General features: G+C 43.9%; 3 protein-coding genes, 1 long non-coding RNA gene and 1 pseudogene across 4 annotated transcripts; 3 read left to right on the plus strand and 2 right to left on the minus strand.

The window, feature by feature from the left end:
• Positions 1-2,285: 2,285 nt before the first annotated feature.
• LOC121556812 lies at positions 2,286-5,610 on the plus strand. The gene is made up of 3 exons (XR_005998225.1): positions 2,286-2,387; positions 3,748-3,825; positions 5,552-5,610. It is a non-coding gene; the product is annotated as an uncharacterized LOC121556812 (long non-coding RNA).
• A 2,522-nt stretch (positions 5,611-8,132) lies between these two features.
• On the plus strand, positions 8,133-28,003 carry LOC121556811 (growth arrest-specific protein 7). The gene is made up of 10 exons (XM_041870718.2): positions 8,133-8,364; positions 15,492-15,590; positions 16,571-16,686; positions 17,881-17,955; positions 18,084-18,162; positions 18,929-19,057; positions 19,647-19,770; positions 21,645-21,724; positions 21,858-21,956; positions 25,776-28,003. Exons 1-10 carry the CDS (start codon positions 8,230-8,232, stop codon positions 25,887-25,889), a joined length of 1,050 nt encoding a protein of 349 aa, XP_041726652.1. The 5' UTR covers positions 8,133-8,229; the 3' UTR covers positions 25,890-28,003.
• A 3,492-nt stretch (positions 28,004-31,495) lies between these two features.
• On the minus strand, positions 31,496-33,797 carry LOC121556806 (recoverin-like). Its single transcript, XM_041870713.2, has 3 exons — positions 33,253-33,797; positions 32,772-32,883; positions 31,496-32,619 (listed from the first exon to the last, which is right to left on the minus strand). The coding sequence occupies exons 1-3, from the start codon at positions 33,631-33,633 to the stop codon at positions 32,501-32,503; spliced, it is 612 nt and encodes a 203-aa protein (XP_041726647.1). The 5' UTR covers positions 33,634-33,797; the 3' UTR covers positions 31,496-32,500.
• An 8,614-nt stretch (positions 33,798-42,411) lies between these two features.
• LOC121556810 (germ cell-specific gene 1-like protein) lies at positions 42,412-47,549 on the plus strand. Its single transcript, XM_041870717.1, has 5 exons — positions 42,412-42,885; positions 44,275-44,322; positions 45,085-45,237; positions 46,914-47,025; positions 47,237-47,549. Exons 1-5 carry the CDS (start codon positions 42,585-42,587, stop codon positions 47,547-47,549), a joined length of 927 nt encoding a protein of 308 aa, XP_041726651.1. The 5' UTR covers positions 42,412-42,584.
• A 755-nt stretch (positions 47,550-48,304) lies between these two features.
• Positions 48,305-52,563, minus strand: LOC121556822 (annotated as a pseudogene).
• Between the last annotated feature and the right edge of the window lie 11,477 nt (positions 52,564-64,040).

The following is a 64,040-nucleotide window of genomic DNA, read 5'->3' on the forward strand; positions in this document are numbered from 1 at the left end:
TTTACAAAAGGCGAGAGCCAAATCGGCATATTCGAGGGGAATGTGCATGGTGGAGACCTGGTTTGGACTTTCCACCATAGTTGCCCCTATGGAAACACCTACACACCTCCCCGAGCACTGACTTGACCCTCCCTTGAGAGCCCTCTGTTGCAATGAAATCGTGGGGTCATGAGAAGTTAACCAGGGAAGCCCCAACACCACTGGAAACGCAGGAGAATCAATCAGATAGAGACTAATTTTCTCCTCATGACCCTCCTGCCTTTTCATCCAGAGTGGAGCTGTGACCTCCCTAATCAGGCCTGACCCTAAAGGGCAACTATCTAAGGCATGTACAGGGAAGGGCACATCAACAGGAACAATAGGAATCCCTAAACTACGGGAAAACTGACGATCAATAAAGTTCCCAGCTGCGCCTGAATCTACGAGCGCCTTATGCTGGGAATGAGGGGAAAACTCTGGAAATACAATATCAATACACATATGTGCAACAGGGAGCTCTGGGTGAGTCGTGTGCCTACTCACCTGAGACGGTCCACCAGTGCTCTGCCTACCTTCTTGACTCCTGAAAGACCCTCCCCAGCACCGACCAGCAGTGTGTCCTCCGCAGGCACAGTTGGTGCAGGAGATGGCCCTCCTTCCGGTCTCCCTAAGCGCAGCACCTCCGAGCTCCATAGGAGTAGGGTCGGAGGTGCTGGGGGATGGAATGGATGGCCCCTGATCCGGACGTCCGCGGGTTGCCAACAGGTTATCCAGCCTTATCGACATGTCCACCAGTTGGTCCAGGTTAAGGGTGGTGTCCCTGCAGGCCAGTTCCCGACGAACGTCCTCCCGGAGGCTGCATCGGTAGTGGTCGATCAGGGCCCTCTAATTCCAGAGTCCTGAAGTCCAGTGCAAAGTCCTGTGCGCTCCTCTTCCCCTGTCTGAGGTGGAATAGACGTTCCCCCGCCGCTCTCCCCTCCGGTGGATGATCGAATACCGCCCGAAAGCGGCGGGTGAAATCCTCATAGTGTACTGACGCTGCGTCTATTCCTCCCCACTCGGCGTTGGCCCACTCGAGCGCTCTTCCCGACAGACAGGAGATGAGGGCGGACACGCTCTTGTATCCCGAGGGAGCCGGGTGGATGGTAGCCAGGTAGAGCTCTACCTGGAGCAGAAAACCCTGGCACCCAGCAGCTGTACCATCGTATGCCCTCGGGAGCGAGAGCCGAATCCCACTGGACCCAGGTGATGAAGGGGTGGACAGCGTTGTGGGTGGTTGTGTAGTTGGAGGAGGTGTAGGACAACCACCTCTCTCCCATCGCTCTCCCATCGCTCCATAGTGTTCAACACGCGCTCCATTGCGGTGCCGAGAGTCTGGATCATGGTCGCCTGCTGTTGGACACGTTCCTCCATTGATCCGGACGAAATGGATGTACCTGCTGACTCCATTTAAGGTGTGTGTTTCTGTCAAGGTGTCAGTGTGATGCGGTAGGACAAAGTCAGGCGCAGGACACAGAGCTAATCGAAAACGTACTTTACTCGTAGGTAACGTAAATAACATAACCTCCACGCAGGGAGGAAACAAACCCGCTCACCAGACGACAACCAAACATGAACAAACACGCACAAAATACAGTGGGAGCCAGAGGGTTAAATAGGGAAGTAATCAATACCTAATGGGAACCAGGTGTGAACAATAAAGACAAGACAAGTAGAACACAGAAACATAGATCGGTAGCAGCTAGTACTCCGGTGACGACGAACGCCGAAGCCTGCCCGAGCAAGTAGGAGGAGCAACATCGGCTGAATCCGTGACACGACCACATGAATCATTCAAAGAAAAGAACACCCTGCCTACAATCAAACAAGCTTTCCAATGCCATGCCACAGTTCAATATTTCCTGAATTAATCATTACATTCATTATTACATTGTTCCTACTAATTAAAACAGATATTTCCTACACAGCTGTGTCTGTGCCTGCAATCAGCCTGCTTCAGAAATGTGGGAGTACTTTGTACTGTAACTGGGTGGAAATTAGCAGACACTGCTAATTGGGAACATTAGAGGCTGATGCAGCCCCTCCTTGATATGTAGATACATAATATGGAATATTATGTAGATTAATCAAGTGGGTAAATCAATTACAGAAAAGAAAAAAAAAAAAAAGAATTTTTCAACATTTCTCAAATAATATTTGCATTCACCATTTATATGAGCAGGACTGGGCAACAGTCCCAGCGTATGTGAATGATCTGGTAGTGAAAGGAGTGGTGTGTTTGTGACAGAAGCCAACAGCTGCCAGCCCTGCACCGGGGGATGAGATCAAGACTGTCCCTCTTCCCCAAGGCTGGAGATGTTACATGTCACCCGAGGGATGCAGGTACTACGTCAACACTGCCAGCAAAGGTAAGCCAGGCACACAGCTCCACCACAACCCTACTGACATGCTCACTCATGTGAGAGAAGGCTTAACAGCCTTCTCCAGTGTATAGGTTCAAATCTTTTTCAATCAGAAACCATCAGTTCCATTTGTCAGTGTTTTGTTTGGTAACCATAGTTTCCAGTTCTGCCGTGAAATGCTGCCAGCTCAGAGAGCTCATTACCATTCCCCATCATCAACATCTCTCCAGCCCATTCATTTGAAGGAGGGCCTAACATCTCATCCACTTTAATCTGATTAGCCCAAATGTGTGGTGATGGCAGCCACTGCTACAGGTACCTCAGCAGCTCAACCTATGTGTTCTGAGGAACTCCACAGAGCCGTCCTGTGTAATGACATTTAAACAACCTCTGTTTACTAGACAGAAAAAACACAATGTTGTTTAATACCAGGGCTAATAGGCAGCCGACCTTTAATAGAGATGCTTATCGGAACCTTTTAATTTTGTGGCATGATTCTGCACTACACAGATAGAGCTGTGTGTGTGTGTGTGTGTGTGTTTGTCTGTGTGTGTGTGTGTGTGCGTGTGCGTGTGCGTGTGTGTGCGTGCCCCTCAATGGCATAGGAGCCAGAGAGAAAGACTGTTTCCCACAGGACAAAGCCAGGATTCACCCACGGCAGCTCCAACACTCAGGCAGAACACTGCACCTTGGCACACCACACACTGTAGCAGAGATAAAGAGCCAGGGGCTATTTTAGAAAACCATATGCTGTAACACGCATTATTATACTGAACTCTATTATGGACTTTAATTCAACTGCATAATGATTCAAATGTGTTTTTTAATTACACTGATTAGAGATGTTATTTTTAAAGGGCACTTAGTTGTATTTTCAAGCAATTCTAACACTTTTATTACACAAGAGCATGTAATGTACCGACGTTATCAGATCTCCATTGTAGATACAGTGTCTCTGCCTGATTGATAGTCAGAAAGCATCTCTAACACTGTCCAGATGTCAAAGTACTTCTTGCTCCACTAACTGGAATTATGTTTGATGCCCCGGGAACATTCTGAGAGCATGTCAAGAATCTCAAAAGTTTTTTCAGCAAATCAATCATTCATTTCAATACTTTTCATTTAAAGTATTCTCTTCCTGTTTCTCTGTTCTCAACTGAAAGAGAACACTGACTATCAGACCTTGAGTACACTGTAGTCGCTCGCTGTAGTGCCGTGTGACCATGTCCTCTACAATACTTTTTGAACATTTCTCAATAGTTGTGCTCTCCCCCTGTGTTCTTTAGAGTTTCATTCAGCGTTCAGGGAAACTGTGGAACTGTGTGTCCATTGTGCCTTACGTCTCCTATGGCTTTAACCATTCCAGAAACAACATGGGAACGGCCCTCTGCCTCTTATGGGACCCCAGTGAGACCACCGGCACAAAGGAACTCCTTACCCGAAGGTAACATCAAGCCTCTTCTGATTTAAATCTACCATATCTATCGAGTTAAATAAGTGCCAGAAATGTTGCTACATAGATATAGCAATTCCTCTTCTTCACTGTGTAGTAGCTCTACAACTGAAGCCTTAGCAATCTAACTTGGCCTAGCTAGCTGGAACCCTTGTTGGCTTATTTAGGGGCATTTCAGGTGCTGCCTCTGATTATGTCCGAGGAACACCATCCCAGGCCAGTAGGTGGTATTCCACTGCTGGCGTGTTCTCTCCACACACTGGGAGAACAACCAGGGAGAGAACATCCAGCTGTAGGGATTTGTCAATACAGACCAGACAAGGCTAATCCTCCCAGGGGAGGCAGGCAGTAATGAAGCCCAGGTTGAGAGATCTCTCTGCCTGGCTAGTCCAGCCTGGCTCCTCCCTGGGCTCCGGATGCCCCGGCACTGGTGAGGAGCCCCAGGAAGTTAGAGATTGGGCGGATTGGGGGTAAGGTTAGAGAGGGCGAAGTAGTGTTGAACAGGAAGTGGGCTCAGATTACACTGCCTGTATCTGAGTCCATAACTCAGTCTGCTTGGATAATGCAAAGCATTCATGGAGATAGCCATGGGCTCTAGAATGAGTATGATGGCAACGCCATGGGCTCCCTATCTGGGGCTGAGCATTCTGTTGATGACACCGCAGATACCCACCTAGTGACACTTCATACTGTTCCATTTCAACACACTTTTGTAGTTCTGAGACCTCATGTCATAAAATAGCTTGATTCCATGATATATATTTATGTATATGTCTCTCTAACACAGTATCCCCCTCTGATCACTATTCCCCTGGTCCCTGCTCCATTATGTGTGAGGTAGAACTCGGTCATTATGTCATGTCTTTACATGGCTGTGGTGCTCAGCTTCCCTCAGGGGTCATTATGTAATGTCTTTACATGGATGTGGTGCTCAGCTTCCCTCAGGGGTCATTATGTTGTGTCTTTACATGGCTGTGGTGCTCAGCTTCCCTCAGGGGTTATTATGTAATGTCTTTACATGGCTGTGGTGCTCAGCTTCCTTCAGGAGTCATGCTGATGTAATAATGTTCTAGCTCATGTGTTTACCTTCAGCTGGAAATGGGCTGCCTTGATATGTAGCAAGTGGACAGGCCATGAATCACGGCCGATGAGGATCCATTAGAACCCTGTAGGATGTGAGTAGGGATATTACCATAGACATATGCAGGGCTGTGACACACACACACAAACCCAGACATACACACACACACACACACACACACACACACACACACACACACACACACACACACACAGGAACATCTCCCTTAAGGCCGTTGGCATTATTGTAAGGCCATTGTTTTCTTATTGGCCAGAGGGAGAAGGAGATTGAAACACCTATGAGATATGCTGTGTAGTGAGCCGTAGCCCAGTGAGATGAACTGGAGCTGGGACAAGGAAGGAATATAAGGGGGGAGTGCAAACCGCTTTCTGTCTGGAAGATGAATGAGGATGTATTATTCCCTAATGTTAGGATGCAAATAGCTCCATAACATTAAGATGTCACATTAAGACATAAGCACAACCTGACCTTTTCACTATAATGGATTGATACACAGTCCTTCACATGAAGGAGTTGTATATTCCCCAGGGTGTTTATCGTTCTGAACTGATTCAGTAAGTAGCGGGTTTAATCTGTCAATCATCTCAATGACATTTATGATATTTTCCCTTGTAGTCAATGGATCATGTCACACCACAGGAAGTGCTATGCATCCCACGGACCCCCTTGGTGTGCCCCTACGCAGAGCCACTATGGACAAACAGGTGAGACTTTCAACTCAGCACTGTAGTCTGTAATACACTTTATAAAAGGGACTTCACCTGATAGACCTGTATTTTATCCGACCCGTTAAGTTTATTACGGTTGGAACATTGCAATCAGCTCAACATATTGATCGGAGTGAAATAGTTGTCTGATATTGATTTCACATCGACAGTAAGCAGCTCAGACTCAATAATGGTTCCTATGACACCTATAACATGTTGCAGGTAAACTAATTCACATTTGTACTATTTTAATGCAATAATTCACAGTTTATTCTTGATATGGTATGATTGAAATCCATCGCACACATCAAACATTCTTCAGGACCAAAACGGTCCTCTATGGTCCTCCACAGTCCTGTTTGAGCAGCTATGAACCTGGGCCAAGAAATGTTACACGCTAACCCACGTGACTAATTACTCACCGTTAGCGAGTACCCTGTCATCAGCTAACTGAGAATAGATGGACAGATTTGGGCCATATGGGCAGCTGAGATTTGGACCACGCAGCAGGGTTTGTTGTCAGCTTTTGAAACGACGCCAGCAAGAGAATCTTACTAGCTCACACTGGGAGAACTGGGCGTCCTGGATTTCTGTGAAAGTCTGCTGGCTGGATCGCCGTGCTCTGAGCAGCCCGGACACATCGGTAGGTGCTGGTCAACGGCGCCATGTTTCGGAGGAGGAAGGTGAGAGTGCGTCGACGCGATGCGTGAAGCTGCTTTCACTGGGTTACTACAACTGACTGTGTTGTTGTGTTGGCCACTGCAGGTGGGTGTTGTAATAAGCAGGGGAGGAGAGGATGGGACAGTGGGGTTGTGTCCTTGGGGCGATCACACGTACGTACTGTTGCAGCTCTGCTTTTCTCTGCACACATGCTGCTGCCTCTGGTGGAACGTCATCATTAGAGAGAGAGCGAGAGACAGCGAGAGAGAGGGAGAGAGTAGAGCGAGAGAGAGCGAGAGAGAGAGTAGAAAGAGAGAGGGAGAGATGGAGATGGCGAGTGAGAGAGAGAGAGAGAGAGAGAGAGAGAGAGGGTAAGTGTGGCTGCAGCCCTGCAGACACAGATAAACACCACACACACACGCCCTCAGGCTCCCTCCGCACTCACATACAGTGCACTCAAACATGCGTACATCAATTCTTCCGCACATCCACCCTCTGGACCCCCACCCCTGAAAAACATCCAAAGATGCATCAGCCCTCCACAAACACACCTGCCAAACACACCTCCACAAACACCCACACACTACAACAGACATCCTGTACCCACACACTATTATCATACATCCTGTACCCACACACTATTATCAGACATCCTGTACCCACACACTATTATCAGACATCCTGTACCCACACACTATTATCAGACATCCTGTACCCACACACTATAATCAGACATCCTGTACCCACACACTATTATCAGACATCCTGTACCCACACACTATTATCAGACATCCTGTACCCACACACTATTATCAGACATCCTGTACCCACACACTATAATCAGACATCCTGTACCCACACACTATTATCAGACATCCTGTACCCACACACTATTATCAGACATCCTGTACCCACACACTATAATCAGACATCCTGTACCCACACACTATTATCAGACATCCTGTACCCACACACTATTATCAGACATCCTGTACCCACACACTATAATCAGACATCCTGTACCCACACACTATTATCATACATCCTGTACCCACACACTATTATCAGACATCCTACACCCACACCGCTCTGAATTGTAATTACGCTAACACACACCCACACTATCAGACATCTCCCTAAACCACATAGTCTCACACACACACACACACACACACACACACACACACACACACACACACACACACACACACACACACACACACACTAAAGCTCATAAACACACGTGGGGCCAGAGAGGCTGTTCATTGGTTGTGTTTTTCTTCCCCCTCCTCCTCTTTTCCTCCAACTTGCCTCTTAATCATAATTAGCCTTCTAGTGATCATCACTCAGCCATTTCCCTCAAACCCTGCCACCTCTCCTCTCTCCTTATCCTCTCCTCCCTCATTCAAATCTCTCTCTCTCTCTCTCTCAGAGGGAGGCATGGTGATGGGATGTGTAAATAACCCCCCCCCCCCTCTCCTTCAGTCTTCCATCGCTCAACTGAATTCAAAGGGGCTTTATTGGCATGGGAAACATATGTTTACATTGCTAAAGCACTCTCTCTCGCTCTCTCTCTCTTCTGCTGGCTCCATCCATGTGTTGTCTCAGTGGTTTTCAATATGGACAGTAGGGAGACACAAGGCTCCTGGCTGCATCCTTCTCCCCCGGCCGTCAACCTCCAGACTCGGGTGACAGCAGCTTAACCGGAGGCTAGCTTCTTCACGCTCCTAGGACTGCGACCAACCGCCTCCACCCCCTCCCCTCCACACCTCCCCCCTCCCATCTCCCCAGCCCCGTACTCACCCCCCACCCCTGTGACGCGTCTCCACTCGACTCACCACATCAGGCAGGCAGCAGGCAGGCAGTGAGAGGCAGCCTCAGTTGCAGGAGCAGGGAGAGGAGCAGGGGGAGAAGAGGCGTTGTGTGATGATGGAGGCGGCCAGCTTTGACAACGAGGAGAGCTTTGACGTTGACGATGCCTCCTGTCTCTCCCAACAGAACCCGGGGAACAACTCCCCAGCCAAGAGGCAGAACAAGGTGATCAAGGAGACCAAGATAACAGTGAGTACCCTGGAGCTCCAAACCCAGAACCTCTCCATCTCACTACCTTTTTCTCTCTGTGTCTCCCTCACTCTCTCTTTCTCTCTCTGTTGTTCTCACTCTCTATCTCTCTCTCTGTTTCTCTCTCGATCTCCCTCCATCTCTCCTTTTCTCTCTATCTCTGTCTTCCTTACACTCTCTCTCTCTCTCTCTCCCCCTCTCGCTCTCTCTCTCTCTCTCTCTATCTCTGTTGTTTCTTTTCTCTCTCAGAGCAGCAGCAGCCTCAGACTGTGTTTAAGATTCAGATCCTGAGCACAATTCAGTCATTACACCAGGGAGAAACAGCAGATGTGACAGAATGTTTATTTTTAGCTAGGATGATTCCCTTTTGAGATAATTGAACAGAAGGAAGAAGATAAGTGTTTTTACCTGACAATAGGCTAGATGTGTGTGTATTTCATTCGACCATCTGTCAACGTTAAAATGTACTGCATCTACCCAGTATGCTACAGTGTGTCCGTGTAGCAGTGTCTCTGTGTTTGGCTGCAGATCTCTGTGGAGTAATGGGGGAAGCCACAGTGCAGGAACACTGCCACCACACCAAACAGCCTATTGGATAGAACATTAGTCTTAATCAGTGGGGTTTCCACAGGTCAACAGCTAATCTGTTTCTCATGGACGGTACTGTGTCTACTCCATTCTATTGATTTAGGTCAGTCTTGTGGGTTTGGGACTGAGGCTTGCATAAGCAATGAAGAGTTTCAGATTTTTCTCAGTTCACAGAAACTGGCGCAGACTTTGAGTAACAATAGGTCTCCCATGCAGCAAAGTTATTTTGTATCATGTATGATGTATGGGTTTTGATTTTCTTGAAAAGCCGAAGACCTTTGTAGCTGACAGTTGACATCTCTGGGTATATTTAGAGCATATTTATCTCTGACAGATCCAGAATCTGACTAGTCCTCTGAGTCTTCTTCTCTAGAAGCCGTAGAAATGTATTATATGTGTGTAATGCTGTATCCCTCCCAACCCCCAATGGTCCACACATCTAGCTGCAGGCCAATGCAGTTCACCCAGGACTGCAGTCACCAAAACACAACGTTTATATGGAAGTCAACACTTCCACATTGCAGCCATGATTCTAATTCCGTTCTCCTCTCCATCAACAACAGCTAATGCAAACATTTACATCACACAAGCAGCTTGAATTCCTAATTATAACTCACTACTCCCACGTATCCATAACAAGCATTTATTAAACTCATTATACTCAGAAATGTATCAAACTAATTTCTAGCAAATTAGGGATTTGAGTGGACCACATGTAACCAGATCTATGTAAAACATCCCTCAGAGAGTCTAAGTTGTTCTGACACTGGACCTGGTGGTTATGTAACCTATGGGTTTATAATGATGAATGTGTGGAGGAGATGGTGAGTGCTGGGCTGAGGGCTAACAGACAGTTCTGTGTGTTCCCAGCGTTGGTTCTGCTCGGTGGGCTCACTGACCTGCTCCAGCCACGGGAGCTGTCAGTCTGCCTTTTGTGAAGCCCCACAAACCTGCACCGAGAGATGCAGCAAGGCCAGTTTCCATGGTTACAAAAGCAATAGCACATTGATTAATGGTGCTGAAATGGAAAACGCTGCCATAGGAAACACTGGAGCCATTTAGAAAACGAATTGAATTGATATTGTGGAAAAATAGTTGTTATTTTTTTGTTTTTTTATATATATATTTTTTTTTTTACAGGTGAGCTTTGTTTTGATAGGGCTTGATTGATGGCATTGTTGACAAAGGATTGGGGTGCTCTTGTGCACAAAGGAGTCAGTGTACTATCCAATCCTACATAAGCCATGATGGTTACTGTGCTTTTCTAGTCTGTACACATCCCCAACATTTAACCATGATGTCATATCTCCATGCTGCTTTCTGTAGAAATAGGAATGGATCAAGCACTGAAGATCTCAGAAAAGGAGACTACTAGATTAGGCTGCATTCATTCCATTATTATGCAGTTTTGTACTTTGCGGTGTAAAGAGAAATCGTATGAATGGGTAATTGGTCTGTGATAAGTGATATTCATGGCTTTGTTCATTGACTCATTCATTGCGTAGAAGAAGTGGTGTCGTGTAATGATGGAATAATGGGAGGTTGTAGTCGTTGATGTTGTGTATGGTGCTCATCATGATGTCAGTCCAGGAGGGTGTTTTTCTGTTGTGCCATGATGCATGTTGCATCACGCGACCTGTCTTTCAGTTGTCATGGACAGGTGAATGACTTTAACGTCCACCACTGGAGCATGTCTCAGATCCCATATGGGATGGATCATGGCTCCTCCATCAGAAACAGTGGAGGCTGCTGAAGGGAGGATGGCTCATAGTAATGGCTGGAATGGAGTGAATGGAACGGTGTGTTTAATGTGTTTCAATCCATTTTAATGAGACTATCCTCCTATTTAATGTAGCACCAGCCTCCACTGATTTGAGACCAGCAGAGCTGTAACCTTGTTGTTACCTTGTCTCCTCCATATTATGAGGCTGGACCTGAGTGTGATGGAATGAACATGCACAGGGCTGAAAGCATCTGAATAGCCGTCCATGTTTTCCACCTCATTAAACATATTCACTCAAGTGCTGTTTGACTTGTTGTTATGCTCTGTGCTGAGAAGAAAGAATAACAGCTGGTTAGAGTGTCACCTGCTGTCGTTTGGAAGATTCAGATGGGTTATTTTGATTATTATTATTTAAAAAATGTTTTAGGAAAGCGGTCACGCAATATTCACTCATTAAATTAATGAGTGAACACAGAGTTGGAGGAAGCCACAGCATACTGAGAATAGTGGAGGATGTCTTGGAGTCTTTTGTTATGGGGGATTGCGCCTTTACAGCAAAAGTAATTTATCGCTTAGCAACAGTGGCTGAGCACCCTACAGTCTCAGTAATGGTTGAGACAGTCAATACTCTGCCTATAATTAAGTGTTTTTAGGTTTCTAGCATGCTTGCTGGTGTGTGTGTGTGTCTTTGTGTGTGTGTGTGTGTGGTGTGTGGTGTGTGGTGTGTGTGGTGTGTGTGCATATGTGCCGGGGGAAGGGTTATTTTCTGATAGTGTTACCTAAGGTGGCTAGAGATGTATGTGTTGACTTGACAGTGTCTTATGTCTTTAAGCATGGGTTATTTTCCATGCTGTCAGTGATATTTGTGTCTATTCAGCAGAGATAAACCATTCCAATGTGCGATGTCTAGTTCACAATTGATAAATGTCCAGGCAATAAATTAACCTTTCTAAATTTGCCTCAGAATTTAGGGTAGACATGACTGTATAATGAATGCAGGTAGAGGACAGACTGTCCCTCTGGTTGATTAGGCAAACTGGCACTTGTCAACACTGTCTGCTGTTAGGAGAAAGTGTAATTAGTCTGTTCTAAACTAGAGGAAGGTCCATACACCATGTGAGTCAATCATAAGCAAGGACCCTGCCTGGCTCCCTTAGACTCTCCATAACCCTGTCAGGCTGAACCATAACACCTTCAATTTGCTGACCAACTAAAAATCAGTCCAAAAACATCAACTATTATAAACCACATAGAGTGCTAACAGTGCATAAAAATTCTCCCTGATTTTCATAGAGGCAATGAATATTAATCTCTGAGTCCTAACAGCGTAGCAACTCACTAAGAGCCCATAAAAGAGTAGTGAGCTATAGAGACAGCCATGCTGCAGATAAATGGTCTCATTTTCTGGAGGATGTGAGCAGGAGATAAACAACAGCAGTGATAGATGGCGAGTCAGTGTTATCGAAAATCTGGTGCCCATAACAATCAGTATGATCTCTCAGGCAGAAAATGAACAAAGTGACTGGGCTCCACCAAGTATGTAAATCACGTTGCGTAGAGTTGCTTAGCGTTGTGTAGCGTAGCGTTGCGTGCCATGCGTTACATTAGAAGGAGTCTGTTTCTGTATGATAAGTTGGATTAAGGAATAAAGACAGACAGACAGACACCAATGTTCAGTTCAATAGCCTTGTTAAGCCTTGTACAAATGCCTACGCGTGGAGTCTGGGGAACAGTCCAACTAGTCGATTACCTATCAACTAGACTCCGTAACAGAGTCTACGACACTTCTATGTGTGTGTTTCTACCACTGTATCTTCTGTGGTGTGTGGAAGCATACATATATGCAGACTTTTAGGTGTGTGTGTGTGTGTGTGTTTGTGTGTGTGTGTGTTCGTGTGTGTGCCTGTACAGTATGTGATGTGTGTGTTCGTGTGTGTGTCTTTGAATGATGCATCTCCTTTCTCTTGCCTGTCCGTATGTGGGTGTTTGTGCATACATACAGTGGGGAAAAAAAGTATTTAGTCAGCCACCAATTGTGCAAGTTCTCCCACTTAAAAAGATGAGAGAGGCCTGTAATTTTCATCATAGGTACACGTCAACTATGACAGACAAATTGAGAAAAAAAAATCCAGAAAATCCCATTGTAGGATTTGTAATGAATTTATTTGCAAATTATGGTGGAAAATAAGTATTTGGTCACCTACAAACAAGCAAGATTTCTGGCTCTCACAGACCTGTAACTTCTTCTTTAAGAGGCTCCTCTGTCCTCCACTCGTTACCTGTATTAATGGCACCTGTTTGAACTTGTTATCAGTATAAAAGACACCTGTCCACAACCTCAAACAGTCACACTCCAAACTTCACAATGGCCAAGACCAAATAGCTGTCAAAGGACACCAAAAACAAAATTGTAGACCTGCACCAGGCTGGGAAGACTGAATCTGCAATAGGTAAGCAGCTTGGTTTGAAGAAATCAACTGTGGGAGCAATTATTAGGAAATGGAAGACATACAAGACCACTGATAATCTCCCTCGATCTGGGGCTCCACGCAAGATCTCACCCCGTGGGGTCAAAATGATCACAAGAACGGTGAGCAAAAATCCCAGAACCACATGGGGGGACCTAGTGAATGACCTGCAGAGAGCTGGGACCAAAGTAACAAAGCCAACCATCAGTAACACACTACGCCACCAGGGACTCAAATCCTGCAGTGCGAGACGTGTCCCCCTGCTTAAGCCAGTACATGTCCAGGCCCGTCTGAAGTGCATTTGGATGATCCAGAAGAGGATTGGGAGAATGTCATATGGTCAGATGAAACGAAAATATAACTTTTTGGTAAAAACTCAACTCGTCATGTTTGGAGGACAAAGAATGCTGAGTTGCATCCAAAGAACACCATACCTACTGTGAAGCATGGGGTTGGAAACATCATGCTTTGGGGCTGTTTTTCTGCAAAGGGACCAGGACGACTGATCCGTGTAAAGGAAAGAATGAATGGGGCCATGTATCGTGAGATTTTGAGTGAAAACCTCCTTCCATCAGCAAGGGCATTGAAGATGAAACGTGGCTGGGTTTTTCAGCATGACAATGATCCCAAACACACCGCCCGGGCAACGAAGGAGTGGCTTCGTAAGAAGCATTTCAAGGTCCTGGAGTGGCCTAGCCAGTCTCCAGATCTCAACCCCATAGAAAATCTTTGGAGGGAGTTGAAAGTCTGTGTTGCCCAGCGACAGCCCCAAAACATCACTGCTCTAGAGGAGATCTGCATGGAGGAATGGACCAAAATACCAGCAACAGTGTGTGAAAACCTTGTGAAGACTTACAGAAAATGTTTGACCTGTGTCATTGCCAACAAAGGGTATATAACAAAGTATTGAGAAACTTTTGTTGTTGACCAAATACTTTTTTTCCACCATCATATGCCAATAAATTCATTAAAAATCCTACAATGTGATTTTCTGGATTTTTCTTTCTCATTTTGTCTGTCATAGTTGACGTGTACCTATGATGAAAATTACAGGCCTCTCTCATCTTTTTAAGTGGGAGAACTTGCACAATTGGTGGCTGACTAAATACTTTTTTTCCCCACTGTAATAGATGTCCAAGGGGAGAAGATCATGTATCTCAAGTCATTGATAGAACTGCTTTCAAGCAGGAGCTGGAGATTTCTTACACTGCAGACGGCTGGTTGCCTTCAGGAAAGAATGGAGCTCATGTTTGTATTTATTACAGATTAAGAATAGGTTTTATGGCTTGCTTCCTTCAGTTTGACGATTTCTTCTCAGCCAGTTCTCCAAATCTCTCCCTAATTCTAAATCGTTTGAACTCCCAATAGGCTCAATGATTTGCAACACAAAGCTTCAAACAATGTCATATTTAATTAAGCAAATATGGTAATCAGCGAGTAGAAGTCTTATTATCTTTTGAAACTATTGCACAGTATATTTTTTCCTTGTCATGCTGTGGTTTAGCCAAGCAGTGAACATGTAATACATATTTGTGCATCTGAGATTCAGCATGTCCATGTCGTCTGCTGGGACAGCATTGGCAGAATGGCATAGATAGAGGGCATGTTGTTGTGCCAGCAGGGAGAGGTTACAGATGGTGAACATTACATAATTGCTGTCCTCTAAGGGTAATTGAAGACGCTGTGTGTATTCAGTCTGAGTGTTGGGTGTGTTTAGTTGTGACTCTGCTCTACAGTGGTTTGGGTTGTTGTTGGTTGTATCACTGATTGTAGGTCTTTTTTTTCTTTCTTTTTTTAACTTCAGTTTATTTAGTCAATATTTTCTTAACTCTTATTTTTCTTAAAACTGCATGGTTGGTTAAGGGTTTGTAAGTAAGCATTTCACGGTAAGGTCTACACCTGTTGTATTCGGCGCATGTGACAAATATAATGTGATTTGATTTCTCTCCGTTGTAGTGTTGTTTTAGTTTATCACAAATAAGTGAAAGGATCGTAAGACCCCCCCCCCCTCTCTTTTCTCTCTCTGGGTCACCATCTTGATGACCAACACCCCCTGAGAGTATTGACTAATTCCTGACCTTTACTCCCGTCCTCATGACACAGACACAAACCGAGCCTCCATGTCCTGTTTCCAAATGAGAAGCTTCTATGCACAACTCCCACAAATTCCACATTTGATGTCTGTTCTAACCATCGTGTTTTCAACACATTAATTCCTGAGAGTTGAAGCTAATTAATCTCTTACCCTCCTCCTCCTTTCTTTCTTCCTCTCCCTCTGATGTCTCAAAGAAACCTCTCTCACTTGTCTCTCACTCTCTTGAATTCGTCTCACAATTTTTTGCATTCAGATCAACTGCGTCACCTTTCCGCTGCTCAGTGTGACACCAGATCAGCCAGAGCAGCAGCTTCTGAAGCCCAATGAGTGGAGCTACTGTGACTACTTCTGGGTAAGATAGAGCCTGACATCTCTAAACCACTATCCAGCTCATAGAGGAAGATCCATACTGCCCATGTTTATAGGAATCTCAGCGCTGATACATATGACTTTGAATCCAACAGGGTAGATTTTGTCTGTCATATTAACGCCGACTCATGTGTCTACAAACATGATTGTAACAGAAGCCTCTTTTCACTGAACTGTGATTTGGATGGTTGTTCTTGCTCCACTGAGTCATGTTCTCTGTGGCTGTCTTTATTTCCTGTGGCATAATGTGCTCCACTTCAGCCGCAGCTCAAGGTCATTGTGTGAAATCAATATGTCACCTCTGGTTCACGTGGTACATTTTACATTTACATTTTAGTCATTTAGCAGACGCTCTTATCCAGAGCGACTTACAGGAGCAATTAGGGTTAAGCGCCTTGCTCAAGGGCACATCGACAGATTTTTCACCTAGTCGGCTCGGGGATTAGAACCAGCGACCTTTCGGTTACTGGCACAACGCTCTTAACCACTAAGCTACCTGCCGGTACCAGCACATCACTCCCTGTCGCATCCACATCCTGTTACACATAGTGGGATGTGCTGCTCCTTGTTCAACCCTTAAACACACACGCAAATGACGCACACACCTACTCCTTAGCACATACGTGTAGTTCTCTGACTCATACACATACATTTGACTTTTTTAGTCATTTAGCAGAAGCTCTTATCCAGAGTGACTTACATTAGTGAGTGCATACATTTTCCCGTGCTGATCCCCCGTGGGAATCGAACCCACAACCTTAGCGTTGCAAGCGTCATACTCTACCAACTGTATCATGCTCTACCAACTGAGCTACACGGGACCTCTGCACGGGACACTCTGACTCCCCACCACCCCTCACCACTCACATACACTCAATGTAAACAATGTCATTTTCTCCATGAAATGAAGTATGTGGCTGTATTGGTCTGTATGTGTGAGTGATGCTCCATCCTCTCCCTCAGACTGACAAGAAGGACCCCCAGGGGACCCCCTCTGTGGGCGGCTTTGAGGTGTTGCTGCAGAAACAGCTGAAGGGCAAACAGATGCAGAAAGAGATGGCTGAGTTCGTCCGGGAGAGGTAACACAACATAGACAGCTTGGAGGGGGTCAGTGGTACTGTGTATGATTTTGTATCTATGTATTTTGTGGGTTGGGAAATGTTATTGATTGTCATTGTCTTATCTTTTTTGATGGTAATCTTATTTGGACTGTTGTTCATGTCTTATCAGGGTATTATCATGTCATTATCATTTTGTTATTGTAGTGCATGTGTTATTTTGTCCTTGACAACCTGGCTCCACTATATAGTATCTATTCATATATTTACATTGTATTCATTTAGCAGATGCTCTTATCCAGAGCGATTTACAGGAGCAATTAGGGTTAAGTGCCTTGCTCAAGGTCACATCGACCGACTTTTCACCTAGTCGTCTCGGCGACTGGCCCAACGCTCTTAACCGCCAGGCTACCTGCTGCCCCAGGTATATCATCCCTATGAACATTTGAATTTAGATAAATGTGTTGTACCGTACTAGGTTTATAACGTTAAGTTGTAGATGTACATACAGTTGACATCCTAAACATACGCTTTCAATAGGCTTCAGCATAGCAAGAGGCCCCACTTTGCGCCCACAACAAAAGTCCCTATTGACTCAATAGACTTGAGAATTAAGTGAACTTTCACTTTATCCCCTGACCACATTCACACAATTCATTTAAAGGCCCCTTTCCCCCAAATCCAAATTCAGGGCTGACCTTTCTTCATTGGTTCAGTGTGCCAGCTGACCTTAGTAAATTGTGATGTCAGATTCTGGCCATATCCATGTCTTTGGAATGGCCTTCATGACCTTCCGTAGAGGACAGGTTTACTGAGATGTGTATAGTTAATGGGTATTCGTGGGATATTTGAATGTCACAGAAATATGGCTGGCCTTTCTGAGTCGCCCTCAGGGTGGCCATGAGTAAATGGCCTCACCTCATTCCAATCTCTGGCCTTTCCACAGGAAAGTGCATTAACTCACATCCAGGCTGTTGTTACAGGATATTGTTTGATATTTTCTCTCAGCATAGAATAATAGGCTTCTGCCTTTGAATATCACAGAGGCCACAGTGCTGTATGTCTTTGGGTGTCAGTGATGTAATGGAGGACAGTGTCTCCATGCCCCAATGCTCCTTTGAAACTCTGTTAGCTTTTAAACATTTTTCTCCTCTATTCAAAAACTTTTGGTCTTCCCTCGAGTCCCAAACACATGGCTGTGTTTGTCTGTTGCAGGATAAAGATTGAAGAGGAATACTCTAAGAACCTCTCCAAGCTCTCCCAGAGCCCCTTGGCTGCTCAGGAGGAGGGGTGAGGGAGTTAATAGAATAGCTTTCGATTCTTTCTATATTCTTCACCATAAACCTGGTTGCTGCTTGGGTGTTTTCCCATCCATTCTGTCCAGTTTGGTTGATGTCTCTTGTTTGATCCCATTCCAGAACCCTTGGGGAGGCTTGGGCCCAGCTGAAGAGGAGTTGTCATGATGAGGCTGAAGTCCACCTCAAGTTCTCCAACAAGGTAGCCTGCTGTCTCGCTAAAAGATACTGTGGATCGCATGTTATAGATTGCATGTACTGTAACAGACAGAGAATATTCAAAAATCTCCATGTTAACTCATGGAAGTGGACAACATCCATGCTTCACTCATACCTTCAATCAACATAACAAGATGTATTCTCTATGAGCTATAGAGCCCTTAGAGAAAGCTTAGTTGGCAGTCTGTTTATTTATGTGTTCCTTTGGTCAATCCAAGGTCTCTCTGACCACGTCCTGGGTGTTTGTTTACCTCACTCTGGTCTGACATGGGCAAAAAAGAAAAAAAAGTGTGGGGCTTACAGCAGCAATTACCAGTGAAGCAAAAACTCTACTGGGTCTGAAGAAAGCTTAAAATAAAGCAGAGGTAGCCTTGAAGCTTTACATAGCCTCCATTGTCTGACTAATTAGTGGTGTCTTCTGATGAGCCCCATTCCGTGGAAATGCAGCACACCATGATCCCCTCTCCTCTGAGCTCGGAGACACCACAGCTGAATGGATGGGGTTAAGTAACATGTGGTCAAGCGGAAAAGTGAGAAATCCTCTTGAACGTATAGTGGCCTAAGTGTACTTTTCATGACTATGTTTATCCATGCTTTATGCAGCTAGGTCACATATATCCTGTATAGGCCTACCAGGACTCTAAATCTGTGTATTTATATAGTAGTTACATAGGCAGGTACAATGTAGTTACATTGTAGTTACACATGATTACATATCAATTACAACTGTAATAACTGTACCTATTCAGCTCCAGTGTGAGGTGGAGAAGCCCCTGCTGACGTTCAGAGACAACTTCAAGAAGGAGTTGAAGAAGTACGATCACCACATCATAGACCTCAGGAAGCAGCTGGCCAGCCGCTATGCAGGCGTGGAGAAGGTATTGACCACTCTAAACCAAAGCATCCTATAACCCTTGTCCTACAATTCAGGTTTTCCCAGAGAAGTTTTAAATGATCCAAAAATAAATGTCAGAAGAAGTGGTTTAGGGATGATCTGACTACACCACAGCATTATTCTGTTGGACTATTGAAACCATTCAAAGTATTATAAGATTAACCGTTTTTGCTCTGAAAAAATCTGTTGCTTTTTGTTGCCTATCTTTCTCCCCATGGTAATCATATAGATTAGATAAATCAATCGATTGGCTTCATGCAATCATAACGTCCCCTTCGTTTTATTTTAGTTGGCATCCATTTAACACAGGAGATTTTGTGGGTTTACGGTTCGTGCCTGCCAAGTGCTGTGTTTACATTTCCAATACTGTTACATCATGACCATGGAGAGTTGCCTCAACAGATGAGATGAAGGAAGATCCTGTGATGTGAAATAACAATAGATTAAGGGGAAATAGGTAGCCAACATGAAAGGGCTGTGATGACTGAGGTAATAGCTGTAGGTTCAGTAGATCTGAGGATGAAATTATTCATATTGTTTCTGTATTCACACTGCTGCTTGTGTTTCTGTAGGCCCGTAGAGCCCTGGCAGACCGGCAGAAAGATCTGGAGGTGAAGACCCAGCAGCTGGACATCAAGCACATGAACAAACACGAGGAGGACATCAAGAAGGCCCGGCGGAAATCCACACAAGCAGGTCAGAGAAACCCGGGTCAGGGGTTAAGCACACAACACATCATATGTAGAGCAGCCACATTTCACAGTTCCATGAAACATCAACATAGTTGTGCAGATTGTGCCCCCAGAGAGGAGAGAACATGCACCCTAAGCATGCTGCGTTCTCAGGTGTGCTTTTTATTAACTTACCACAGTATACTTTTGAAGGCAACAAATCGCCTCTCTCCTTTCAAATCTGAGCCGTTCAATTCACCCACAGCTGTGTTTCTTGATAAATCAGCCCTGCATTGCTGAGCAGCCGCTTTTATGTTGCGTAAGCCGCTTTTGAGGCCACTCTTGCGTTGCACGCAAATTGCCTATCCTTGTGATGTTGTGCTGCCATTGTGTAAAGTTGTGGTGGTGTTTTCATCAGCAGCAAGAGGCGTAGCCGACAGGGTGAGAACTCTGTTAAGGGAAGCACCCACTGGCACAACACCAGAAACCATTGCAAAAGAGAGCCAGTAGTATTTCAACATGGAAACAAGTTTAATGATCTATTTTTGCGGTGGGATAATAAGCCCGCTGGGAGAGGACCATTACCCACAATCCCCAGGGCTAATCTTTTGGTCGCAGTGAACAAGGGTATCAATAGAGGACTTGTCCCGTCCGGACCAGCCAGGCATCCCAAACAGTCAGATCTGGCAACATGGACCACATGACGGGGCCTGTAGTGTAAATGGAACAGAGACAGGGGTGCGACCAGTGCAGATATGTTTCACACGCTCAGGGTTCAGACTTGGGGGGAGATTCCCAGACTGTGTTGCCTAAGAAGACAGTGTTTTCCCAAGCAGGAGGCAGAGGGGGTGAGGTGGGGCTGTGCTGCAGTCAGATAGGGAATGTGGGGGCATTCAGTCAGACATGGATGGGGTTTGAGAGCTCAGACAGGAGGCTGACAAAAAAAACCATTTCATTATCATGTGCTTAGGAGACAAACACATCTTGCTTTGAATTTATATTTGAATGTGGAATCATAGTTGGCATGTTCATAGTGAATATGCTTAATTCATGAGGCTATGATCAGCCATGCAGTACAACGCCTGGGGCTCCCATTTCTCTGTATTGTAGATAGTATGATGGTACAAACAGTTCTGGTGCCAAGGTCGTAATTGCCTTTTCTGTACATATCTATGCACACACTTTAGAGGAAAAAGACAGCATGAAAAAGTAAATGAATAAAAGCCAGCATCTTGTTCATTCTCTCTCCCACTCAGAGAATTAGTCTCAGTTCACAGCTCTAATCAATAGCTCACGTCAGGCACACTTTAGATGACGTCTGCCTTGTGTCTATAATTTTTTCCAGAGGCAAATGTCATTAAAAACCCTGACCTCATTTCCATATAGATTGAGATGTGCTATTATTGGAGAGGCTGGATTGTAAAATAACTTCCTCCGTAGTTTTGTTTTAGGTTGTTTCTTACACCCTTTCTACAGTAGGCCTTTGTAATGTATGTCTAATAGATTGATCTGAAATGTAGAAGAACGTTTCCATACTAGGTCACATTTGCTTTGCACTTTTCTTCAACCCTATTGAACCAAGCTTTTATAGAATTAGCATCGGAGGTTAGCCTCTGCATTATGTTGCATCAATAGTCTCACACCGCAACAGGCATGGCTACTGAGTGCCCTCTGCTGGAGACATAGGGACTGAGTACAAGCACGCCTTTCCTCATGCATACGTTAATTTAGGGCATACATTTAATGTAGTAAATACTTTAAGGCCGTAGTACTTCATCTTTAACTACATCAGTTTGACTGCAAATGTCTACCAGCAACTTAATGTTGAGTTGAGGTCTAGTATTACCTCCTTGTCAAACACACTGTGTTGAATGACCACTCTGTATCTGTTCTCTACAGGTGATGACCTCATGCACAATGTGGACCTGTACAACCGGGCCCAGTCCAAGTGGTTTGAGGAGATGGTCACCACAAGCCTGGTAATACAATTGAACTAACTCTTCATAGTGTCATTGTTGATAACAAACAATAAAAGCTGATCATGTTCATTGTTATCTTTGTTTTGACAGTGAGGTTGATTCCTTGTCTATTTATTTTTCCTCTGTTCTTCAGGAGCTGGAGAGACTTGAGGTTGAGAGGGTGGAGATGATACGACAGAATTTATGCCAGTACACAACGCTGCGACATGAAACTGACATGTTCAACCAAAGTGTAAGTCAAGTGTCCATTTCACTTACAGTACAAGTGGCTGTTCCCTGGAGTCAGTTTACAGTACAAGTGGCTGTTCGCTGGAGTCAGACAACCAATCTGTCAGTATGACAACCTGGACTCAAGGGTAGAATACAGTAACCGTAACAGCCCTAGACGTAACATAGTAAAAGTAAATCTGGGACATCCCAATTAGTATGATATGTTACATTTCGTATGGTATGTGTTAATTTGTAGCTGTCCATCATCCATTTCGTATGATATGTTACGAATTACAATTCATATAATACGTGCTGAATTGCAATTCATACAATATATGACGAATTTTATGAATGATAATGTTAGCTAGGTGGCTAAGGCTAGGGGTTAGGGTTAGGGGTTACGGTTAGGGTTAAGGTTAGGGTTAGGAGTTAGGTTAGGGGTTAGGTTAGGGTTAGGGGAAGGTTTAGCTAACATGCTAAGTCAGGGGATTCCAACCTTTTCTTACATGAGAGCTACTTTTAAAAAATGAAACATGTCGCGAGCTACTCATTTTTTTCTATCTTTAAAATAGGCACATTCTTCTCTTCTCCTCTCCCCTGCAACTCTTCCCCAGGTCCTTAGTGTACAAGAGAAAGTAGTGCAGTATGTATTCTGTCAATATACCTGGTAAAATAATGGTTAATAAACAAATCTAAGGGGGGCTCTATAAAATCTGTGATTTCTTTCCCAAATTATGTTTTATATTTTCCCAAATTATGTTTTTTCAGTTTTATTTTACCTGGTTTAAGATTATTTTTGTTTTTCACTTTCAAAATTACAATTATTAAATCACATCAGAATACCCTTTTTTCTAGGTCTGGAAGAAAATGAACACATTTAGATTTCTGAGTGTAATTCCCCTTTAATTGTGCATCTGGCCCTTTAATTGTGCATCTAGAGAGTGCGCAATGTACAATCTAATGTGCCCATCTAGCAATGGTTCTGTACTGCTGATGCTCATTTCATGGCAAAGTTAGCAAATGTGACCGACCACTTCGATTCGGTCTTATGTCGCAAAATGTGAAATGGTGTTTTTTACATTGGATAAAAGTAGAGATGGTATATCAAACACTGCAGTTGAGAAACAATGGGAAAGTAATTATGCTTTGAAAGTTGATAAACTTGTAACCCCACATTTGAGAAAATGTCCCTTGAATGTTTTGGTAAACCTACTGGAGAGCTCTTCTTCTACACCCATTCAGCATCGTTCACACCCTGTTAAACCTTAGCCCCAACCATCTCTTTAAGGATTCACATGTGAGGCCATATGGTAAACACATGCTATATCAAATAAAATCTAAGTTTATTTGTCACATGCACAGGATACAGAAGGTGGAAACGGTACACTGAAATGGTTACTTGCATAGTAGCAATATCAAAAACAGAAAGTATCCAGATTAAAATATTGTATAAATATTTTATAATTATTAGATGACGCTTGCCCGACACACTTGTCTAAATTGATGGGTCATGTGAAGGAAATGCTATAACCACCCCCCAGCCACATCTAGCTAAGTGAATGGGTCACTATTGTCTAGACATGTACACATGTTCATGAAATACAATAGATGGCCATAATCAACCCCAGACACACCTGGCTAATTTGATGTGTCCTGACATGACTCATGTAATAATCCGGCGAAGTGGAGTCTTTTGTTTAGACAGGTAGCTAGCTAACTAGAAAACAATGAACCGGCATAATCCCAACTCATACTACTACCAATACAAACATTGTCATAGCTGTAGTATGACTCTGCAGGTAGCTAAAGCTAACAAACTAGGTTCAATGTTAGCTAGCTAACATTAGGCTATAACTAGCAATGCAAATGGATGTCTGATTCGAATAATATTACTACACAGATCATACACGTAACGTTAGCTAGCGAGCAAGCTAACGTTCGCTAGCTTTAACTTGCAATTTTTTTCTGATGTAGCTAAACTCTTACCCGTATACATGGATGAACGCTTCACGGCAGACTGGAACCATTTAACTCCATTTTGTTTGTAGCTACATCTTGTTTGGCCAGCGTTGTGTCAGGTCACTCTGGTTCACAATGACGGTGGAGTGTGCATAAAGTAGCCCATAATTTTTTCTGTCGATAGTGCCTGCTAAACGGCATGGTAGAAAGGACTATCAACACATACTGAACAGCTCTTGTTACAGACAGATGCAAGCTACATGGCAGACCATTCCAAACTCATCTCCTGGCATGTCCAGCCCATACATTATCTCAGCCAATTATGGCTAGTGGGAAGGTTCCTGTCTTTTTTCATGGCTAAACCAACTAGGCTCGTAATTTAACTATTTTATTTGTATTTGTGGATGGAATACAAGTTTGTTATTAAGGCACATTAAAGTTCACATGTTCCAGAAGGCATTTCTGGCAAAAAAACGTTTTTTTTTTTTTTTTTTAATGTTTACATTGAAATGCCTCTCCTTTGAAGCAGTCACATGCGACATACACCTAGTTTCCTGAAACTAGTCACAAATAGCAACTAATAGACACAAATGAAATACTTACTCATGATATACAGTCCTTCTGCCAGGTAAGAAATTAATTGGCTGATATTGTGTTAGGTTTGGCTTTTTAAGCAAATAGTGGCTAACCAGGGGTGGGATAATGTCAATGTTGATTAGATTGTAGCTGGGAGCTTGCGGTGTCTGATACTTGTGAGATTTGTTTATGACAGTTTGCAGTGGAATGTGAAAAATGCATGTACTTTCAGAATTGTTGCGAGCTACTCATAGGTGGGCTGTGAGATCGATCTGTTGGAGACCGCTGTGCTAAGTAGTTGCAAAGTAGCTAAAACGTAGTAAGTAGTTGCAAAGTTTCTAATGAGCTAAAATGCTGAAGTTGTCCGTGATGAGATTCGTGCACGCAAACTTTGGGTTGCTAGACGTTCGCGTTATACCCGTAACCTTCTGTCTTATGTAACCATACCAAACATAACATATCATACTAATTTGAGTGTCCCCTGTTTAAATGTACTATGTTACGTCTAGTCTATGAGACCAGGCTGGTCATGATCAGCCTAGTTAGTTGATGAGCAATTTTGGAGAGCATAGTGCTACAGTAAAATAAAATGGTCATCAGTGAAATATGTCATTTGGAGTGTGTGGTGTATGTTGATTTTTTAAAGCAGATCCTTTTAGTAAACAATTCTAGATCAAGTATCCCAATACAAAGGATTTGTGCGAAGGACTCAGATCAACGTTTTGGCAAGCATGTTTGTTGTGAAAATGCTGGCCAAACAGTTAAAAGGATTTCACCGCCTCCAAATTCAATCACTGTACCCCTTCACCAGCTGTTATCACCCCCTGCTGGCTGCTTCACAGGGCCGTACTTGAACAGGGAGATTGAACCTAGATGCTCTCCTCATTTAGGAGGTGTAAACACCTGCAGATCTAACGAGACGCTGAATGTCAGCGTTTAGGGTCATGTACCGTAACAAGGGTAGTGCCACTTTGGGTGATGGTGAAGGCCAATTACAGGTGGCACACACTACGGATCAACCTAATAAGGAGGGTGTCCTTTAGAGGGCCACTATAAAAAGCTCAGCTGATACCCGCTGGCACACTTCTTTGCCTCCAGTTGTATTTGCCAAAGGCAGCGTGATGTGTCTCCAGATACAGTAAACTTACCCCTGTCCACTATGGATAGCAGTGTCTGGCTCATTGTACTGTGTTCTGTATGAGTATCTATGAGTTATCTAAGCATATACATTGTCTATGAGATGTGTCAGTGTTGGCTTCATGTGTGATGAAGGTCCATATGAGCCTGTGTGTGTGTTGGTTGGCAGACGGTGGAGCCAGTGGATCAGCTGCTTCAGAGTGTGGACCCAGCCAAAGACAGAGAGCTGTGGGTGCAGGAGCACAAGACCGGGGAGCTCCGCCCTGTGGACATGGACATATAGACAACTACACTGACATACCTCAAGCAACCAGAGGGTAACACCTCCACCTCCATACTGTCAGAATCCCAGGCCTCTCACAGAACATTCCAACTACAGCTACAGGTGCAGGTGCATGTATGTTCAGGATAAGGTGAGGCCTGCACATTCTGTCTATGATGATATCAGAATAGCACAATGTTATCACAGTGATAACTGAAGAAAAGTTAGCATTCCCAATGCAGTGCTTTTGAACATACAATGGAAAAACAAGAGATAGATCAATAGTCCAAATACCAGCATGTTACAGTAACACAATGTTTGATAGTTTTACTCTGTATAATGAATGCCACTAAACAAGCTTAAACAATTAATTTGTTGTTTATCTGTTGTCAAATTAGAAGTTTACACTATTAAGAATGATATTTCATTTTTCTGTATTTGAGGATTTGATTGGATGCATTGTAAAACCTCCGAATTTTGGCATATAAACTGAACAACTAATTATTAACATTTCACTTTATTTTAGATATTGGAATATGAAACATTATGTGATATCCTAGATTAAATATGATATATTTTCATCTTTATGCCAATTCATTTTACCTGTCAAGATATGCATGTTTTGGGAAAATATCTTACATTTAATGTATATGGTTAATTGCATATTTGTGAAATATGGTGGCTGTCTTGGCACTGTAGAACAATGTATATGGGATGTGTTTACAGAAAGTATATACTCCAAGTTACTACACTCAATGAACAAGAGTGAAACAACTCATTAAGGTTTGTCATGAACATGAATTTATGTACAACATTGATACACATGTCAACCTCTCTCAAAGTTGAACAGGGTAAAATGATTAGGATTGTGAAACAGCATGTTTGTCACAAGTCACCTCATGTGGCAGATTGGAACATAGGCCTGAGTCTATTTTGGATCAGTGGTGAGACAATGATGACGACGATCCATGTTACAATGAACACCTTTTAGTGCCTAAAGGTTATAAACAGTACCTGGAATGTTCTTGATATATTCTATTCTGCATCAGTGTATATTTGTAGATACAAGCTAGATGTATTTTGCTGTTAACTGTTTAAGTGGCCTTGCACTTTCGGCCAGCTAAATGTTTACCTTGTTGTTTGTCAATGAATTATACAAGGTGTTTCACATAAGGATAATAGTCAACAGATTCTAAAATCATTCATTTATTTGCACGGGCACTTTGTGAGTCAACCATTGCTTAGAGTTGGGAATTGCTATTTGGCATTTATCCTAAATACAGTACACTTTGTATATCCAAGAGGAGTGCTCAGTTGGAAGCTCCAAGTCACATTTAAATGACTCGCAAAGCTCATCAGAAAAAGTGGTCAGTGTTACTTGCACTGGAACCTGTACTTGTCCATACATTTCATACAGTATGCTATTCACAGATAATAGCATATCCTTTAGCCAACATATCCACCTAAACAAACGTACATAACATAATATAAAAGACTGCATGTTTGTGTGTCTGTCTGTCTGTCTCTCTGTATTTTGCTGTGGGTTAGTTATTCTGGAAGTACAACAGAGAAGGGATTTATTGTGTTATTGGACCATCTCCTCAAACTATCATTCCTTTCAAATTCAAATCTGGATAATACATTCACGATGACAAGACATGCATACAGAGAAAAGTTTACCGGTACAAAATCTATTCAGTATATACATGCCTTATCCGCATTATTTTTATATGAGAAAATATGAAAATAGCATTCAAATGATTTTTAAAAATCAAATCAGATTCAGCATGATTTTGATTTGCATTATTCTATCCCAAACTACTACCGATTGAAATGTTGTACTTATTGTATAACTTATCCTGCTACAGTATGTGTCAATGTTGTATATTATATGTGTTATGGTAAAGTTCTTACGTTAGAAGTTAATGTACTTAACTAAATCAGTCATTTTGTATTAATGTTAATGTTGATTTAATTGCCTTTTGGTTACTGATTTCCATTTCTCAAGTACATCAATTCAAATGTTTCCAATCTTTAAAGAAATGTCAAATCATTGGTAACCTTTGTCCAGACAATATACTGTAGAATGCTGTGTCTACAATAAATAGTTTCCTTGGAAATACGATTTGACAAGACTTAAAAGGGTTTTGTTTCATTATCATATACTGGCTTACGTATGGCTTACTTCAAGTTCTGGGACATGTTTAAATGAATTGGATTCATCCCAATAAGCAGATGAAACTCAGCCTTTTGCCCCGGCTTTTAGAGTCAATCCCCTCCCCTCCGACCGTCTGTGGATTGGCCAGGGAGATCCAGGGAGATAGGCCAGGTGGGGGAATACTGACATCAAACCAGGCCATGCTTTACTGGGAGCCAAATCAGGCTTTAGAGAGAGAATGATGCAAGCTGTCACGTTCGTTCATAGACGGGTCAGACCAAGGCGCAGCGTGATATGCATACATGTTTATTTAACGAATAAACACAACGACAAAACAATAAACCAACGACACGTGACGTCCTAAGGTACACACAACAAACCTCACACGGAACAAGATCCCACAACACCTAATTGCCAATAGGCTGCCTAAGTATGCTCCCCAATCAGAGACAACGAGCGACAGCTGCCTCTGATTGGGAAACACACCCGGCCAAACATAGAACTACAAAACATAGATCACAAACATATAAAATACAACATAGAAAATCACACCCTGACTCAACAAATAAGAGTCCCCAGAGTCAGGGCGTGACAGTACCCCCCAAAGGTGCGGACTCCGACCGCACAACCTTTACTTAACAGGGTAGGGGCCGGGTGGGCATTCCGCCTCGGAGGTGGATCCGGCTCCGGGCGTGACAACCACCTATTCTGCGCCTCCCTGTTGCGCCCCTGGTCTGGTCTGGACCTCGGCGCGCTGCTTCCCCTCTCCTTCCTCCCACTATACTCCAAGCCCTGTCTGGACCCTGGTGTGGGAGACCCCGAACCTGGAGAGGGGCTGACGTCTGGGTCTGGACTGGAGCCGCTGACCGGAGCTGGACCTGGCACCGGTGGAGCGGACTGCTCAGGCTCCGGACTGGAGCCGCTGACCGGAGCTGGACTTGGCACCGGTGGAGCGGACTGCTCTGGCTCCGGAGTGGAGCCGCTGACCGGAGCTGGATTGGACCCCGGTGGAGTGGACTGCTCTGGCTCCAGAGTGGAGCCGCTGACTGGATCTGGACTGGACCCCGGTGGAGCGGACTGCTCTGGCTCCGGAGTGGAGCCGCTGACCGGAGCTGGATCAGGCACCGGTGGAGCAGACTGCTCTGGCTCCGGACTGGAGCAGCTGACCGGAGCTGGATCAGGCACCGGTGGAGCGGGCACGGGCCGTGCCGGACTGGACACACTCACCACTGGTCTGGTGCGAGGAGCAGGCAAGGGCCGAACTGGACTAGGAACATGCACCACTGGCTTGGTGCGAGGAGCAGGAACGGGCCGGGCCGGACTGGCGACACGCACCACTGGCTTGGTGCGAGGAGCGGGAACAGGCCGGGCCAGACTGGCGACGCACACCACAGGCTTGGTGCGAGAGCAGGAACAGGCCGGGCCGGGTGGCGACGGCACCACTGGCTAGTGCGAGGAGCAGGAACAGGCGGGCCGGGCTGGCGACGCGCACCACTGGCTTGGTGCGAGGAGCAGGGACAGGCCGGGCCGGGCTGGGAACTCGCACCACTGGTTTGGTGCGAGGAGCAGGAACAGGCCGGGCTGGCAACGCGCACCACTGGCTTGGTGCGAGGAGCAGGAACAGGCCGGGCCGGGCTGGGAACACGCACCACTGGTTTGGTGCGAGGAGCAGGAACAGGCCGGACTGGGCTTGCGACACACACCACTGGCTTGGTGCGAGGAGGAAGAACGGGCCGTACCGAACTGTGGAGGCGGACTGGAGGTCTGAAGCGGAGAGCTGGCACAACCCATCCTGGCTGGATGCCTACTTCCGCACAGTATGTGTGAGGCATTAGCACAGGACGCACAGGGCTGTGCACGCGCACTGGCGATACAGTATGTAGAACCGGCGCAGGATATGCGGGACCGAGGAGGCGTACTGGAGACCAGGAGCGTTGAGCCGGCACACCCCGTCCTGGCTGGATGCCCATCTTCGCACGGCACGTGCGTGGTGCTAGCACAGGACGTACAGGACTGTGCCGGCACACTGGCGACACAGTACGTAGCTCCGCATAACACGGAGCCTGCCCAGTCACACGCTTCCTCGCGTGAGTACGGGGAGTTGGCTCTGCTCTAACACTAGGCTCTGCCAACCACCCTTTTAGCCCCCCAAAAAAAAATTATTGGGGCTGTCTCTCGGGCTTCTTCCTCGGCCAGCGCCTTCTGCGTTGCCGCTGCTCCTCTCTATACCGGGCCTCCACTGTCTCCTCCCAAGGACGGCGATCCATCCCGGCCTGAATCTCCTCCCATGTCCAGGATCCCTTTCCTTCCAGGATCTCCTCCCATGTCCAGGCTGTCTGCTCCTGGACACGCTGCTTGGTCCGTGTTTGGTGGGATCTTCTGTCACGTTCGTTCATAGACGGGTCAGACCAAGGCGCAGCGTGATATGCATACATGTTTATTTAACGAATAAACACAACGACAAAACAATAAACCAACGACACGTGACGTCCTAAGGTACACACAACAAACCTCACACGGAACAAGATCCCACAACACCTAATTGCCAATAGGCTGCCTAAGTATGCTCCCCAATCAGAGACAACGAGCGACAGCTGCCTCTGATTGGGAAACACACCCGGCCAAACATAGAACTACAAAACATAGATCACAAACATAGAAAATACAACATAGAAAATCACACCCTGACTCAACAAATAAGAGTCCCCAGAGTCAGGGTTGTGACACAAGCCCTGTGTTTCTGACCTTATAGCTTGGACAGGTTCAGTGCCAAGATGACAGATGTGATTGGAGTTAAAGCACATGTTCTGTGATTAATTATTTCACGTGTGTAATGTATGGAGCGGGCTGCTCCTCAATCCTTTTTTTTAAAAGGGGGTAGATCATCTTTAATATTGCAGATAGATTGTGGGTTCTATCAATGTATTTGTTTGCATCATTTTCAATATATATTTTTTTATTCTTTATTATTTTCCCCTAACCATTCCACCCTTCCCTAATTGGAGTAAACTAATGGACAACAATACTTAGACTTCTACTTCCAGCTTATACATATACATTTTACGGGCATGCTACATTGTACCTTAGCTATCCCTCTTCCTTAGACCCACCCGTCAGCTACCTTCAACCCCTCCCATCTATCCCCTCCCATCTACCTCTAGATTTGATTTCTACTTGCCATATATTTTTCAACTGTGCTGTGACGTTTCACAAAAGTTCTGAACCTTTCTATTCTCATAGTTTGAGGCTGCTCCTCAATCTTATCTCATCAACACTATTGAGCCATTCTCTTAGATTGCAATTATGGTAATTTAGTTATATGTTTACTATTGGTCCTGTAAACAAAGACAGTTATTGTATTTGATACTATAGTATGTCTCTTTAACAATATAAACCAACATAGGGTGTTTTATACGATAAAATCCAGGGTGATACCATGTTTCAAAACATAATAACAACTCTACACACTTAAATAAACGTTTATTGAAAGTAAATAAAAATGCAACCAAGAATAAAATCTAATTCCCTCAGGACCAGGCAGACAATTTGTGAAAGCACATCTGTATAGCTCTTTTTTGGAATGTATTGAATCTTTCAACAACATTTTTATCACATTTACTAATTTTATCTACTTAAATCCCTTTAAAACATAGCTACCTGAAGAGACCAATCTGCATGTTCACTCAAAGATTAAATATAGCAGTATATATATATTTTTTAACGTTTTTGGAAACCCGTTTATAATGTTGTTTTTCACAACGTTTTTTATTATATAATTTCCAGCCGTCTCTGACAGCATCAACAAAATTCCAACAATATTCAAGAAAAAGACTCCTCTTCCTTTGATCTACCAGTTGAATACTGTACATTGTATGAGGTTTCAGTCCTGCTAAGCACATTATAAGACACAGTCCATAGACCTGATTACCTTAATAAGAAACCTCTGCCAGGATTTTTCTAAACTGACCTTCACATACTAATAGGATTGATAGTAAGACAGGGATTGCTAACTTCAGCCTAATTCCCTTCATAAGGAGCTCCCCACAGGGCACAAACATCAATTCAACGTCTATTCTACGTTGGTTCGAAGTAATTCAATTTAAATGTAATGGAAACAACATTGATTCAACCAGTGTGTGCCCAGTGGGTCCTTTCCTGGAGTCTTTCTCTTTATTAAACTAATGAATGCAAGTGAACACAGCAGCAGACAATAGAATCTTGGAGACTATTATTTCATTACGAAATAGAAAAGAATACCCATAACTCTAGAGTACGGAACAGTTATTTGAGTGGGAAGAAAAGCCCAGGTGACTCATGGACAAACAGGTCATCCACCACAATATGCGGTACTTCAATGTGTATGCCAATGTTGTCTAGTACACAAAGAGCCCAGGTCTGGCAGGAGAGTTGGGTTTGTAAACAGTAAAGCTTTGAACAGTCTTATAGAATTAAGAAGAATGATTTTGTCAGAAAGCTATTGATTCTTCTCCTTCAGTTTGTCCTTTATTTTCTGGGGCTCATCAAACTGAATCAACCGTAGGATGTCCTTGTTGTCCATCACTCCTTGAATGAATTCCCTCTCTGCAATCTTGTCTGGAAAGGAAACATAGAAATTGTCATTACTGAATCAACATTATTATGGTTGTTTATTTAATGTGTCTAATTGTGCAAAACTCAGAAGTAGTCTCTCATGCCAGAAGTTCTCGTCATAACACATTTAGAAAATTCTTCACAATCAAAATTACCATCTTCTTTCTTTCCAAAAAAGTCCCAGACTTTGTCTGCTCTCTTATCTGGTGTGTTCTCATCTTCAGGCAGGTCCTTTTGGTCTTCTTCGGGGATCATGTTAAATATTGACTGTAAAGCAATCAAACAATAAGGAAAAACATGTCACTTTCTAATGTAGATTAAATACTGAATACAGTACATGTACTATATAGCACAGTTCATGAAATGCAGACTACATAAAGATTGTTCTCCCATCATATTTTTACGGGATGACTGAATACGTAGAATATTAAACAATTCACCTAATCATTTCACAAATGTATGAAATATGCCAAATAAAAAATAATATATGTTCTGCTTTTAATTTGATTAATCTTTTTGTACTTTTTGGTTGTAACTAAGATTTGTTTATGTCCATTTTGTATACTGAGTGGTTCAGTAACCACCACCACCACTGTTTCTTCACACTAGAGGCAGAGAAACGGTTTGTTTTTGTACCTTAACAATCTCTTGGATCTCGTTTTTGCTGATGGTGCCGTTTCCATCCACGTCGTAGAGGGCGAAGGCCCACTCTAGCTTCTGCAGGGTCTTGCCTCCGGAGGTAAGGTGCAGGGCCACAATGTACTCCTTAAAGTCCAGTTGACCATCTGCATTGGTGTCAAAGCTCCTAAAGACATGCCGCGCGTACTCAGTAGGGTCTGCATTGGGGAAGAAGCTGGCATAGATGCCCTCAAATTGCTCCTTGGTGATCCTGCCTGTGGGACATTCTTTGAGGAAGGACTGGTACCAGACACACAGCTCAGCCTCGTTGTACTTAGTATTGGACTTCAGGTCCTCCAGAAGTTCCTTCGACAGTGCCCCACTCTTAGAATTCCCCATGCTGCGAAGACACACTGGTGAAGGGATGATATTGTTCTCTTTCTTGTTTTGTGTGTACTACCTCTCTCACCTGACTTGGAGGAAACCTCCTGTTGGCTCCTTCCTGCCTTGGTCTGGCTTTCTTTTTCACCCTGATCACTTCACAATGTGCTGAATAGGATTATGGTCATCGCTACTTAAATACCAGACAAGCTGTCTTGAAGATAAAGAGGCTAACTACGTCAGACGAGTTTGACATATTTTCTAGGGTCTAATGAGGCAGTAGTGTGTACATCATACAGGCACAATGACATCAAGCTTTGCACAATACCGCTCAATACAGTTTAAGATTAGCCAAGGATTAGATTGAGATTTCTGGATATAATATGTCCATTGTTGCCAAAGTAATGACGTTACATGATTTCCATTAAAATAATACTAATACTACCGTCTTATTTCACCTATTGCAGTTGACACTAAAGCAATGGCCAAGATTGCTATAAGGTACAGTATCTCTGTTCACTGACTTAATGGTTTGTGGTAAACAAGATATGTGAATGAGCAGGGTGAAAGGTGTGCAAAGTTCAGCCCACCTCTAGAGCAGGGTATTCGTGTCTGTAAAGCAGCTCTGGGCTGTCCCTGTAGCTAGCATAGGGAGATGAGATGAATTGTCTCTCCATTGTAACAGTCTCATGGCAGATTACTGGGCCATCTGCTGTTTTAGTCATTGGACCTCAATTAATTCAGTTATTGAGCTGAGTAAGTGCTGTGCTGTGAGAGTGATGGCTTTCCTCTGACAGCTCTGTTACAGCATCAAACACTCATCTACTAGAGCTGGCTAATGCTCAGTGTAATTAGAAAAGTTGGCTAATTTGGAACAAATTAATGAGTATGATTCATGTTTCCACAGAGTCTTTGCCCATATTGACACCCATATTAGATGACCCTGCTCAGACCATGTCAACATTGCCATGTTTTCACTCTGTGTCATTGACAGATGTCTAGTTTTTTACGTAGCGTTGTAAAGCAAGTCTTAATTTTTATTTCAGTATTGGTTACGGAAGGCAGTGATTTAAACAAGGAAACCTTGTTATACAGTATGTACCAGTTGAATAAGTTACTGTAGTGCAGATAGAAAAACCTTCTTACTGTTGATCACCGTGGGCTTGAAGGGGTCAATGAGTGTCAATTGGTTTTCTGCCTTGGCACAATTCCCCAGATAACTCTTAAAGCTGCTTTTAACTTTTCACCTAAACATGTACACAGTGCTGATTGTACTTATGCCTACTCAGTGGTCACCATAATTCACAATCCAGGAGTTTAATCACATGACCCTTTGTTGAACTCAACTATCCCCAGTAGCAAGGTTCACATCCACTGTAAATGGCTCAATTGGGTAAACTTATCCTGATATGTCTGTGACCTGCAACTACAGCTTATGAGTGCGACCCCAGTCATGTGGGTCATCAGCAGGTCTTTACAGTAACATGAATGGCCAGACATGTGACCGGTATGTCAATGTTATTGTCCATCCCAGTAATGCTAACTGAAACAGAGTGGATGGGTTCAAGACTCACAGTTCATGACTGGTTGTTTTGTATATCACCTCCCTACTGTTATTTTATTTTACTGCTGCTCTTTAATTATTTGCTATTTTTTATTTTTTACTGATCTATTTTTTACTTAACACTTTTTTTTCTTTTCTTAAAAACTGCATTGTTGGTTAAGGGCTTGTAAGTAAGCATTTCACTGTAAGGTCTACACCTGTTGTATTCGGCGCATGTGGCAAATAAAATGTGATTTGATTTAATTTGATTTGACAGCATCGTTGGTTGATGAACTGTCGGGACCAGATTTTCTGTACATATTTGGGTGATTGATTAGAAATCCAGAAATATTATTTGAATGATCAATAATATGAATGCCTATGTATACCATCTTCAAGTAAATTGTCATCGCTGGCAATGGTATTAACAGCATCAAAACTGTAAATGATACTGAGACAATTAGCATTATGTGTGTTATGGTGTTAGTAGTATGTTTTGTAGGTACCAGGCTAAGATGTCAGTGTGCTGAGCTCAGCTCAAGGTATTGGTGTTGCCCTCTTGTTATAAGAGAGTGAAGTCTAAGCAACCTGTTTACAGTACTGTACATCTGATCATCTATAAGACACAATGGGGGAAATGGTGTTGGTGTTAATAGAAAATGTCAGCATCTTTATAACTACTTTAAACCGTACCTAAATAACTTTCAGGGTCTTTTTGTTGGGGTGGTGTGTGTGAGTGTGTTATAAGTTTAACTGCATCTCATTATAGTTTTGGCAGCCCCAGCAGAACTCATATCAGCTTAGGTCTTGATCTAATGTGCACCTAGTTAACCCAACTGGCATAGAGGGAGTGAAGCTAGTGCAACCAGCTTATGTCTGACGTGATGGCAGTGTGACACATGGGACACAAACATATAACTGCTGAGCACAATGTTCAGCCACATGGATTCCTTAACTCATATTTAGAGACAGCCCACAAGACGAGAATGTTATGTACTGAACATTTTCATTGATAAAGCACTCAAAGCACTCCTATGCCATCAATCTGGAATTTCTCTAATCATATGTCAAGTTAACCCAATCACCAGTATCTCAAATATATATACGCAGCATTAAGAAATGCTACTGTAAAAAAAAATATATGTTGGTGGGAAATTAGATTGATGTTTTAGTCATTACTAGTGTTTAGCTCTTTATGATGGTCAGGATATAATATGTTGAGTTCCAGTTATAATCATTTCCTGAGAATTTACAGGATAAGAAAGAAGTGGACATCCAAATTGGTCCAAATGGTTACTTGCATATTACATGCTTACCCAAATCATATTACATGCTTACCCAAATCAAAAATAAACTCCACAAACAGGTCCTGCAGGTAAGGCATTATATAACAGGTTGACGCTCATTTCCTTCTGGATACAACAGAGGATCACTGATATTTTCCATCAAGCTTTATGTTCGACCAGCACCTGTTCTGTCCACGCTATGCAGGGGTCTGTGCCCAGAACTCTCATTAGACTCTGGGCATTATTACTCATTCCATGGAGGGCCAAGTGTCTGCGGGTTTTCACTCCTACTTGATTGATCAATGAAGTTCACTGATTAGTTAGGAACTCCCTTCACCTCACTAGGTCTTAAATGGACACAAATAGGACATTTGGAAAGGAAATAACAAAACCAGCAGACTCGGCCCTCCATGGAATGAGTTTAACACCCCTGACAAAGGCCTTTGTGCATCCTGCTTTTGTGATTGCTGCATTATATATACAGTTGAAGTTGGAAGTTTACATACACTTAGGTTGGCGTCATTAAAACTAGTTTTTCAACCACTCCACACATTTCTTGTTAACAAACTATAGTTTTGGCAAGTCGGTTAGGACATCTACTTTGTGCATGACACGTAATTTTTCCAACAATTGTTTACAGACAGATTATTTCACTTATAATTCACTGTATCACAATTCCAGTGGGTCAGAAGTTGACATACACTAAGTTGACTCTGCCTTTAAACAGCTTGGAAAATTCCAGAAAATGATGTCATGGCTTTAGAAGCTTCTGATATGCTAATTGACATAATTTGAGTCAATTGGAGGTGTACCTGTGAATGTATTTCAAGGCCTAACTTCAAACTCAGTGCCTCTTTGCTTGACATCATGGGAAAATGAAAAGAAATCAGCCAAGACCTCAGAGATTAATTTTTTACCTCCACAAGTCTGGTTCATCCTTGGGAGCAATTTCCAAACACCACGTTCATCTGTACAAACAATAGTACGCAAGTATAAACACCATGGGACCACGCAGCTGTCATACCGCTCAGGAAGGAGACGCGTTCTGTCTCCTAGAGATGAACGTACTTTGGTGCGAAAAGTGCAAATCAATCCCTGAACAACAGCAAAGGACCTTGTGAAGATGCTGGAGGAAACAGGTACAAAAGTATCTATATCCACAGTAAAACGTGTCCTATATCGACACAACCTGAAAGGCCGCTCAGCAAGGAAGAAGCCACTGCTCAAAAACCGCCATAAAAAAGCCAGACTACGGTTTGCAACTGCACATGGGGACAAAGATCGTACTTTTTGGAGAAATGTCCTCTGGTCTGATGAAACAAAAATTAGGACTGTTTGGCCATAATGACCATCGTTATGTTTGGAAGAAAAGGGGGGTGCTTGCAAGCCAAAGAATACCATCCCAACCGTGAAGCACGGGGGTGGCAGCATCATGCTGTGGGGGTGCATTGCTGCAGGAGGGACTGGTGCACTTCACAAAATAGATGGCATCATGAGGAAGGAAAATTATGTGGATATATTGAAGCAACATCTCAAGACATCAGTCAGGAAGTTAAAGCTTGGTCGCAAATGGGTCTCCAAAATGGACAATGACCCCAAGCATACTTCCAAAGTTGTGGCAAAAGTTGTGGTTGTGGAAGGCTACCCGAAACGTTTGACCCAAGTTAAACAATTTAAAGGCAATGCTACCAAAATACTAATTGAGTGTATGTAAACTTCTGACCCACTGGGAATGTGATGAAAGAAATAAAAGCTGAAAGAAATCATTCTCTCTACTATTATTCTGACATTTCACATTCTTAAAATTAAGTAGTGATCCTAACTGACCTAAGACAGGGAATTTTTACTAGGATTAAATGTCAGGAATTGTGAAAAACTGAGTTTAAATGTCTTTTGCTAAGGTGTATGTAAACTTCCGACTTCAACTGTATGACATCAATATAATCAATGTCAATGAAGCCTTAACAACACATTGAGTAATGTTGCCTATACAGCCTCAGGACATAGCAGCCTACCATCATGATGCAAAAAGGGACATTCCTTAGATTGGCATCTAAACTCTCACAAGTACATCAGGTCCAAATGTATTCTTATTTTATGTATTCTTACTTTATGTTCGCTTGCTTCTGTACAGCCCAGTGTATGCATGTTTCTCATGACATCCAGGAGCCGGGACAACAGCTGAGCGTGCTGACAAATTCAGAGCAGTGTGTACCTACATGGGGTTGAACAAGGTCAGTGTACTCATCCATCAATTGTGCTCAGTTTGCCTGGCAAACATAAAATGACTCAGATTGAGGATAATCCAGATTTTTGCTGAAATACCTTTGTAAACTTTGAGTTTTAAGGTTGCATGTTTCATTTACTGCTGGTTATTTTTTATTCAAACATGACAATACAGGTATAATTGAGAGGGGAAATCATGTTAATTTTTGATTGGTTGTTATATAAGAATAGGAGGAGTTGGAAGTAGATAGTTATTGGTGAATGTTTTTCAGCACTACTGTGAAGCCAGGTGAAGATATAGACTTTGGGCATTTGGCAAGTGTACATTCCAAAATGATATATCAAAATCAACTCAAATAACAGTATGGACTCAAAGTAATTGGGTCATAAGCATATCATTGCACATAATACTTTACATCAACTAAAATGGCCCCATAATCAAGGGTAGACTATATTTCCAAGGGAAAATATTACCCAACCCTCAACGTACTACAGAATTGAAAGATGACCACAAGAATACAAAGGAAAATTGCTCACTCATTTGAAAGTAACGTTTTGGTATTTGTGCTTTTTTGAGGCGAATAGCACCTGGAAGGCAATATAGCAACATGTGGATTATGATTACAGAATTTATGACAAAACATTGTTGTGCTGCAATCATACAGTGGGGAAAAAAAGTATTTAGTCAGCCACCAATTGTGCAAGTTCTCCCACTTAAAAAGATGAGAGAGGCCTGTAATTTTCATCATAGGTACACGTCAACTATGACAGACAAAATGAGGAAAAAAATTCCAGAAAATCACATTGTAGGATTTTTAATGAATTTATTGGCATATGATGGTGGAAAATAAGTATTTGGTCAATAACAAAAGTTTCTCAATACTTTGTTATAAACCCTTTGTTGGCAATGACACAGGTCAAACGTTTTCTGTAAGTCTTCACAAGGTTTTCACACACTGTTGCTGGTATTTTGGCCCATTCCTCCATGCAGATCTCCTCTAGAGCAGTGATGTTTTGGGGCTGTCGCTGGGCAACACAGACTTTCACCTCCCTCCAAAGATTTTCTATGGGGTTGAGATCTGGAGACTGGCTAGGCCACTCCAGGACCTTGAAATGCTTCTTACGAAGCCACTCCTTCGTTGCCCGGGCGGTGTGTTTGGGATCATTGTCATGCTGAAAGACCCAGCCACGTTTCATCTTCAATGCCCTTGCTGATGGAAGGAGGGTTTCACTCAAAATCTCACGATACATGGCCCCATTCATTCTTTCCTTTACACGGATCAGTCGTCCTGGTCCCTTTGCAGAAAAAACAGCCCCAAAGCATGATGTTTCCAACCCCATGCTTCACAGTAGGTATGGTGTTCTTTGGATGCAACTCAGCATTCTTTGTCCTCCAAACATGACGAGTTGAGTTTTTACCCAAAAAGTTATATTTTGGTTTCATCTGACCATATGACATTCTCCCAATCCTCTTCTGGATCATCCAAATGCACTTCAGACGGGCCTGGACATGTACTGGCTTAAGCAGGGGGACACGTCTCGCACTGCAGGATTTGAGTCCCTGGCGGCGTAGTGTGTTACTGATGGTTGGCTTTGTTACTTTGGTCCCAGCTCTCTGCAGGTCATTCACTAGGTCCCCCTGTGTGGTTCTGGGATTCTTGCTCACCGTTCTTGTGATCATTTTGACCCCACGGGGTGAGATCTTGCGTGGAGCCCCAGATCGAGGGAGATTATCAGTGGTCTTGTATGTCTTCCATTTCCTAATAATTGCTCCCACAGTTGATTTCTTCAAACCAAGCTGCTTACCTATTGCAGATTCAGTCTTCCCAGCCTGGTGCAGGTCTACAATTTTGTTTTTGGTGTCCTTTGACAGCTCTTTGGTCTTGGCCATTGTGAAGTTTGGAGTGTGACTGTTTGAGGTTGTGGACAGGTGTATTTTATACTGATAACAAGTTCAAACAGGTGCCATTAATACAGGTAACGAGTGGAGGACAGAGGAGCCTCTGAAAGAAGAAGTTACAGGTCTGTGAGAGCCAGAAATCTTGCTTGTTTGTAGGTGACCAAATACTTATTTTCCACCATAATTTGCAAATAAATTCATTAAAAATCCTACAATGGGATTTTCTGGATTTTTTTTCCTCAATTTGTCTGTCATAGTTGACGTGTACCTATGATGAATATTACAGGCCTCTCTCATCTTTTTAAGTGGGAGAACTTGCACAATTGGTGGCTGACTAAATACTTTTTTTCCCCACTGTATACTCTCAGCTCTCTGGGTTTGCCTTACTTTCCAATAGTAGGTGTCCAATATTATGTCAGTTTCATTCCCCTGTCAACCCCACCATTTGAATGTCCAGAGGCATCTCTGTCAAACACTGTGACCTATTTTCTGTTTGATCTATTAAGTGACACTGCCCCATTAAGTCACAAGAGAGTACATTTCAGTCTTGGTATTACATAAGATGTAATATCATTACTAAGCATTATCATGGTAGTTCCACAGTGTACTGTACAACCTCTGCCATGAGGAATTCATTCCTCATTCCCTGTTCCAACAATCCTGCTGGGTCCTTTGTTTTTATGGTCCGTTCTCCCAACATCTGTCATCTCTTAAGCCTATTTCCCAAAGAAGTTTGCCTACATTTGCATGTAACATCCTGCATAAGCCAATCACCAGGCTATCAAATAGGAACAGATTTACTTTGCATGCGCACATGTTGATGCTTGATCTGCAGCCTCATGCAATAATGTGTGTTTCACAATCTAAAGTCACTGTCACATTTTGAGTTGATCTGACCTTTATGATGGCGAGTAGAGTATGATGAAAATATACCCTGAGTGTACAAAACTAATAATGAGTTGTACCCCCTTTTGCCCTCAGAACAGCCTCAATCTGTCAGGGCATGGACTCTACAAGGTGTCGAAAGCGTTCCACAGGGATGATGGCCCATGTTGACTCCAATGACAACCACAGTTGTGTCAAGTTGGCTGGATGTTCTTTGGGTGGTGGACCATTCTTGATACACACGGGAAACTGTTGAGAGTGAAAAACCCAACAGCGTTGCAGTTCTTGACACATTCAAACCGGTGTGCCTGACACATACTACCATACCCTGTTCAAAGGCAGTTAAATATTTTGTCTTGCCCAGTCAACCTCTGAATGGCACACATACCCAATCCATGTCTCAATTGTCTCAGGGCTTTAAAATTATTCTTTAACATGTCTCCTCCCCTTCATCTACACTGTTCGAAGTGGATTTAACCGGTGACATCAATTAGGAATCATAGCTTTCACCTGGATTCACCTGGTCAGTCTATGTCATGGAAAGAGCAGGTGTCCTTAATGTTTTGTACACTCACTGTAGTTTGTGAAAACATGCATCAGTAATGCCCAACTATGCCAGAACATGTCCAGTCCAACATTGGCATTGGCGAGAGCCTTGTTCCAGATTAAAGAATAAGCCCAAAGTAATCTTTTTTATTACTATGCTCAAAGAAACAGGCTAGGTTTAGATATGACAATAAAACAGAGGCCAAGCATATAATTTGTCCTGTGTAATAAATTATGCATTTGGTGAGTGGGTGGAGAAAGATGGGAGCGAAAAAGAGACCACAGCAAGCAGAAGAGAAGAGAGAGAGTTCAAATAAACAAGGGAGAGACAAAAAGAGTGATTGGAGGATTGGAGTATAAGGGAGTGCAAGCAAGGAAGAGAACGAATCCTTCAATAAAGGTAGCAGGCAGCACATCCTTAGAGTCAAAGGAAGGATGTACATACAGCATCATCCAAGGAACTGTAAATGCCACAAGATTATGAAGATTTGAGATATATTAGAGAGGTGAAACACAGCGGCGACATATCGAAAGCCTGGATTAGTTGCCTTTTCATTTCATTTCATTTTGCCCAGCCTCCAGCATGGGGACAGAGTGCAGTCGGCGGGGGTCCCTGGCGCTCACCCTCAACCTTGTGGCATTTACGTGTGCCCTGTCAGCAGTGACCACCAGTTTCTGGTGCGAGGGGACCAGGAAGGTGGTCAAGCCCTTCTGCACGGGGCCGGTGACGACCAAGCAGTCATACTGCATTCGCTTCAACAGCAGTAACATCAATGACAGCCGGCTGGTGCAGTACATCTGGGAGTCGGGAGAAGAGAAGTTCCTGATGAGGAAGTTCCACACCGGCATCTTCTTCTCCTGTGAGCAGGCTGCTGACATGAATGGTAAGAAATGTTCAATGCAATGTTTAACAGTAAAAATAATGAATATACAACTTGCAGAAACTTTGAAATAGAACATGCGACTATGTTGGCCGCTCAGCAGCTAGTCCTGTGTGACCATGCTCTCTAAACCTAATGTGGTTTGGGTACATTACAACAGGAAGTGAAGGAGGAAGCACATTGGGAGAGACTAAAACAAGATGCAAATGATTTGACAGTCCACTATTTACTTACATAATTACATCATCATGTGTTTTTGTCTTTTTAGTCTTCGAGATTTGATCAAATAAGCAAAAAGTAATGTACTATTTGTGTTGACTTTACTGAAATAGACTGACGTTATAACGATGTATCAGTTTTAGTAGGAGTTTTAGAGTATGGAGATCATTGAGTGCAAGAATTGGAATGCTTGCAGAAACTCTGTTACCCAACATTTGTTGCTATGATTGCTGTGAGAGTCAGCAGTAGCCAGTCCTGAGGTGTGACAGAACAAACAGCTGTGAGAGTCAGCAGTAGCCAGTCCTGAGGTGTGACAGAACAAACAGCTGTGAGAGTCAGCAGTAGCCAGTCCTGAGGTGTGACAGAACAAACAGCTGTGAGAGTCAGCAGTAGCCAGTCCTGAGGTGTGACAGAACAAACAGCTGTGAGAGTCAGCAGTAGCCAGTCCTGAGGTGTGACAGAACAAACAGCTGTGAGAGTCAGCAGTAGCCAGTCCTGAGGTGTGACAGAACAAACAGCTGTGAGAGTCAGCAGTAGCCAGTCCTGAGGTGTGACAGAACAAACAGCTGTGAGAGTCAGCAGTAGCCAGTCCTGAGGTGTGACAGAACAAACAGCTGTGAGAGTCAGCAGTAGCCAGTCCTGAGGTGTGACAGAACAAACGGCTGTGAAAGTCAGCAGTAGCCAGTCCTGAGGTGTGACAGAACAAACGGCTGTGAGAGTCAGCAGTAGCCAGTCCTGAGGTGTGACAGAACAAACAGCTGTGAGAGTCAGCAGTAGCCAGTCCTGAGGTGTGACCGAACTAACAGCTTAGTGGGATAGAAAAAGGACTGGAGATATGAGAAGTGCTGATAAATTTTTTGAAAATGAACAACATATGTAACTTATACCACTATCAAATAATGGATAGGGTCTGAGACATTTTAAAAGTGGTAAGTGATTTATCTTGGGGAGTAATCGGTCAAATAACGTGAAGGTGAAAGTCCTGATTATAACCATTTAGCTAATGTTCTGTGCATACTAACACATTTATATTTCATCTATATAAAATAATGAAGAAGGGTAAAAGAAAAATTGATTGCATTAGCTATTTCTACAACTACAATTTACATAAGAAGATAGGAAATAGAACAAGACTAGGCTACATGAACTAAATTACTGTTTATCTGCTTCCAGGTTTTAACTGCAGAGACTTTAAAGACATTGCACCTGACCATGAAAAAGGTAGGTAAAACCCATTTCTAAAATGATTATCTTTCAGTCTAGTAGTGTAAAGCCCTTGTAAATCTATATTTTCCTCTTGACCACAACTTTATATAAGTCCAGTCATCAAAAATAACAATTGTGTGCGTTCTTGTCAAGAGGCCACTATATCAAGAGAGTTTATAGGATGATGCCATTTGCTACCGTCCCCTTGTTCACTCTCCTAACAGAATCTATACGAACCATCAACTATTTTCATAATCTACTGTGAAAATAAATAAAGATAGTCAAACACTCTATATATGCTCCCTCTAATTTAATGGGTAAACACTACACTACCCCATTACTCATTACATTATTGGTAGCATATATATACTATTTCTTAAACACCTCTCCAACTATTTTTGGAATGCACGTCAACTCATGCTTTTTACTGGAACATAATCTACTGTGACTGCAATCGGGGCTTCCATAGGAAATACAAAACAACAGTCTAAAAACAAGAGTAAAGCTGTTGTAGTAGTTATACATTAAAAGCAGCTTTCATCTAATTATCAGTGGCACCTGTCGTCTCTATCCAAGTCCCACCAGAGCAGGCCTATAGGATCAGGTAGTTCTGCTGGCGAGGGGGAAGCGTAGAGAGGTCAGGGGTCTCTTCCTGTTGTGGTCTGTGGAGTTGATGTCTTCTTTCGTATAGGTGGGATTATTTAGTAGAGGGAAGTGGATTAAAGAGGCGACAGTAGCGCTCACTCTGACTGACTCCTCTCTTCCTTCTATTCCCAGGGGTCCTGTGGCTGTGTATCACAGCTGAGTGTCTCTACCTCATCCTGCTGTTCACGGGTGGTGTACTCATGTGGTTAGAGCTGTGTCCTTGCCTCAGCGTCATGAACAAGCTGAAGCTCAATGCCTTTGCTGCCATGTTCACCGCCCTGTCAGGTGCCTGGGAATGATGTACACAGTCATATTTATTTTTTAAAATGTGCATTCTACCATTGTGACCATTTGTCAAATGAACAAGTCATCAAAGAATACTTTCATGCAGTCACTCAAAGCTGATCACCAGCCATTAAGGAGTTGATTATCTCCCTGCATCCTTAAGAAGTAAGCTTCACAGAGGGGGCACACTAGTGAGTGGACATCCCCTGGCTCTGTTTCTCAATGACCAGAGGACATGTCAACCTCCCTGCCACGCTATCACACTAAGGCTGGCACTGGGCTGGTCAAATTGGATAGAGAGCCTGCAGTAGACAGGCTTTGGGAGTCCCAGCTCCACAGTAGAGCAGAGGCCAGCGTGTCTGTGTGTAACACTACCCACCAGGGGGATTACATCATCTAATACCATGCATGCAACCCACTCACCATCCCAGGCAGGCAGGCAGAGGCCAGCCAGAGTGACAGTGGCTAGTCCATATCCTAAATGGATTATTTCATCTTTACAGACACGATATTCAGTACACTGCTGAATCTGTTCTAAGTTTTCATCTTTCAAAGACCATTTCGGAAGCTGATAGGAGGGGAATCAAGATGATGCTGAGAAAATGTATGTCAATCAGGAGTCATGTTCATTTAGATTCACTCACTGTATTGTCAATCATAGTTATTGTGTTGCTATCATCTGTCAAACTGTATTGTGGGGGTAAGTAGGAGTGAATATACACGTTTAAAATGTGGTTTATGCACCACAGAATTTGTGGAATCCCTACAGCTGAACTCTCCTTGGGTCTGCGGTACAAATATGAATGTGAATATGAATATGAATTTGTTAGCAGAAAAGCAGAGCAATAATAGTAGCATGGTGGGATGGGAGCCTTGCTCAGGGAGGTACAGTTGTAGGGAAGCTAGCCTAGCACGGTGCTAGCGTAGCGCGTGGAGCAGTGGTCTATATTCTGTATGTCCAATGCCTCTGGGGATTTGCTGGTTTCTGGACTAATCGGATTGGAGCTGGGGCAGGGGTTTTGGGCCATGACAAGGCCTACCCAGAGGAGTACCCCCACCCCTCCCCTCCCACCATCCCCTGACCCCCTCCTCTGGTTGTTAGGGCGTTAATCCCAAGTAAAGCATCTGTAGACGGGCAGAATGTCAGTTGAGAGATGGCCAAGAGGCAGCAGAGAATGCGAGAGTAGAGAGAACACTGTGCTGTGGTGGGCTTTGATTCTTCATCATTCTCTGTTCTATCAATCATTGTTATGAAGTGGAATGGCTGCAACTCTGCAATTATTGCGCATCAATATTCAGTATTAATGTAAACTATCAGCTTCCCCAGTAATACTATAAACTGAATATCCAGTAAATAAAGAAGCATGATCGTGGTGAAAATCCATGAACTGTCATTCAATGTTGTTCGCACAAACACTTGTCTTCATGCAGGGTTTTTAAAACAAGTGAAAGATATCCAAACTGATAGCCCTTAATTCAGAACTTGTACAATACTGCCATGCTCTGGCTACTAATATCAATTGCAGGTTTAAAAAATGTTGCTGCACTTCCACCAGTGCTTTTGAAGGGTACAACCATTATACTAAAAAAATATATAGTCTCATATATTATCTCAGGTTTTCATTCACCACCTTTATTTGCGTTTTGTATTATGTGTCGTGTCCCTTGGTATCCAGGCCTTTTGGGGATGGTTGCCCACATGATGTTCACCACGGCCTTTCAGATAGCTGTGGCTATGGGCCCGGAGGACTGGAGGCCCAAGACCTGGGACTACAGCTGGTCCTACATGTATGTACTGACTAGGTCACTTACCATAACACTAGCTGCTGTACAATAGGAGTTGTCTCTGATTAAAGTCTAATATCCAGCTATGTGATACTCGTGCCATTTTAAATGACGCTAGCATTCTGAGGCCATGTACAGTAGCACAGTCATGATGGAGATAGCATGCATGCTGAGGTTCATCACACCCTCTGTACTTCTTCTTCCCCCTCTCCAGTTTAGCATGGAGCTCCTTCGCCGCCTGCATGGCTTCTGCGGTGACAGCACTGAACAGGTACACCAAGACCATCGTAGAGTTCAAGTACAAGCGGCGGAACATTGAGAAGAACCTGAGGATCAAGCAGAAGCTGCTGGAGATGGACCTGCCAGAGCAGATGTGGGACATGTACCTGACAGCTGTGCCTGCAGGGGGAGGAGGAAATGCTGGACCTCTGGACCTCCCCGTCAATGGGCACAAACCCTCCACTGGAGCAGCCTATGTAGTGGGCCTGGACAGCATGACAGAACCACAGGGAGAGGCCTACTGCTAAGACAGTGGTCACCAACCCTGGGCCTGCAGGGCCCCATTCCAATACTGTTCGAATGTACCTTCCTTCCTCCCTTCATTGAGGTTATGACTGCTCTAACATGATTGGATAAGTTCCCATCCAAAACGTAAAGGGGAGGAAGAAAGGATGCATTTTCACAGTATCAGAACAGGCCCCCCGAGATCTATAAGGCTTTACAGGACCAGGCTTGGTGACCACTTCATTAAAAGGACCATAAATTGGCTCTCATATACAGCATCCAAACTCACTGGACTGTATGGGGCATAATGGATCCCATTGAGAAGAACATTACTATAATGATGCTTAAAGGAACATGGCGCTGAGTGAATAAACAACACTTCTCCTCAACTTCCTCCTGTATATGTCTAGAGCCAAGGCCATGACTATTCTTATCATGACTGTTATTCAGGAGCAGATGGTAAAGCTGTTTTTACAAGCTGCGTTCATGGTTTTGTTGCCACAGTAGGGCTACGAAGATCAGCCAAGTCTAGTTGCCATATGGATGCTTGGTGTACAGACGGCTATTTCCAACAATATGGTGCTTATGTTTGTATGTGCTGTATGTAAGTATGTGTTTGAGAGAAAGTTGGATCTTGATATTTGCTTCAGAATGTAATGAAGAAAAAGGCAGTACCCATAAACATGCACAGGAAATGTATGGAACACAAACTGTGTCAGAAATGAAGGACAATACAGACTGTGAATCTGTCTATGATTCTTGGTAATATTGAGGAAATTGATTTAAATGCCTGTTATAACTAGGGAATATTTAAATGTTAACCAACTGCAAACGACTACAGAATGAACGGAGCAATGCAGGGCTCTACTAAATATTTCAAGTATCTGTCCATGCAGCTGCCTTGAATTGTCTTGGATTTAAATTAAGGGATGCCATGTCATTTCTTATGGTAATACTTGCTCAATCTAACTACAGAAAAAAATGTGTATGATGATCATGACCACAAATCCAAATTTGTCCTAGTAGTTTACAGTGTTTCCTCAATATCGTCTAAGCCTCTGTTGGAGAAAGACTGCCATCTAGTGGAGTAAAGGGTAAGTTCACACTAGAGTTCTGAGGACCTGCTTTCCAACCATGGATGTCGCTGTCACTTTCCTCTGTATGTCCATGGTGTTACACAGTAGGCCTATGTCATTACTCTCTCTACTTCTTGTGGTTTAACTGTCACAAAATAAAGTGTGACTGTTTTGATTTGTTTGCCAATACAGGTTGCATGAGGACTTGAGTTACTCCAGATGACATCAGGACCGTCACAAAATACATCAATTCAAGCTTTATCTTGTATCCTCTTTGTGCAGCCTGTGTTTTGAATGGTGAGGATGGTACCATCTTTTTTCCACCTCATTGTAGGCTCCCATCCTACCAGCCAAAGTTCTGCCCTGTCATCTGGTAGAAGCGCAGGTTGTGTGGCTGGTAGAACTGCCGTAACCTGAGGATGACCTGAGGGTGGATGTCAGCATGTGGCCTGCCCTTGGTTCTGCCCAGGCAGTGGGGCTTGCTGCTGCCCTCTGGCTTCTTCAGGCAGGGGAAACCCTTTGTCTTGTTGAAGTAGAAGTGTTTGTCTGTGATGATCCTTTGAAGGCCCAGAAAGTCTTGGACTCTGCCCAGCTCCCCAGCAGGGTCGCTCACCAGCCTCTCCCCATGGACAAAGTGGATCTGCTCCAGGGGGGAAGTGGGCCAGCCACCTCTCCAGGTGCAGAGCATACAGGCCAATCCAGATGGGGCTCCACAGGGAGTCCACCTTCAATGCCTCCTCCGTCCCGTTACGGAACGTCAGGGTCTCGAAGCTGGGGACGCCCGGAGTCTTGGATACGATCTGGGTGTAGTCAGAGATGGCGCGGGTCACAGGGTCACGCACCACCACGATCAGTTTGACCTCCTGGGACATGGCGTGGATCCGGCTGGGGCTGTCCGCCGTCACAAAGTACCTGGGTGTCTTCTCCAGGACCACCTGGCCCTCCAGAGCTTTGGGCATCAGGTTCCTGAGGGGGAGAGCGAGGCTTTTCAATCTTGTATCAAAGACACAAAATACAACCAAAAGAGAATTTAACCATATCCATTTGTTTAGATCAAAGAGAGGGTTCATTCTTTGAATAACCATCAACCAATCCAAGGTACTATTGATTGAGGCCTATAGCCAAATAAAGGGATTGAATCATCCCCCTAACACCATGAACTATCTGGTCATGCTCACTCCCCAGAGAACTCTATGTCATACTGTGCCAATGAGGCCAACAGGCCTGCTGGTTCTTAATAATTGACATGGTGTTATATCGTTTTCTCCAGTGTGCTCACCAGCCTCACTCAGCTCTTCCTCCCTGCCGGATGTCAATACACTCCCATTCAATTAAATGAGGGCTGAGGGGCACTGACTCTTGTACACACCCCTTGTAATAGCATGTGCTACCAGGGAGAGAGAGAGGACACACTTGGCTGTCTGCCTGAATAGAAATCCAGATGAAGGAAAAGAGAGAAAGAATGGAAGGAAGAAAGAGAGACTGGGAGAAAGGAGGAGGGAGGGAGCACACAAATACAAGCAAAGTCCATTAGTGAGTCCACTTTTGATTCTCCCCGGAGACAGATTTTGGCGCTGGCAGAATATGCAGCTTTTGTGTTGCATTAACTCGCTTGGCATTTGCACTCAGCTTCTCTCCCTTGGAACTGTTATCTAACCATTATCAAGATCGAGTTCAATTCCATGGGTAGTGTTTCAATAAAGAGCCTTGATTATTTTCCTCTCAGCAGAAACGATGCATACTCCAGGGGTTCTCATTAGACAATGTGGTGCTATATTGGCCCTCCTGTAGCTCAGTTGGTAGAGCATGGCGCTTGCAACGCAAAGGTTGTGGGTTCGTTTCCCACGGGGGGCCAGTATGAAAAATGTATGCACTCACTAATTGGAAGTCGCTCTGGATAAGAGTGTCTGCTAAATGACTAAAGTGTAAATGTAATACTTTGATCAAGCAGCTTGATTAATATTTCCATTTTGGGAACAGACAGTATCATACTTCAGACATCAACAGTGCTGAGCGATTAGTGCTTTTTGAGGTCGGTTCGGTTCGGTTCATTATAAAAAAATTATCACGGTTTTCGATTTCGGTTTCGATTATTTTTTTAAACATTAAATGCACTATGCATTATGTGGGTTGAATGCTGTAACAAGACAGAATAAAACAATTAATAAAAGTCCCATGATGGTAGTGACTGCCCATTACTGCTTATCACGTATTAACCATAATGTATTCACATTATTTTAATAAAATATTTCAGTTGTTGTGTATAATACTTTTTTTTTAAATAACTTTATTATTTAATTCCAAGTCATCATCTCATATCTATAGAGCTGCTGCTTATGCTGTCTGACAAAATCACAATTTTGTAGTTCTTCAAAGTAAATAAGGCATACTTTTATGACTGCTGAATACCAACTATCAATCACTTAGAACGTGTATTTTCAGGTAGAGATAAACCCTCGTGAAGCAACAGCTGCTCTCTATATCACCTCATGATCGCCCATTCTTCTGTCTCTTCCATAGCAGGCGTAAAAGAAACACAGACCGGACAAGTACATGCGCAGTAGATTATGGTCACTGTAGTTAATTCTCACCTTTTATGCACTAAACTATAGAATATTGGCCTGTTGGAAACTACAACTTCCTACTACATCGCACATTACAGGCTGGATCTGATTTATCTCTAGAGAAACTGTGCAATGTGCGCATTGAGCTCACAGAAAAAAACGGGACAAAAATGGGATTTCAAATAATTGAACCAAAGTTGGTCAATTAGTTGTTTAAAAACGGAAAAATAACCGCTCACCACAAGACATCAAACAAGGGAGAAAACAAAGACCATATGGTGGGGCATTGTTGGCCCAAGCACCTTGAAATGCATTTGTTGTAAGAAATGTGCTATATAAATCAAGTTTGATTGATTGATTGATCATGTAGCAGATATTAGGTTCAGGAGTTGGGGGAATGTTTGGTTCATTTATTTGTTTTTGGAGGACAGTCAAAATGATAAAATAATAATGGCATAGATAACATTGCTCCATAATATTTGTGTTACTATAATCTAAAAATACAGATTTTACAGTATTGCTGTCAGTTGTTCTTAAGATTGTATGGATGGACCATGTAGGACAGACAGCCGATAGAGAAATTCTCTCAGCCATTTAATAACCCCTTTTTACTTGTCATACACTACCATGCTCAAGCAGCAATTCCAAGGAGGAATGTGCATTATTCTACACCTTTTGCAAGTTGTAAACATAATCAGAATCGATTATTTTTCATCAGCAACTTCATTGAAACGTGACATCCTGAGCGCAAACAATGAAATCCCCCTGTCAATCAAATATCAACCATTTTTATCAACCAATCACAAATGTGTGTATGTGCGTGCGCGCTACTTTCAGCATTATCATTCTAATCATTCTAATCATCATCATCACCATTATCATCATCATCACCATTATCATCATCATCAGTAGGTACATACCTGTACCAATTCAACCCACGTGAGTAATGTCTGTCGAAAAAGTGGGGTTCAGAGCCAAGTGCTCGAATGTCGGGGTGTAGTCTTAGGAATTCCAAAAGAGCTCTTGTTCCGCCCTTTTTCACCCCTATGATGATTGCTTGGGGTAGTCTCCTTGTTGCCGTCCAGTCCTTACCAATATTGGCTGATTGCGCACCAACTGCACCTATCGCACCTGCGCTGCCGACGAGGGATGCTGAGCGCACACCGACATCGGTAGCCCTCTTCTCAAATGAGGCATTCTTTCTTTGGAACAGCTCAGTCAAAGTTAAAAGTTGAGAGGTTTGCTTCAAGTGTTTCGCAGTATCGACTAGAATAGAATCACAGCAGCCGGAGAGAATGAAGTACAGCGACGCGCAAACCACAGCAAGGGAGAACATGAATAGAAGTTTATGCAGGAATCGCGGAACGTCTTGTTGAAGGTGATGAGAACCAGCCATACCTTCTTCCGCAAACAAATTGAGGCCATTCTATGAACAACACATCCCTTCTTACGGTACATCTGTTATTCATGTAAGTAAAAGCACAGGATCATGATCCCATGCCCAAAAACATGGTGCGCCGGCTGCTCCAAGCGCGGGCCAAATACGCTTGTCATCCCATACTGACAGGTTGTTGATCTCTAAACTGTTCATCGCAAGAAATTGTTCCTTCTCTTTTTAAAACCAATATTTTGTTGGATATAACCGACGGTGGAATGTTTCCACACACAGTTAGTATAGTACGTTCTTGCTTCTCTGACACGGCTATATTAACCATCATCTGGAGATGCTGCGCGCATCTGTCAGTGCCGTGCTACCTTGATTGGAGGGATGGTAGAGAAGGCGGGTTTCACTGCTCAAACTTAAACTGCTGAGCCATGATCCTGTAACATCAGCTTTAGGATCACTTTCTTTCTCAATGTTTGCATTAGACAGGCAATTTGCTTTCTTCCTCAGACTATGGTATTATGTTGGTCAAGAGGGAAATAACACCACAAGGCAACTCAATTCAGCTCTGACATCATTTTCAGGTGACAATTACCTAAAACAATATTGATTTATGTGTGAATAAAGTGGGATACTTTTTAAAGAGATTGTGTTTTGTGATTTATTGCAATTCATATAACAGTTTTTGAGACCTATATGGGAACAGCTGACCATGCAGATTTTTTGGGGGGTGCCTTGCATGACTTAACCCACATTATTGTTTTGCAATAATTGAATATTCTTTGCATCCACAGACAGAAAGCCCCGTACATGGGCATCATGACGTAATAGGAAGTGTTGGTAATACGACCAGGATAATCTCCAGACAGAGGTATTAAGTAATACAGGGAGGGGGTTTGTGTCTGATTCTGCTTGTTTTCACAGCATCATAGTGAAAATATTTTTAATGGAAGGAAAGCCCAAAAATGACTGCATTATGGGTCATATGGGTCACTTTCGATACTGTGAAATCTCCTCAGAACAGGAAACTGTTTATTGTAAGCTTACATGGTTTACCAGGAAATGGTCACTGTACTATCTGATATTGGAGCCAACTCCACTTATGTCCCTTAATATAATATGATCTGTGTACTCTGGTGGAACCTTTAAAGAGCAATCCGTGGTATTATAATAAAATAATGCAATTTCTGATTCAAACTCAGATGTAGTTTACCAGAAATCCAATGCACATCCTTATAAGTGAAAAGCTACAACAAACAATAGGCTCAAGAGGCTGAAGAGAAGCCTTCACGTGGAAAGAAACCTTCACAAGTCTTCACGTGGAGAGAAGCCTTCACAAGCCTTCACGTGGAGAGAAGCTTTACATAAATCAAGGCACCAGGAGATTCATGTTGGATCAAATAATATGCTGTGGAAATATCAGTGAAAATAACTCACTGGGCACAGACGTCAGTTCAACGTCTAGTTTTGATTTACATTTGGTAAAGTTGTCAACTAACGTGAATTCAACATGAAACCCCAAAAAATTGCACCATTTCATTTGGATTTAGGTTCAAAGTTGGGTGAAATAAAGACTAAATTCCCTTATGTTGATTACTTTTTTCCAATCCAATCAGTTTTCCACGTTGATACAATGACATCACTTTTTTATTATTAATTTTTTAGAGACACCTGTCTATATTGTCTATATTGTCTATACTGTCTATATTGTATAGCTGCTGTTCCTGGTCGGGAGAGGTTGTGTTTTCTCTAGCAGGAGGTAAGCTTGGCTTCTTATATGGTGTTGAGTAAAGCTTAAACCATGTATTTAGATTGTAGGTAGGTATTGTAGTTAGGTATTGTAGGTAGTTTACTTAGGTAGTTATTGTAGGTAATTATTGTAGGTAAAGTATTGTTTTCGCGAAGCACGAGGCTAGCTAACCCACTACCTGGACCAACAAAGCTAGCTAGCTAGCGGGTAGCTACTGGTAACTTTTAGCAACTGTGGATAGCTGTTTCCAATGTTATTTCACGCTTAAGAGTACCTGTAATTGGGCCAGCTAGCTACCTACCATTCAGCTGTTTTTCTAACCTCATTATCCGAGGCATTAACGTTAGGTGGTTGGTAGCTGCTGTACTTAATTACAGCTACTGATTGCAGTCCGCCACCCAGACAGCTGGCGTCGGGTAAGTTTGGCTTTATACACAGCTTGGGCTTTGTCGAGTAAGGCTTAAACTATGTATTTAGATTGTAGTTAGGTATTATAGGTAGGCATCGTGGGCTGTATATTATTAGGTATTATAGGTAGGCATTGTGGGCTGTTGTGGGTAGTTATTGTAGGTTAGCATTGTATTCGGCGGTGCCGGGTGTAGCACGAAGCTAGCTAGCTAGCTAACTCACCTCCTGGACTAGCTGGCGAGTAGCTATTAGCAACGGTAGCAACTAAATACAATATCCTTTTAGCCAGCTACATTTGTTCGCAGCGCCGCCGTTATTCAAACAAAGTCAACACAGCAGCCATTGCTAGCTAGCCAACACGACCAGCTAACTGTACTGTAGCAGCTAAATACAATATATTTGTGCTAGCTAGCCAACATTTAATTATTGCTGCGTTATGAAAGGAACTAGACACGGACACGAATTATCTGTTTAGTGTGTTAACACACTATTGGTAGTTTGTTTTAACCAAGTATTGGTGCTAAACTGTGTGTTATTGGATGCTAGCATGCTAGTTAGCTATAGCGTCATAGTTAGCTAGCTGAATAAAGTAAGTTGAGTCTATTCCTTGAAACATTGAACCGCTGTAGTTCACAACAATTCTAATTTCTAAAGTGGAAGTTGGGAGAGTTTTATTCGGGTGGTTCAGTGAAACAATTATAGTTTCTGAGGTGAAGTTGGGAGAGCTATATTTGGGAGTTTTGGTTTTTACTCTCTCCTTTCCCAGATGTTTAGTTCATTTCATTCCGATCTCCTCTGCATTATTGTAGCCATTTTCTACAGCCTGTCAACTATGCCTATCCCTGTTCTCTCCTCTCCGCACAGGCTACACAAACGCCTCACACCGCGCGTGGCTGCTGCCTCTCTAACCTGGTGGTCCCTGCACGCACCCCACACCTGGAGTTCCAGGTCTCAGGCAGCCTCTGGAACTGCCGTTCTGCTGCCAACAAGGCTGACTTCATCCCAGCCTATGCTACCCTCCAGTCCCTCGACTTCCTGGCGCTGACGGAAACATGGATTACCACTGAAACACTGCTACTCCTACTGCTCTCTCCTCGTCTGACCATGTGTTCTCGCATACCCCGAGAGCATCTGGTCAGAGGGGTGGTGCACAGGAATCCTCATCTCTCCCAAGTGGACATTCTCAATTTTTTCCCCTAACCCATCTGTCTATCTCCTCATTTGAATTCCATGCTGTCACAGTCACTAGCCCATTTAAGCTTAATATCCTTGTCATCTATCGCCCTCCAGGTTCCCTTGGAGAGTTCATCAATGAGCTTGACGCCTTGATAAGTTCCTTTCCTGAGGATGGCTCACCCCTCACAGTTTTGGGGGATTTCAACCTCCCTACGTCTACATTTGACTCATTTCTCTCTGCCTCCTTCTTTCCACTCCTCTCCTCTTTTGACCTCACCCTCTCACCGTCCCCCTACTCACAAGGCAGGCAATACGCTTTGACCTCATCTTTACTAGATGCTGCTCTTCTACTAATCTCACTGCAACTCCCCTCCATGTCTCCGACCACTACTTTGTATCCTTTTCTCTCTCGCTCTCCTCCAACACTACTCACTCTGCCCCTACACAGATGGTAATGCGCCGCCGCAACCTTCGCTCTCTCTCTCCCACTACTCTCTCCTCTTCCATCCTATCATCTCTTCCCTCTGCTCAATCCTTCTCCCTCCAATCTCCTGATTCTGCCTCCTCAACCCTCCTCTCCTCCCCTTTCTGCATCCTTTGACTCTCTGTGTCCCCTATCCTCCCGGCCGGCTCGGTCCTCCCTCCAGATCCGTGGCTTGATGACTCATTGCGAGCTCACAGAACAGAGCTCCGGGCAGCGGAGCGAAATGGAAGAAAACTAAACTCCCTGCCGACCTGGCATCTTTTCACTCCCTCCTCTCTACATTTTCTTCATCTGTTTCTGCTGCTAAGGCCACTTTCTACCACTCTAAATTCCAAGCATCTGCCTCTAACCCTAGGAAGCTCTTTGCCACATTCTCCTCCCTGCTGAATCCCCCCCTCCTCTCTCTCTGTGGATGACTTCGTCAACCACTTTGAAAAGAAGGTTGACGACATCCGATCCTCGTTTCTTAAGTCTAATGACACTGCTGGTCCTGCTCACACTGCCCTACCCTATGCTTTGACTTCTTTCTCCCCTCTCTCTCCAGATAAAATCTTGCGACTTGTGACTGCAGGCCGCCCAACAACCTGCCCGCTTGACCCCATCCCCTCCTCTCTTCTCCAGACCATCTCCGGTGACCTTCTCCCCTACCTCACCTCGCTGATCAACTCATCCTTGACCGCTGGCTATGTCCCTTCCGTCTTCAAGAGAGCGAGAGTTGCACCCCTTCTCAAAAACCAACACTCGATCCCACTGATGTCAACAACTACAGACCACTATCCCTTCTTTCTTTTCTTTCCAAAACTATTGAGCGTGTCGTCTTTAGCCAACTCTCTTGCTATCTCTCTCAGAATGACCTTCTTGATCCAAACCAGTCAGGTTTCAGGACTGGTCATTCAACTGAGACTGCTCTTCTCTGTGTCACGGAGGCTCTCCGCACTGCTAAAGCTAACTCTCTCTCCTCTGCTCTTGTCCTTCTAGACCTGTCTGCTGCCTTTGATACTGTGAACCATCAGATCCTCCTCTCCACCCTCTCCGAGCTGGGCATCTCCGGCGCGGCTCACTCCTGGATCGCGCCCTACCTGACCGGTCGCTCCACTCAAGTGGCGTGGCGAGAAGCTGTCTCCGCACCACGTGCTCTCACCACTGGTGTCCCCCAGGGCTCAGTTATAGGCCCTCTCCTATTCTCCCTATACACCAAGTCACTTGGCTCTGTCATATCCTCACATGGCCTCTCCTATCATTGCTACGCTGACAATACACAACTAATCTTCTCCTTTCCCCCTTCTGATAACCAGGTGGCGAATCGCATCTCTGCATGTCTGGCAGACATATCGGAGTATGGATGACGGATCACCACCTCAAGCTGAACCTTGGCAAGACGGAGCTGCTCTTCCTCCCGGGGAAGGACTGCCCGTTCCATGATCTCGCCATCACGGTTGACAACTCCATTGTGTCCTCCTCCCAGAGTGCGAAGAGCCTTGGCGTGACCCTGGACAACACCCTGTCCTTCTCCGCTAACATCAAGGCGGTGACCCGATCCTGCAGGTTCATGCTCTACAACATTCGGAGAGTACGACCCTGCCTTACACAGGAAGCGGCACAGGTCCTAATCCAGGCACTTGTCATCTCCCGTCTGGATTACTGCAACTCGCTGTTAGCTGGGCTCCCCGCCTGTGCCATTAAACCCCTACAACTCATCCAGAATGCCGCAGCCCGTCTGGTGTTCAACCTTCCCAAGTTCTCTCATGTCACCCCGCTCCTCCGCACACTCCACTGGCTTCCAGTTGAAGCTCGCATCTGTTACAAGACCATGGTGCTTGCCTATGGAGCTGTGAGGGGATCGGCACCTCTCTGTACCTTCAGGCTCTGATCAGTCCCTACATCCAAACGAGGGCATTGCGTTCATCCACCTCTGGCCTGCTGGCTCCCTTCCTCTGCGGAAGCATAGTTCCCGCTCAGCCCAGTCAAAACTGTTCGCTGCTCTGGCACCCCAATGGTGGAACAAGCTCCCCTCACGACGCCAGGACAGCGGAGTCACTCACCACCTTCCGGAGACATTTGAAACCCCACCTCTTTAAGGAATACCTGGGATAGGATAAAGTAATCCTTCTACCCCCACAAAAAAAAAAAAAAAAAAAAGATATTGTAAAGTGGTTATCCCACTGGCTATAGGGTGAATGCACCTATTTGTAAGTCGCTCTGGATAAGAGCGTCTGCTAAATGACGTAAATGTAAATGTAAAATGTATATAAGGTCCAGTTGACAGTACATGTCAGAGCAAAAACCAAACCATGAGGTCGAAGGAATTGTCCGTAGAGCTCAGAGACAGGATTGTGTTGAGGCACAGATCTGGGGAAAGGTACCAAAACATTTCTGCAGCATTGAAGGTCCCCAAGAACACAGTGGCCTCCATCATTCTTAAATGGAAGAAGTTTGGAACCACCAAGACTCTTCCTAGAGCTGGCCGCCCGGCCAAACTGAGCAATCGGGGAAGAAGGGCCTTGATCAGGGAGGTGACCAAGAACCTGATGGTCACTCTGACAGAGCTCTAGAGTTCCTCTGTGGAGATGGGAGAACATTCCAGAAGGACAACCATCTCTGCAGCACTCCACCAATCAGGCCTTTATGGCAGAGTGGCCAGACGGAAGCCACTCCTCAGTAAAAGGCACATGACAGCCCGCTTGGAGTTTGCCAAAAGGCACCTAAAGACTCTCAGACCATGAGAAACAAGATTCTCTAGTCTGATGAAACCAAGATTGAACTCTTTGGCCTGAATGCCAAGCGTCACGTCTGGAGGAAACCTGGCACCATCCCTTAGGTGAAGCATGGTGGTGGCAGCATCATGCTGTGGAGATATTTTTTCAGCGGCAGGGACTGGGAGACTAGTCAGGATCGAGGGAAAGATGAACGGAGCAAAGTACAGACAGATCCTTGATGAAAACCTGCTCCAGAGCACTCGGGACCTCAGACTGAGTCGAAGGTTCACCTTTCAACAGGACAACGACCCTAAGCACACAGCCAAGACAACGCAGGAGTGGCTTCAGGAAAGGTCTCTGAATGTCCTTGAGTGGCCCAGCCAGAGCCTGAACTTGAACCGGATCGAACATCTCTGGAGAGACCTGAAAATAGCTGTGCAGCAACGCTCCCCATCCAACCTGACAGAGCTTGAGAGGATCTGCAGAGAAGAATGGGAGAAACTCCCCAAATACAGGTGTGCCAAGCTTGTAGCGTCATACCCAAGAAGACTCGAGGCTGTAATCGCTGCCAAAGTACTGAGTAAAGGGTCTGAATACTTATGTAAATGTAATATTTCAGTTTGATTATTTTTTATAAATTAGCAAAAATGTCTAAAACCTGTTTTTGCTTTGTCATTATGGGATATTGTGTGTAGATTGATGAGGGGGGAAAAACTATTTAATCAATTTTAGAATAAGGCTGTAACCTAACGAAATGAGGAAAAAGTCATGGGGTCTGAATACATTCCAAAGGCACTGTATACTCTATCACTATGATACTTATATGCCATTTAGCAGACACTTTTATCCAAAGCGACTAACGCCTCGATCACACCGACAGCGTCATTGTGCAAAATGATCCGCAGCATCATCTGGATATGTGTGCAACAAAAGTTCAACATTCACCTTCTGCTACCATTTCTGTCAAGCTGTCTACGCAAACAGTTTGATGCATACGTTGGATAAATCCAATGTATTCACCACACAGAACGCACTGCAACTGCCTCTGCAACGCAATGCTGCAAGGTAAATGCAACGTTCTATTGGAAATGAATGTACTTCTGGTGTACCAAAATGCAATAACGCTGTCGGTGTGATCGAGTCATGTGGGATACCTGCTGCATGCAGTGCAGGGTGACCTGGTTTCTGCATCACATCTGGGATCATTGTTTAATAAGACCCGGTGCATTGTAAATACGTAGGGATTAGAGATCACTTTAGAAAGCAGAGACATGTCTACCCGTCTGTTATCTCAGATAAATCCCTGTTTGTTCTGGAAAATGACCACGTTGGATTATAGGGTGGAGAAATTATGGGTGAAGATGTGAGGATGCTGCTGATACCCTCTCCTGAATTCACGTTCCTACGGCTTGCATTCCACAGCCTCACATGCCCAAAACATCTCTGATCGTGTGTGTGTGCGTGAGTGCGTGTGTGTTACCACAGTATACCATATGAGCTTTGAATCATTGCTCCTCCCCCACCTTTTCTTATCAATACCAGCACATGGTAAGTTTTGTCAGCAAACAGTAATATGTTATACTGTACCACTGCAATACTATTGTGACACTCAAATCATGTTAGATGGATGATAGAGATATTTGTCCACTGTAAGTTTGCTGCTGAGTGATAGGTGTCATCTGTTGAATTGTTAATCTAGCTACTTGCTATTAGCCACCGTTAGCGGTTTTTTCACCATTGTCCGTGGCCTGCACTACCTACCAGCCAGCTCTAGCCTGGACTATTATCGGCCAGTCTGCACAGCACGTTATCGACCCAGAACATATAGGATTTTCTGCCGGAATCACTGAATCACTGGACCTTTAACACCGGATCATCGCAACTAGCTAGCTGCAACCAAATGGTATTGCTGTTCCAGTTAGGTATTATTATACAATTTCACTGCAGAGCCCCTCTCAAACTGCCTCAAATAGCTCCTTTGTTCCACCCCCGATACACGCGGAGACTGGCTCAATCGGTGCCTCCAGTGATGCTATCTCTTTCATTGTTACCCAATGCTTAGGTTTACCTCAGTACTCATATCCTTGTCTGTACATAATGCCCTGAATCTATTCTACAACGCCCGGAAATCTGCCCCTTTTATTCTCTGTACCCAACGCACTAGAAGACCAGTTCTTAAAGCCTTTAGCCGTATCCTTATTCTAGTCGTCCTCTGTTCCTCTGGTGATGTAGAGGTTAACCCAGGCCCTGCAGCCCCCAGTATCACTCCTACTCCCCAGGCGCTATCATTTGTTGACTGCTGTAACCGTAAAAGCCTTGGCTTTTTGCATGTTAACATCAGAAGCCTCCTCCCTAAGTTTGAGTTATTCACTGCGTTAGCACACTCCGCCAACCCTGATATTCTAGCAGTGTCTGAATCCTGGCTTAGGAAGGCCACCAAAAATTCTGAAATGTCCATCCCCAACTACAACATTTTCCGTCTAGATAGAACTGCCAAAGGGGGTGGAGTTGCAATCTACTGTAGAGATAGCCTGCAGAGCTCTATCATACTATCCAGGTCTGTGCCCAAACAGTTTGCTCCTACTTCTAAAAATCCACCTTTCCAGAAATAAGTCTCTCACTGTTGCCGCTTGCTACAGACCCCCCTCAGCTCCCAGCTGTGCCCTGGACACCATATGTGAATTGATTGCCCCCCATCTATCCTCAGAGTTCGTACTGCTTGGTGACCTAAACTGGGATATGCTTAACACCCCGGCCATCCTACAATCCAAACTAGATGCCCTCAATCTCACACAATTTATCAAGGAACCTACCAGGTACAACCCTCAATCCGTTAACATGGGCACCCTCATAGATATCATCCTGACTAACTTACCCTCTATATACACCTCCGTTGTCTTCAACCAGGATCTCAGCGATCACTGCCTTATTGCCTGCATCCGTAACGGGTCCACGGTCAAACGACCACCCCTCATCACTGTCAAACGATCCCTAAAACACTTTAGCGAGCAGGCCATCCTAATTGACCTGGCCCAGGTATCCTGGATGGATATCAATCTTATTCCGTCAGTAGAGGATGCCTGGTTGTTCTTTAAAAGTGCTTTCCTCTAAATCTTAAATAAGCATGCCCCATTCAAAAAATTCAGAACTAAGAACAGATATAGCCCCTGGTTCTCCTCAGACTTGACTGCCCTTGACCAGCACAAAAACATCCTGTGGCGTACTGCATTAGCATCGAATAGCCCCCGCGATATGCAACTTTTCAGGGAAGTTAGGAACCAATATACACAAGCAGTTAGGAAAGCAAAGGCTAGCTTTTTCAAACAGAAATTTGCATCCTGTAGCACTAACTCCAAAAAGTTTTGGGACACTGTAAAGTCCATGGAGAATAAGAGCACCTCCTCCCAGCTGCCCACTGCACTGAGGTTAGGAAACACTATCACCACCGATAAATATACAATAATCAAGAATTTCAACAAGCATTTTGCTACGGCTGGCCATGCTTTCCACCTGGCTACCACTACCTCGGCCACCAGCTCTGCACCCTCCGCTGCAACTTGCCTTCTCAAATGACTGCCTCACTTGGTTCACCAACTACTTCTCAGATAGAGTTCAATGTGTCAAATCGGAGGGCCTGTTGTCTGGACCTATGGCAGTCTCTATGGGGGTGCCACAGGGTTCAATTCTCGGGCTGACTCTTTCCTCTGTGTATATCAATGATGTCGCTCTTGCTGCTGGTGACTCTCAGATCCACCTCTATGCAGACGACACCATTTTGTATAAATCTGGCCCTTCATTGGACACTGTGTTAACAAACCTCCAAACAAGCTTCAATGCCATACAACACTCCTTCTGTAGCCTCCAACTGCTCTTAAAGACTAGCAAAACTAAATGCATGCTCTTAAATCGAACGCTGCTGACACCCGCCCACCCGACTAGAATCACTACTCTCGGCGGGTCTGACCTAGAGTATGTGGGCAACTACAAATACCTAGGTGTCTGGTAAGACTGTAAACTATCCTTCCAGACTCACATTAAGCATCTCCAATCCAAAGTTAAATCTAGAATCGGCTTCCTATTTCGCAGCAAAGACTCCTTCACTCAGCTGCCAAACATGCCCTCCGTAAAACTGACTATCCTACCGATCCTTGACTTCGGCGATGTCATTTACAAAATAGCCTCCAACACTCTACTCAGCAAATTGGATATAGTCTATCACAGTGCCATCCGTTTTGTCACCAAAGCCCCATATACTACCCACCACTGTGACCTGTACGCTCTTGTTGGCTGGTCCTCACTACATATTCGTCGCCAAACCCACTGGCTCCAGGTCATCTATCAATCACTGCTAGGCAAATCCCCGCCTTATCTTAGCACATTGGTCACCATAGCAACACCCACCTGTAGTCTGCGCTCCAGCAGGTATATCTCACTGGTCATCCCCAAAGCCAACACCTCCTTTGGCCGCCATTCCTTCCAGTTCTCTGCTGCCAATGACTGGAACGAACTGCAAAAATCTCTGAAGCTGGAGACTCTTACTGTATCTCCCTCACTAACTTTAAGCATCAGTTGTCAGAGCACCTTACCGATCACTGCACCTGTACACAGCCCATCTGAAATTAGCCCACCCAACTACCTCATCCCCATATTGTTATTTATTTTTCTAATTTGCACCCCAGTATCTCTATTTGCACATCATCTCTTGCACATCTATCATTCCAGTGTTAATACTAAATTGTAATTATTTTGCACTATGGCCTATTTATTGCCTTACCTCCATAACTTGCTACATTTGCACACACTGTATATATATATTCTGTTGTATTTTTGACTTTATGTTTTGTTTACCCCATATGTAACTCTGTGTTGTTGTTTTGAATCGCACTGCTTTGCTTTATCTTGGCCAGGTCGCAGTTGTAAATGAGAACTTGTGTCACGATCGTCTTGAGAAGAAGTGGACCAATGCGCAGCGTGAT

Source organism: Coregonus clupeaformis, unplaced genomic scaffold, assembly GCF_020615455.1.
Source record: "Coregonus clupeaformis isolate EN_2021a unplaced genomic scaffold, ASM2061545v1 scaf0688, whole genome shotgun sequence".
Lineage (NCBI taxonomy): Eukaryota > Metazoa > Chordata > Actinopteri > Salmoniformes > Salmonidae > Coregonus > Coregonus clupeaformis.

Excerpts from the sequence above, each read along its gene's own strand:
- LOC121556811 (XM_041870718.2), top strand. The coding sequence starts at position 8,230 with ATGATGGAGGCGGCCAGCTTTGACAACGAGGAGAGCTTTGACGTTGAC. Across the intron at positions 15,591-16,570 it reads GCTACTGTGACTACTTCTGG|ACTGACAAGAAGGACCCCCA; the intron begins GTAAGATAGAGC and ends CCTCTCCCTCAG. Across the intron at positions 19,771-21,644 it reads GCGGAAATCCACACAAGCAG|GTGATGACCTCATGCACAAT; the intron begins GTCAGAGAAACC and ends TGTTCTCTACAG.
- LOC121556806 (XM_041870713.2), bottom strand. The coding sequence starts at position 33,633 with ATGGGGAATTCTAAGAGTGGGGCACTGTCGAAGGAACTTCTGGAGGAC. Across the intron at positions 32,884-33,252 it reads AGATCCAAGAGATTGTTAAG|TCAATATTTAACATGATCCC; the intron begins GTACAAAAACAA and ends ATTGCTTTACAG. Across the intron at positions 32,620-32,771 it reads TTTTGGAAAGAAAGAAGATG|ACAAGATTGCAGAGAGGGAA; the intron begins GTAATTTTGATT and ends TTTCCTTTCCAG.
- LOC121556810 (XM_041870717.1), top strand. The coding sequence starts at position 42,585 with ATGGGGACAGAGTGCAGTCGGCGGGGGTCCCTGGCGCTCACCCTCAAC. Across the intron at positions 45,238-46,913 it reads CATGTTCACCGCCCTGTCAG|GCCTTTTGGGGATGGTTGCC; the intron begins GTGCCTGGGAAT and ends CTTGGTATCCAG. Across the intron at positions 47,026-47,236 it reads GACTACAGCTGGTCCTACAT|TTTAGCATGGAGCTCCTTCG; the intron begins GTATGTACTGAC and ends CCCCCTCTCCAG.